Consider the following 71,703-nt stretch of genomic DNA (forward strand, 5'->3'; position numbering starts at 1 on the left):
GGTCCTGCCTCTCTCCCCTAACGTCTTGCGCAAGTTCCTCCGTCAGCTGACTGGTGGCGATCCTGACGAACTTCCACAAAATGGCCTCCCATTGTATAACTTCAAGGCCCCGGAAGCTCTCGCCACAAGGATGCCGCTCTTCGATGAGTGGGGGTTCCTCCCTAGGGGGCGCGCCCCCGGGGGGCCTCCACCCTCGGGGTTCAGGCCCACGAAAACTCTGGTCCTGCCACCCCTCCTACAGCCAGGGTGGGTGGTGTATCGCCGCCTACTCCCCTAACTCTTGCTCCAGGTCAAGCCGGGGTTGGTGGTGACGACCGGTCGGCGGTGAAAGTCGTCGCCCCCGCCCTCAAGCTCCAGTCAAGGGCTGTCGGGTGTCCATGCCAAGCCACCCGCGTCTTCCAGAAGAGGAGGTCGCCTGAGGGCGGCCGACCCTCAACGCGGTGGGCCCCGGTGAGGAAGAAGAAGTGGGTCGCCGTGGGCGAGTGAGCGCTCGTACCCTCCTTCATCCTTTCTTTCTGCGCCTCCCTTCTGAGCCTTTGTTCTATAAGCTCTCCACCAGCGAGAGGGGAGGCGGATCGGTGTTGCCCGCCCTTGTGGGTTCTTCCCTCGCACCTCGTGATGTTTAACCTCCCGAGTCGCCCGTGCGTGAGCCTCCCGCGATTCTTCCTAAGGCCATGCTACGCCTCCCTTTCGGACCCCTTCTGCTTGGTGACGTGGGGCCTCATGGGATGCTTCCTTTCGACTAAGCACCTACGCGTGTGCCCCCAGCCCCCGGGTATGGATTCGGGCTAAGAGGCTCCTCGCACGCCTCTCCCATTCGCCATGTAGGAAGTGAGAGCTCTCGTTGGCCGTTGGGGTCTGTTGAAGATGTGTGTGCCATGTCGTGGGGCTTTCTCTGCACTGCGGCGGAAGCACTTCAACGTCTGGGAGCGGGTCTCGCCGGCAATGAAGTCCGCCTGAAGGATGATCATCAGCACCTTGCGTCGGGGTGGCGCGAGCTTGAAGTCGTCGTGAACCTCAGCCGTCTGCAGCGTGAGCACGCCCGCGCGGAGGCGGAGAGGTCCCTTGCCGCGGTGGTGGAAGCCCGTGAGTGTGCTCTCTCCGAGGCTCAGGAAGGTTGATTGTCGACGCAGGGCCTCCGAGGATCGCCATAGGGAGCTTTGCACCCTCAACGCCGATCTTGAAGAATAGGCTCGGCCGAAGGCCATCCGAGGGGTCCGCCCGCTGAGTTCTTCCCTGCCAGCGTAGGCTTTCGAGCGTTCGCCGACTTGCTGGCACTGGTAGAGGTGGAGCAGAGCCTGGAGCGGGAGCGTCTGGAGGTGAAGGAGCGCCACGTGTTGCTTGCTAAGGAATCCCTTGCCTCTCGCGAGGCGAAGCTTCAGGAGGAGATCGATAGGGGGTGGCGCAGGCTCAGCTTTCCCTTCTTCTTGACTAGCGTGCGAAGCTAAGGCTCCAGGATTCCCGCTTCTGCGAGCGCCGCGACCATCTAAAAAACGAGGTCAATGCCCTCTAAAAAAGGTTGGATCAGGAAGTGAAACGTCGACAGGTCACGTTGGACGCCCAGGCTACTGCCGAAAGTAAATTGTATCTTCTTTACAAACAGGTGAAAGGCGCGGCTTCCCTGGTTGGAGAGACCTCCGGAGAGGCGATCCATGCTCGCGGCCTCCAACTTGAACGCTCCCTGATGTTCCAATCCCTCGAGGGGAGAGCCTCACGGGCTTTGAGCGACATCTGCGGCGAGGGTGTCTCAAGCCCCCTGGTCCTCGATGACGGTGGGTACATGGGCTTCTTCCTCCATGTCATGGAGCGTCTTGAGGCGGGTGCCGAGAAGGCCCACGCGCTTGCAGAGGAGAAGAGCCGTGACCTCTTGGGCCAAGGGACCTCGGACGTCTTATGCCACCTCCTTTGCCTCGACCCAGACTTTGACTTTGCCGCTGTGCTGGATCCAGTGCCACAGACGATCTGCGCCACCCTCGCCGAATGGGTCGAGGTCCATGTGGAAGACCCGGTGACAAGCCTCGCACCCGAAGGCTGCGGTGTGAGCACCGGCGACGATGCGTCCTCCTTATCCGCCACCTTGTCCTCCTGATATGGTTTTGTACTAGGTTTAATAGCAACTTTGATGTAAGTGGAGGGTACCTTTCAACGCGTCCTTTGAGGACGAGGTGTGTGTGATATTTTCCTCCTGGACATGGCCGCTGCCAGCCCCGTGTTGTCGCGACGCTGATAGTTTAACCCGCGACCATGGCTTCGTTCTTGACAATTCCTCCCTGCTTGTCGGGTGGTTTGAGGACCCTTTCGGCAATCTATGTCTCCAGGTTCCGGTCCCACGCATTTCCGTGCCGCCGTGAGGCGCAACCCGTTACAAGGTTGTTCCTCACGGGGCAAAGCCCCGACGCCCTGGGTGCCGGTGTGTGCGGCACCTGGGTGGTCGAGTGGCCTTACGACCGATAACGCTCATGAGGCATGTTGGTCAGTAGTCCCCCTTGACACTCAAACCGCTCTACGTCAACAGTTCCCAGTCCCGCACATTTCCCCTCCACCATTAAGTATGGCCACGAAGGGCGCGTCCAAGGGGTGGGGCCCCGCCTCCCTTGATACCGATCGGAATTCCAGGACGGCATCAAGGAGGGCAAGTGGCCTTATAACCGGTAAGGCTCCTAAGGCGTGCCTCAGGAGTCCCCTTTGGCGCTCGAGCGATTCCCCATTCCGCCCCCCTTGCGGTTGCCTCGGGAGGCCCGGCGGTCTCCCGTGGTTTCCGCGAAAGACCAATCAAAACAAAAGGAGAAAGAGGACTCGAATTTGGTAAAACGAGAGAAACATAGAGAAGAAATCCCCGCCCTTCTTTTCTTTTCAAAACATTTAAACAAAGAGATCTTCGAGTCTTTGATAGCTCAAAATACAAAAGGGGGGCCCTTGAGGGTCGCAACTTGAAACGCGAGAAAAGAATGAGAAAATGGCTGCGTCCAGCACCTAAGCTATTCACCACCTCCGTCTCCCCCCAGCACGGAGCATAGGGCTTCCACTAGGCATGGGACGGACCCCTCCGCGTCCTCGGGGGTCCCTGGGCGTATACAGCCTCGACTCGTTATTACATGAGAGTGTCACGGTGGGGGTGTATCTGGGAGGTCGCGAGGACGCTCTCGCCTCGCGAGTGTCCCTACCCCCAAGGCATAGGCGCCTGATTTCGGAAGTCATTGGTGGATTGTGTTGATTTCCATTGTCTTCTCCCAAAGTGCGGAGTGTAGGGCTGCCACTAGGCGTGGGACAGACCCCTTCTGCGTCCTCAGGGGGTCCTGGGCGTATACAACCTCGGCTCGTTATTACGTGAGAGTGTCACGGGATGAAGTAGGTCCAAGAAGGATTGAAGGACAATGCAGAGGCGTCACGGGTCGATGCAGGTCCCGGGGACGCTTCGGGAGCCCCATGCCTCTTAGGCGCGTGCTCCGCTCGTGGTCCCCGGGCTCGTAGCGGCATGGCGTGACCCTACCCTGAGCGATCCCCCGAGCGTGGGGGGAGCCCCCAGCGCTCGCTGGCCGGAGAGCTCACCCAAACGGTAGGTCCTGAGTCCCTGGGGTGTTTCCCCAACGCGCCTCGCTGGGGCCCCCCGGGGTCCCACGTTGGTTCCCTGGGCCATGCCCCCAAGTCAGGCTAGCCCGTCCTGAGGGCAACGGCGAGTACCCAAACACCCGCCGGTGATCGAACAAAGCATGCACTGGTGACATGGGCGTGTGTTCCACCCTCAGTCCCCAGGCGGGCGTCACGCATCCCGGAGGCAGGGGCGGATATACCATTCCTGGTCTCCAGGTTAGGATTGTCTGGCCCGAGAACATGGGCGTGTGATCCACCCTCCGTTCCCAAGCTGGGCCTCTTCGCTGGGACATAAGGGTGCGCCCACCCTATCCCAGGCGAGACGTCTCCGGTCCCCAAACCCAGACATCTGCCCGAAGCAGCTACCGGCCAGCACGTGTGCCTCGCAAGGACACCCGCGTTGGGCGCCCCCGCGAAGCCACCCCCGCGAGAGACCCCCTCAGTGTTGTTTATACATGTTCACACGGGGGCTGCCTGCGTGGTCGTGTGCATGCCTCCTACCATGATGATGATCCGCGTTGCTTACCCCGTAGCCGGACGTGCGCCTACGTGGTCGTCGTCGAACTGTGCGCGCCTCCAGGGGTTGATGTAGCCGGACCTCGAGTACTCCCTCCTTGTTTCGTGAAGCATGCCGGGGAACGTTGGGTGACGCCTTCCGAGCACGGCAAAATCCCGCACCTCCTGCATCTCCCGCCGAGCCCCCAGTGGGGGCGGGCTTGAGTGGGTGTTTGGGGAGCGCCCGTGTGGTTCCCCCGTTGTAGCCCTTGGCGATGTTGGCTGACGAGTGTGGTTCCCACTAGGGCACGCTTGGGTCTCATCGGTGACGTCGCACCCAAGAGCGTGCCTGTGCCCGCCGATGCGGCGGCGGCGAACAGTGTACTGGCGCCTGAGCTCATGCGCCAATAGGGGCCCGACATGTTTGTGCGTCGGGTGCTGACAGATTCGAAAGGGGGAAGGGAAAGCCTAGAAGCGTGGAGGGGTCGGGGCGACGTGGGAATGTCGCGTGGTTGGTGAGGACGGCAGCCCCCGGCGCTCATTGGAAGCCTGTCCGGTGTGCACGCTGACCGACGGGGTGGCGAAACGTTGCACGGCGTCGCGGCCTGCCTGCGCCAGCCGCGCCATGCGTGCGGATTCGTCGTCTCCGTACCATGAGTGTGACCAGCTTTAGCGGGCCGAGCCCTGGGAGAGACCTTGACACACCCCCTACCTGGCGTGCCAAATGTCGGATTTCGGGCTCCACAAAACCCTAAAGATTCGAACACATGGGCGTGTACGAAGATCTCTCGTGGGCTCGCCTCACCTAACTCGCTACTCGACGGGGATGGCAAAGAACTCACTCCATGGAGAGAAAGACACAGAGCATGGCCGTTTACCCAGGTTCGGGCCGCTCGGAAGCATAATACCCTACTCCTGCTTTGGTGGATTGCCTCTCGTGGAGGCTGGTGGATGAACTAGTATAATAGTCAAGGGCCTCCGGAGGCTGGTTTTGCCTGGTGTGATACTGGTGAGCGAATGAATGAATCGGGATCCCCCTACGAAGTAACCTATCCTCTATATATAGTGGCGGCCCCGGTCCTCTTCCTTTATCATTTTGGCAGGAAGGGATCCCATAATGGACAATTTCGAAGGGGAACGGGGGAACATGCTCCCCTGCCCAAAGGTGGTCTTCACCTGCAAAGTGGCTGCCGGCGCTGCAGGGACGGGTCCAGGGATGACGTCTCTCCTGCTGGCGGGCGGCGATGGATTCGTTGCACCAGAATGGAAACCTTTTGGAGATGCCTTGGGAACCCGCGTACGTCCTTCCCTCCTTTGCCCGAAAGGGGAAACTACACCATCATGCGGTTCGTTGTTCGCATGTCCATCCTACACGTCATCCTTGACCCGTGAGGATGTTGGTTAACGTAGCAAAAATTCAAAATTTTCGTACGCCATACATAGATCTTTCTATGGAGAAACCAGCAACGAGAGAGGGTTGAGATCATCTTCATACCTTTGAATATCGCTAAGCGGAAGCGTTGCTAGAACGCGGTTGATGGAGTCGTACTCGCTGCGATTCAGATCGCGGTATGATTCTGATCTAGTGTCGAACCACGGCACCTCCGCGTTCAACACACGTGCAGCCCGGTGACGTATCCCGCACCTTGAACGAGCAAAGAGGATGGAAAGGTTGGGGAACAGCTCCGGCAGCACGACGGCGTGGTGGCCATGGAGCGATGAGGTCTCCCGGCAGGGCTTCGCCAAGCACCGTGGGAGAGGAGGGAGAAGAGAAGCAGGGTTGCGCCGAGAGAGAGAGAGAGAGGCAAAAAACCCCACTATATATAGGGGGAAGGGGAGGGAGGCGCAGCCCTTAGGGTTCCCACCCCTAAGGGGTGCGGTAGCCTCCAAGATGGGAGGTGTGGGCGGCGGCCAGGAAGGAGAGGGGTGGCGCACCCCTAGGTGGGCCTTAGGCCCACCAGCGCCTAGGGTTTCCCCTCCCTCCCTCCCTGGTGCGCCTTAGGCTGGGTGTGGGGGGCGCACCAGCCCACCCAGGGGCTGGTTCCCTCTCACACTTGGCCTATGTAGCCTCCCGGGGCTGGTGGCCCCTCCCGGTGGGCCTCCGGAACAATTCTGGTGGTCCCGGGACGTTGTCGGTGGTGCCCGAAACATTTCTGGCGTCCAAACCCATCCATCCTATATATCAATCTTTACATCCGGACCATTCCGGAGGTCCTCGTGACGTCCGGGATCTCATCCGAGACTCCGAACAACCTTCGGTAACCTCGTATAAAATTCCCTATAACCCTAGCGTCATCGAAACTTAAGTGTTTAGACCCTACGGGTTCGGGAGGCATGCATACATGACCGAGACACCTATCCGGCCAATAACCATCAGGGGGTCTGGATACCCGTGGTGGCTCCCACATGTTCCACGATGATCTCATCAAATGAACCACGATGTCAAGGATTCAATCAATCCCGTATACAATTCCCTTTGTCTGTCGGTATAGAACTTGCCCGAGATTCGATCGTCAGTATCCCTATACCTTGTTCAATCTCGTTACCGGTAAGTATCTTTACTCGTTCCGTAGCACATCATCCTGTGACTAAGTCCTTTGTCACATTGAGCTCATTATGATGATGTTCTATCGAGTGGGCCCAGAGATACCTCTCCGTCACACGGAGTGACAAATCCCGATCTCGATTCGTACCAACCCAACAGATACCTTCGGAGACACCCGTAGTGCACCTTTATAGTCACCCAGTTAAGTTGTGACGTTTGGTACACCCAAGGCACTCCTACGGTATCCGGGAGTTGCACAATCTCACGGCCTAAGGAAAAGATACTTGACATTAGAAAAGCTTTAGCATACGAACAACACGATCTAGTGTTATGCTTAGGATTGGGTCTTGTCCATCACATCATTCTCCTAATGATGTGATCCCGTTATCAATGACATCCAATGTCCATGATCAGGAAACCATGCTCATCTATTGATCAACGAGCTAGCCAACTAGAGGCTTGCTAGGGACACATTGTGATCCATTTATTCACACATGTATTACTGTTTCCTGTTAATACAATTATAGCATGAACAATAGACGATTATCATGAACAATGAAATATGATAATAACCATTTTATTATTGCCTCTAGGGCATATTTCCAACAGTCTTCCACTTGCACTAGAGTCAATAATCTAGTGACATTGTGATGAATCGAACACCCATAGCATTGTGGTGTTGATCATGTTTTGCTCGTGGAAGAGGTTTAGTCAACGGGTGTGCAATATTCAGATCCGTGCGTACTTTGCAAATATCTATGAATCCTCTCTGGACCTGGTCCTGGATGGAGTTGTAGCGGCGTTGGATGTGCTTGGTCTTCCTGTGAAATCTGGGCTTCTTGGCTATGGCAATGGCTCCAGTGTTATCACAGAAGAGTGTCATCGGACATGGCGCGCTTGGAACCACTCCAAGGTCGGTGATGAACTCCTTCATCCAGATCCCTTCATGAGTTGCTTCCGAAGCAGCTATGTACTCCGCTTCACATGTAGATGTTGCCACGACGTCCTGCTTGCTGCTGCACCAGCTCACTGCCCCACCATTCAGAACATACATGTATACGGTTTGTGAATAAGAGTCATCCGGATCGGTGTCTAAGCTAGCATCGGCGTTACCCTTTACGACGAGCTCTTCGTCACCTCCATAAACGAGAAACACCTCCTTAGTCCTTTTCAGGTACTTAAGGATATTCTTGACCGCTGTCCAGTGTTCCATACCGGGATCACTTTAGTACCTCCCTACCAAACTTATGGCAAGGTTTATATCAGGTCTAGTACACAGCATGGCATACATTAGAGAGCCCACGGCTGAAGCGTAGGGTACAGTACTCATCTTCTCTCTATCTGCTACTGTGGTCGGTGACTGAGTCTTACTCAATCTCATACCTTGCAAAACTGGCAAGAACCCCTTCTTCGAGTTTTCCATATTGAACTTCTTCAATATCTTGTCAAGGTATGTACTTTGTGAAAGACCTATGAGGCGTCTCGATCTATCTCTATAGATCTTGATGCCTAATATGTATGCAGCTTCTCCAAGGTCCTTCATTGAAAAACTCTTATTCAAGTAGGCCTTTATGCTCTCCAATAACCCTATATCATTCCCCATCAATTATATGTCATCCACATATAGCATGAGAAAAGCTATAGAGCTCCCACTCACTTTCTTGTACAGACAGGCTTCTCCATAAACATGTATGAACCCAAACGCTCTAATCACCTCATTAAAGCGAATGTTCTAACTCCGAGATGCTTTCACCAGCCCATAGATGGAGCGATGGAGCTTGCATACCTTGTTAGCACTCTTAAGATCGAAAAAACCTTCTGGTTGCATCATATACAACTCTTCCTTAAGATACCCGTTAAGGAACGTTGTTTTGCGTCCATTTGCCAAATTTCATAATCATGAAAAGCGGCAATTGCTAACATGATTCGGACTGACTTCAGCTTCGCTACGGGAGAGAAAGTCTCATCGTAGTCAACTCCTTGAATTTGTCAAAAAAACCTTTGCGACAAGTCGACCTTTATAAACGGACACATTACCGTTTGCGTGAGTCTTCTTCTTAAAGATCCATTTATTTTATATGGCTTGCCGATCATCGGGCAAGTCCACCAAAGTCCATACTTTGTTCTCATACATGGATCCTATCTCGGATTTCATGGCCTCAATCCATTTATTGGAATCCGGGCCCGCCATCGCTTCTTCATAGTTCGACGGTTCACCTTGTCTAACAACATGATTTCCATCACAGGGTTGTCGTACCACTCTCGTGCGGAACGTACCCTTGTGGACCTTCGTGGTTAAGTAGCAACTTAATCTGAGGCTTCATGATCATTATCATTAACTTCCTCTTCAGTTGGCGTAGACGCCACAGGAACAATTTCCCGCGTCGCGCTACTCTCTGGTTCGAGAGGAGGTACAATTACCTCATCAAGTTCTAGTTTCCTCCCACTTACTTCTTTCGAGAGAAAATATTTCTCTAGAAAGGATCCATTCTTGGAAACAAAGGTTTTACCTTTGGATCTAAGATAGAAGGTGTACCCAATAGTTTCCTTAGGGTATCCTATGAATACGCATTTCTCCGCTTTGGGTTCGAGCTTTTCTGGTTGAAGTTTCTTCACATAAGCATCGCAACCCCAAACTTTTAGAAACGACAGCTTAGGTTTCTTGCCAAACCATAATTCATACGATGTCGTCTCAACGGATTTAAATGGTGCCCTATTTAAAGGGAATGCTGCAGTTTCCAATGTGTATCCCCAAAATGATAGCGGTAAGTCGGTAAGAGACATCATAGATCGCACCATATCTAATAAACTGCGATTACGACGTTCAGACACTCTGTTACGTTGCGGTGTGCCAGGCAGCGTCAGTTGTGAAACAATTCCAAATTTCCTTAGGTGTGTGCCAAACTCGTGACTCAAATATTCTCTTCCACGATCAGATCGTAGACACTTTATTTTCTTGTTACGTTGATTCTCAACCTCACTCGAAAATTCCTTGTCAGACTTGTGCTTCATCAAGTAGATATATCCATACCTACTCAAATCATCAGTGAGAGTGAGAACATAACGATAGCCACCGCGAGCTTCAACGTTCATTGGACCACATACATCAGTATGTATTATTTCCAATAAGTCGGTTGCTCTCTCCATTACTCCTGAGAATGGAGTCTTAGTCATCTTTCCCATGAGGCACGGTTCGCATGTGTCAAATGATTCAAAGTCAAGAGACTCTAACAGTCCATCAGTATGGATTTTCCTCATGCACTTGACACCGATATGACCAAGGCAGCAATGCCACAAGTATGTGGGACTATCATTATCAACCTTACATCTCTTGGTATTCACACTATGAATATGTGTAACATCACGATCGAGATTCATCAAGAATAAAGCATTCACGAGCGGAGCATGACCATAAAACATATCACTCATATAAATAGAACAACCATTATTCTCTGACTTAAATGAGTAGCCATCTCGCTTTAAGCAAGACCCTAATACAATGTTCATGCTCAAAGATGGTACTAAATAACAATTATTAAGATTTAAAACTAATCCCGAAGGTAGATGTAGAGGCAGCGTGCCGACGGCGATCACATCGACCTTGGAGCCATTCCCGACGCGCATCGTCACCTCATCCTTAGCCAGCCTCCGTTTATTCCGTAGTTCCTGCTTTGAGTTGCAAATGTGAGCAACAACACCGGTATCAAATACCCAAGAGCTACTACGAGCGCTGGTAAGGTACACATCAATAACATGTATATCATATATACCTTTGACGTTGTCGGCCTTCTTATCCACTAAGTACTTCGGGCAGTTCCGCTTCCAGTGACTGTTTCCCTTGCAATAGAAGGAATCGGTCTCAGGCTTGGGTCCATTCTTTTTCTTCTTCTCGGCAGCTGGCTTACCGGGCGCGGCAATGGCTTTGCCGTCTTTCTTGAAGTTCTTCTTACCCTTGCCCTTCTTGAAACTGGTGGTCTTATTGACCACCAACACTTGATGCTCTTTCTTGATTTCTACTTCTGCAGATTTCAGCATCGAGTACAACTCGGGAATGGTCTTCTCCATCCCTTTCATGTTGTAGTTCAGCACAAAACCCTTGTAGCTTGGTGGGACAGACTGGAGGATTCTATCCATTACAGCGTCATCCGGAAGTTCGACTCCAAGTTGAGTCAGACGACCGTGCAACCCAGACATTCTGAGTATATGCTAACTAACAGAACTGTTCTCCTCCATCTTACACCTAAAGAACTTGTCAGAGACTTCATATCTCTCGACCCGGGCATGAGCTTGAAAAACTAGCTTCATCTCGTGGAACATCTCATATGCTCTGTGTTGCTCAAAACGCCTTTGGAGCGCCGTTTCTAAAATGTATAGCATGCCACACCTAACCAGAGAGTAGTCATCACTCCGCGTTTGCCAGACGTTCTGAACATCTTGGGATGCCGCGGGAACGAGAGGGTCACCTAGCGGTGCATCAAGGACATAAGCCTTCTTGGATGCAATGAGGATGAGCTTCAAATTGCGGACCCAGTCCGCATAGTTTCTACCATCATCTTTCAGCTTGTTTTTCTCTAGGAACGCGTTGAAATTGAGGTCGATAGGTGCGTTGGCCATTGGATCTACAATATTTGTAAAGACAACTTTTAGACTAAGTTCATGATAATTAAGTTCATCTAATCAAATTATGTATGAACTACCACTTAAATCAACATCCCTCTAGTCATCTAAGTGTTGCATGATCCATGTCGACTAACCCGTGTCCGATCATCACGTGAGACGGACTAGTCGTCGATGGTGAGCATCTTCATGCTGATCGCCTTCAACCATACGACTCATGTTCGACCTTTCAGTCTCTTGTATTCAAGGCCATGTCTGTACATGCTAGGCTCGTCGAGTCAACCCAAGTGTTTCGCGTGTGTAAATCTGGCTTACACCCGTTGTATGCGAACGTTAGAATCTATCACACCTGATCATCACGTGGTGCTTCAAGACAAAGATCATTCGCAACGGTGCACACTTAGGGGAATACATTCTCAAAATTTTATGAGGGATCATCTTATTATGCTACCGTCGTTCTAAGCAATAAGATGAAAAACATGATAAACATCACATGCAATCATATAGTGACATGATATGGCCATTATCATCTTTGCTCCTTCGATCTCCATCTTCTGGCATCGCATGATCATCATCGTCACCGACGTGACACCATGATCTCCATCATTGTGTCTGCATGAAGTTGTCACGCCAACTACTACAACTGCTGCTATAGCTAAGCATTAGCAATGAAGTAAAAGTAGTAAACACATGGCGTTGCATCTCATACAATAAATTAAGACAACTCCTATGGCTCTTGCCGGTTGTCATACTCGTCGACATGCAAGTCGTGAATCCTATTACAAGAACATGATCATCTCATACATGACACATGTAACATCACATCCTTTGGCCATATCACATCACATGTCAAACCCTGCAAAAACAAGTTAGACGTCCTCTAATTGTTGTTGCAAGTTTTACGTGGCTAATTTGGGTTTCTAGCAAGAACGCCTTCTTACCTACGTGACAGCCACAACGTTGATATGCCAAATCTATTTACCCTTCATAAGGACCCGTCTCATCAAATCCAATCCGACTAGAATAGGAGAGACAGACACCCGCTAGCCACCTTATGCACCGTGTGCATGTCAGCTGCTGGAACCTGTCTCACATAAGCGTACGTGTAAGGTCGGTCCGGACCGCTTCATCCCACAATACCGCCGGAAAAGAATAAGACTAGTAGTGGCAAGCAATTGACAAAATCAGCTCCCACAACCTTTGTGTTCTACTCGTGCAAAGAATCTACGCATAGAAAACCTGGCTTGGATGCCACTGTTGGTTAACGTACCAAAAATTCAAAATTTTCCTACGCCATACATAGATATTCATATGGAGAAACCAGCAATGAGAGAGGGGTGAGAGCATCTTCATACGTTTGAATATTGCTAAGCGGAAGCGTTGCTAGAACGCGGTTGATGGAGTCGTACTCGCTGCGATTCAGATCGCGGTATGATTCCGATCTAGTGACAAACCACGGCACCTCCGCGTTCAAGACACGTGCAGCCCGGTGACGTCTCCCGCACCTTGAACCAGCAAGGAGGAGGGAGAGGTTGGGGAAGAGATCCGGAAGCACGACGGCGTGGTGGCGATGGAGCGACGAGGTCTCCCGGCAGGGCTTCGCCAACCATCGTGGGAGAGGAGGGAGAAGAGAAGCAGGGCTGCGCCGAGAGAGAGAGAATTGCGTGTCTCCAAAGGCAAAAACCCCACTATATATAGGGGAAGGGGAGGGAGGCGCAGCCCTTAGGGTTCCCACCCCTAAGGGGTGCGGCAGCCTCCCAGATGGGAGGTGTGGGCGGCGGCCAGGGAGGAAAGGGGGTGGCGCGCCCCTAGGTGGGCCTTAGGCCCACCAGCGCCTAGGGTTTCCCCTCCCTCCCTCTCTGGTGCGCCTTGGGCTGGGTGTGGGGGCGCACCAGCCCACCCAGGGGCTGGTTCCCTCTCACACTTGGCCCATGTAGCCTCCTGGGGCTGGTGACCCCTCCCGGTGGGCCTCCGGAACCCTTCCCATGGTCCCGACGCGTTGCATACAAACAACACGATCTAGTGCTATGCTTAGCATTGGGTCTTATCCATCACATCATTCTCCTAATTATGTGATCCCGTTATCAATGACATCCAATGTCCATGATCAGGAAACCAAGATCATCTATTGATCAACGAGCTAGCCAACTAGAGGCTTGCTAGGGACACATTGTGATCTATTTATTCACACATGTATTACTGTTTCCTGTTAATACAATTATAGCATGAAAAATAGACGATTATCATGAACAAGGAAATATGATAATAACCATCTTATTATTGCCTCTAGGGCATATTTCCAACAAAGGCTGGTTCTTGCCTCGGAATCTCTGCCGCCCTGAGAGGGGCCCTGAGGAGGCCCCGTGCGGGTCTTGAAGCTGCCCCTCCTCGTGAGGCTTGGCCCCTCGCGAGGGCATTGCCTTGAGTGGTGCCGGGGCCGTTGGTTTTGGACGATGAAGTGGGCCAGCTCTGGGCCGCAGGCAGGCTGGTCTGGGTACCCCCAATCCTAGAATGCCGACAACAGCGCCAGCTGATCTCATCGGTGGTGCGTATCGAGTAATCCATTGGGGGATGGTGACATCATCTACTGGGAATGACGGGCAACGAGGTGTCGCTCTCTCCCCTCACTTGGCGTGAGCGCAGATGGAGGAGGCGCTAGGGAAGGTGCACATCTCTCAGGAGGAAGCGGCACCTTTGCTCATCGACGACTCGGACGATGGTTCTGCGCAGAAGTGGCTTCTAGCGGGCAAGGTATTATTCTAAAATATGCTACACATCCAGACGATTCAGAGTGCCCTTCGCTCGGCATGGGGAAACCTTAGAGGTCTGATCTTCCGCTCTCTGGGAGAAAACATGTTTTCCTCTGAATTTGAGTCTAAGGGGGATCGCGATCGTGTGTGGGAGGGATCTCCATGGCACATCAACAAGCTTGCAGTGATCCTAGAATATTTTGAAGAGTAGATGCAACCGTCAGAACTCAAGTTTGATAGTGTGCCGGTTTGGGTTTGGGTAGACAATCTACCATATAATCTTAGAAACAACAAGTGGAGTTTGGTGATCACGCAGCAAATTGATAAGACTGTCACCACTGTTGAGATTGATCTAGTCGGAGGGTTCCTGAGGGCTAGAGTTTCAATTAATGTTCAGAAACCTTTACGCAGATGGATCTTGATTGATTCGGCAAAAAGAAAAAGTACGGACAAGTATGATATAGAATATGAACAGATTTCGCACTTGTGCTTTTTGTGCGGCCGATTAAGTCATGCTGATCCTTTCTGCCCTACTCCTGGGACTAGATATGAGAACGGAGACCTTCCGTTCAAGCTGAGTCCGCGGGCTTTGGCAGATCACAGAAGAACGAACTCAGGTGAGAACTAGTCAAAGTCCAATAATCAGAATAGCACTAGAGAGTCGCGTTCTTCAAGCTCTAAAGATAAGTATGGAGTTGAGGTTACAACGCTAGCAAAAACTCTAGTCCAGAACAAGAGAAAAGGAGGACCGCACAACAATCAGGTCTACAGGCCGGTTGCAAAACTTTCGCTCGCAATCACTGAACATGGCGAGCCAATGGCGTGCGGGTAGGTAGCAATGGATTTGGCTGCTCAAGGAGGGCGGGTGTGGAGGATCTTGCTGATGTGATTACTGAGAGAGATCCAAAGAAAAATAGGCCTACACCACCATATTCTCAATCTTCGACAACGGCTACGAGTCAGCCCTGCCCAAGACAATGAGTTGTTTAAGTTGGAACTGTCGGGGGCTTGGGAACCCTGGGAGAGTTTGTGAGCTTCGCAGCATCGTGAAGCAAGAAGGGCTCGGTCTCATCTTTGTTATGGAAATGAAGATAGTGGCGGTGAGAGCGGAAAGACTGCAGAACCAGTTGAGTTTTGCGGGGTGTTCTGTGGTTAACAGTGCAGGGCCAAGTGGTGGGATCAGCATGTTTTGGATAGCTGATTTCGACATTGATTTGAAGAGTTACAATGCCGGCCATATTGATGATATGGTGCGACGGAAAAATAACGCCAACAAGTCTTGGCGAGTTACTGGTTTCTATGGGGCTCCGCGAGGTGAAGATAGACATCATAGCTGGAGGTTTATGAGGACCTTATTTGCAATCCAGTATGAGGCATGGATGTGCATCGGTGACTTCAATGAAACTTTACTAGGTTGTGAACACTTCTCGAGATCAAAACGACCCGAATGGCAGATGTGTGCCTTTCGGGAAGTGATGGATGAATGTATGCTAGAAGACTTGGGGTGGTCCAGGGCTGCATATGGTTGGGATAATGGTCAGGTGAGTAGATTCAATCTCAAGGCCCGACTTTATCGTGCTTTCGGCAATGCGGTTGTGATGAATTTGTTTGAACATATCAAGGTGCGACATATTGTGGCTACGGAGTCAGACCACTGCTTTGTATTATGGTGGGTCTTCGTGAGACATCGACATTCAACCAGCCAAGAGGGCCTCGCCCGTTTTTGGTATGAAGATGCTTGGCAAATGCACGTCGACGATGACCAATTAATCCTAGATAAATGGTGTCGTGGGGCAGGAGGCCAGGGGCTGCATGGAGATTCTCAAGTGCTTCAGTCACTCCAGCATGACTTGGTGTCGTGGGGCGCAAGAGAATTTGACTGTCTTGCTCACAGGATTCACAATTTACGAGAGAAACTTACTAGTCTTCGGGAACGTTCAGTCAGAAGTGGCCCTTCAATGGAGGAGAAGGAAATCACAAAACAGCTCAAGCTTGAACTCAAGCAAGAAGAGATCTCGATGAGACAACGTTCCCGAGTCACTTGGCTGCGAGAAGGTGATAGAAATACGAGATATTTTCAGGCACAAGCTTCTCAACACAAACGAATGAATGAAATTGAAGGATTGGAACGGGACGATGGTACAAAACGTACCACTGCAGCAAAAGATCATTCGGAGGTTATATCCTTTTACCAGGCGTTGTACTCTTCATGCGTATTTTTCCCGATGGACGAACTCGGGCAGGTCGTTCCAAACCGCGTGTTTGAGGCTATGAATGAGGCATTGTTGAAGTCATATACTGAGGAGCAAGTCAAGCACGCCATGTTTCAAATGGCTCCTTCGAAGGCTCCAGGTGTGGATGGTTTCACGGTTGGTTTTTCCCAGCGCCATTGGCAGCTGTTGAGGACGGATATCGTCTCGGCGTTGCTGGATTTCTTAAATGGTGGAGAACTACCTGAAGGTATGAATGACACATCCATTACTTTGATTCCAAAGGTACAATTCTCACAAAAGATATCTCAATATCGTCCAATCTCATTATGCCCGATTTTGTATAAGATCACGGCTAAGGCCATTTCTAATCGTTTACGAGTTTGCTTGGATGAAATTATTAGAGAAGAGCAGAGTGCTTTTGTTCCGGGTCGCTTAATAACTGATAATTTGTTGATTGCATACGAGAGTGTGCATACAATGAGACGACGTACAAGAGGCAAGAATGCGGTGTGCGCTGTTAAACTGGACATGATGAAGGCGTATGATCGAGTAGAATGGCATTATCTCGAGGCCATGATGTTGCAGTTGGGTTTTGATTTAGAGTTTGTAAGATTAATTCTGAAGTGTGTGACCTCTGTTCCATTCTCGGTGAGGGTAAATGGAGAATTGTTTCCCTTCTTTACCCCCGCTTGCGGCAGGGTGATCCCGTATCACCATATATCTTCTTACTATGTGCGGAAGGTTTTACGTCTCTCTTGAATAACTTTGGAGGAGCACATGTGGATAGAGGCATTCGAGTAAGCTATCGGTCTCCATGGATAAATCACTTACTTTTCATGGATGACAGTCTAATCTTCATGCAAGCGAAAGATTCAAGTGGCCACCGACTGAATGATATTTTGCGTATATACGGCGAGTGTTCGGGACGGGTTGTTAACAAGGAGAAGAGCTCCATATATTTCAGCCTGAATACTCCAGTGATGGTCCGTCAAGGCTTAAAAAAAATCCTGAACATTTCGGTTGAAGCGTTCAGTGAACGATATCTTGGCCTTCCAACTGTTGTGGGGCGAACCACGAGTGGAACTTTCAATCACATCCGTGAAAGGGTTCGCGCAAAGCTCCAGGGAGGTGCAGAGCGGATGATCTCCTGTGTGGGGAGAGAGGTCAGATTGAAAACGATGGTTCACGCAATTCCAACTTTCAGCATGTCCTGTATCAAATTGACAAAGAAGGTTTGCAAAAGTTTGGTTTCGCTAATGGCAAAATATTGGTGGAGCTCTTCCTTAGATCGTCGGTCTATGCACTGGATCTCGTGGGAGGCCATGTCTGAGCCGGAGCTGCGAGGAGGAATGGGTTTCAGGGACTTAGAAATGTTTAACCTTGCGTTGCTAGGCAAACATGGATGGCGAATGATGATCGATCCTAGCTCGCTATGCGCTCGAGTGTTGAAAGGAAGATACTTCTCGGATAGTGATTTCATGCAAGCTACAACGCCTAAAAGCTCGTCAGCAATTTGGCGAGCGATTATTGCGGGAAGAAAGGCTCTACAAAGTGGCCTTATCAAGCTAGTGGGCAGTGGCTCAACATTCTCCATTTGGGAGGACAAATGGATTCCCAATACGATGACGATGATTCTGACACGAACTAAAGCTACTAATGTTACCTCGGTGTGAGACCAAATTGATGAGGACATTGGTGTCTGGAAGACGGACGTGATCCGCGAAAACTTCACCCTGCCAGATGCTGACGCTATCCTACACATCCACCTGAGAGCTGGCGGGGGGAGATTTCTTGGCTTGGGCTCGTGAGAAGTCCGGATTTACATTATGAAATCTGCGCATCGATCTCTAATTACTCAAAACGAGCTGCAGGCTCTAAAAGAAGGGACGATGACGGAAACCTCAGTGACACAAAAACGGATGTGGTCCCTGTTATGGAAGCCCAAAGTCATCCCTAAGGTACGTGTGTTTCGGTGGCGTGTGCTGCGAGGTATTCTCCCAGTTGAATCTCTGCTCAAGTATCGCCACATCTCAATGGATAGCACATGTAAGCTTTGCATGGATCCGGATGAGACACTTTGCATGCGTTGTTGCTTTGCTCCCATGCGATGAAATTCTGAAACGCAGCCCCGGAATGATTGGATATCAGGCGGTCGGATCTACATCCCCTCACTTGGAAGGACATTCTATGTGATCCTCGATTCAATGACCCTCATAGGGCAAAGTTGAACTCTATTATGTGGGCTATTTGGACTTCCCACAACAATCTCGCACATGATGGGGGATCAACAAAACCAGTTCAGTTTTTGATCATGACACGAGATGCACTAGCTTTGCTGGATCATGACGCGACATGCTAGAGTTCTTCCTGGGCATGGTCGGCGCCCACCTGAAAAGGAAGATGTCGACGCCAGCATCGCCATGGAGGCTGGCTGGGGTGGTGGATGAGTTGCCAAAACTCACCAAGGGTTTGTGGCTGCCTGGTGCCAACCTTACAGCGGGGTCATAGATCCTCTCATAGTGAAAGCACGAGGGGTCCTCTTTGCAAGTTTGAGAGGCCACTCCAAGGTTGGCATGGAAACAAATTGTCTGAAGTTGGTCCATTTCTGGAATTTAAGTCACAATTCAAGATCGATGGTGGCGCCTATCTTAGATGAGATGCACGTAGTTTCTTTTACTTTTTTCTTATTCAACATTGTAACAGATCAGCAAACACTAAAACGCATCTTTGTGCGAAGCAAGCAAGCAATCTAGACGAAGAGATCCAAGTGATCCTACATTCTCCTTGCATTACCAGAATCCAACTGCTCTTTAGCTGTTAACTACACAAATCTCCAACTGCTCTTTAGCTGTTGACTACACAAATCTATTGACTACCCCCTCGTCCCATAATGTAAGACTTTTTTTGACACTACAAAAAACGTCTTACATTATGGGACGAGAGGGGGTACAAGAACTGAGAATTTGCAATACAAGGTTCTTACGTTTACTGTTTGTGTCCTCTATACATTTCTATAGGCCCAAAAAAATATGTAACAATTTCTTATCCTAACGTTGCTTCCAAAATCCTGCCATCAACTCCATGATAGCTCATGATACTGCATGGAGTACAAAGATCAACAATCACCTGTGCTATTTACAGTGATAGCTCATGTTACTTCCATTCGGTTGTTCTGTACCATCATAGTTGAGCAGGGCAAACTTCACATGCAATCCAATTTTGCCAGCTTCCTTCACAAGCTTCGCAGCAGTCACCAGCCAGTGCCCAGGGACATCGTGCGGCCCCTTCACCACCTCCGACATGTCAACAAACTTCAGGAGCTTCCTCGACTGAAGAGGAACCGGTGGACCATCAGGGTAAATGCCTGAATTCAGCTGTGCCGGCTCATGCTTCTGGGCAGGCTGCGCGTTGCGATGCATGAAAGGAGAGCTTAGAGTTGTGCTTATTGTTGTAAAAAAGCTTCCCTTTTGAGATGCTGCTGGTGCTCGGGTCCACTCAGATTTATGTATGGTGCAGTTTGGGATGTGTGTGTAGAGGAGCCGCAGATGGAGCACCTTCCTTGCCCAGGTTCCCTTTGTGAAGAGCTGGGCACCAGTGACGATGAAAACTCCACCAGAAACTCTCTTACTCCACTCGCAGTTGTACTTGACAACAGATGTAGAAATGCATGAGTAACTATTCCACTGGATGGCCTCAATGTACCCTGGATCAGTATCTTCCGACTCGCGCCACTCAGACATTGAAGATGCCATCGAGTCTCCAAGCATGCTTGGGACACTAGAGAGGTGCTGGACATGGATGGCCAACTGATTGCACTTCCTACCCTCAAGATATAACCGAAGGCCGACTACAGGTTTCTGGGCGCTAGATACCTGGAACAATAAATACAAATGTTAATTAATAGATGGAAGCTCGACTTTGTTGGAAAGTAGTATTGGTACTTCAATCCAATCTTTCTCAGCAGATAACTGGGAATTAAGACTCTACCTAAATGGACCAACTATGGAAATACACAATCTGGTACCTGGGAAGTGTTAACTCGAAGTTTGGGGCCAAGGAATCTGAACTGCAATGAAGGGTAAGAGCCTTTTCTCTTCTGGGGCCCAAGGACAAGCACATTGAACACAGGTGCCCATTGCAGAGGCACTTGAAACTCCAAGAAATGTTGTAAATCGTCAAGATCGGGTTTATCTGAGAGGTAAGTCAACTTTATAAGAATTAACTTAAGCAACTATCATGCTTGAGTTAGACCATCACAATGCAGTTAATTTGAACAAATAATCATGGGGACAGTGTTCAGAGTTTGCTTGGCAAAATGCAACAAGAATTTAAGAAGAAAAATGCCTCCAAGACTTACAGCGAAGATATAAATTGATGGCATGGCTGAGGTAACCACTACCAGGAATGCCAGTAAGAAGAGAGGTAATAGGAACAAATTTGAACATTATAGCGTCAGGGTTCTTCGGAACTGTTTGTAACCACTTGGAGTGACTGGGTATACGTACATCTCCACCCCTTTTTGAACATGTAATTGTCAGACCCTATTTGGACAAAAAGTTATGTTAAAGCATACAGAGAACTTTAGAGCCGATTGGCACAGTAAGGTAGGAAAAACTTACGTCTTTGGTTGATGATTCTGAGTAGCTGGAAAGATGTAGGTTATTAGGCTGCTGTACTATCCTGACAAAAACATCAGGCACCTACAATGATATGACTCAAGTTAGCTAAATTTCATACAACATACAGAAACATGGGCTGACCGGCTCAGGGTAGGAGTATGTATACCTTGCTCTTGCCATCCTTGGTCTTACGATGTATGGGGGAGAGGTTTTTTCCATCAGAGAATAGAAAATCTCCAAGATCTTCCAGATGTAACTTAAGTTCAGCAGATGAAATAGTTGAAGAATGACTTTGTTTAACACATATGACATCCTGACCTCCAACTGCCATTTCAACAATTATGTGTGTCCCATAAGTTTTGATAAACCTGAGAAAAATCAAAAGATGAGAGATCATGTATCTTTTCTATTTTAATATTTATTTGGGTACATGTAAGGTGTCGTATGGGTGAGGTAAGTGATGTGGTACATCGAATTTCCGGTCAGACGAATATATCTAGTTAACTGATGGAAAGTAAGTTATTTTAATATTTATTTGGGTACATATAAGCTATTTCGTATGGCGGTATAGGTATCATATGGGTGAAGTAGGTGACGTGGTTCATAGAATTTCTAGTCAGATGAATATATATAGTTAATCGATGGAAAATAAGTCAATTAGAGAATATAAAACAGAGTTACCAAAGTGTTTTATTACCAAGATAATGCTACAGGATCCCACTTGGATGGAACAGCTTTTTTGACTTCATCGCAAAGAACCAACGGAGAAGCTTTTAGATTCAAGTTGAACAACGAAATAAAATAGCCGTCAAAAGCAAGATGCTTAATCTCTTTGGCATCTGTCAACCAAACCCCCATTAAATCAAAAAGTGCATTGAAATAGCCTGAAGGAACTTTCCCTTGGACTGAGGATTTCTGATTAAGTAACTCCGACATCTGTCAAGAAAACCAAAATATGATTAACTACAAAATGATCCAGTTTTCAGAAGAGAGCAATAGCTGCATTCATCATGGTCATACAAAGTCACTGCAGTTTTTGAACCAGTCATATCAATAACTGATATGGCTCTAGATTAAATCAAAAAGGGGGTAAAAAGGAAAATTAGATTTTCACCAACATATGAATCATTATTTTTCTCGATAAACACGATTTTATTAACTCTGGTTATGTTTTGTTGGTGCTAGAAGAGAGAAGTCTGCTCCAGTAATGAAAATGGATTTTATAGATGGCTGCTTAGTTTGTTGGCACTCCTTTTTTTTTCTTCCCATGAGTACAATTTCGCAGGTGGGCAGACTCGCATTCTATTAACTCTGGCACACTCGCATTCTACATCTTCCTCACAGTTCCATTCCAAATGAAAATTTTGGCGCAAACTGCTCTTATCTGATGCACGATTATGCATGTGTGCTCCTAATAGGCTGAGAGGATCGTGTGGGCCTAAGCAGCACGAGCATGCGGCCATATGCAGAGTGCAGAGGCTCGCGTGGTGGGAAGCAAATGTGGAGAGCGAGGAATCGTGCGAATTTATTGGCGCATCCAGCGGAAATGCAGGGGCAAAATCATCTAGCTCCTTGGTATCCATGTTTCATCTTACGCGCAAAACAAAAAAGCAACTGAGGGAGTATTTATCAGTAACTAAGTAGTTCCATATGTGGGCAGGGATCTGAGCTCCCATTGCCCTTTAAACGAGACTAATTCTTACATAAACTCTTTCTATTCACGGAAAGGCAACCCTCCTGCCCTCTTGGTAAAAAAAATCAAACTGATCCAACTAGACGAACAGCTTTCGAGTTGGTGTCTTGGCATGCGCTGGTTGAGGTTCTAAAGGCCAAAGGTTTCCCCGAGCATTGGTGTCGGTTAACCAAAGTTTGGGCCTTTGATGCCCCATACTGGTGCACAGGCAGTTAGAGCCACATCCGTGGCAAGGCTTGCCGGAGCCCGCGGGAGACTAGCACAAAGACACCCAAACCCACAAGCCCAGAAGACTGAAGACATAGCCCCCGGCAAGACTCTTGCCAAGGGAGGCCAACGAAGCCCCGGCAAGGCCCTTGCCGGGAGAGTTAGCAACGCTCCAATGCGGCTCGTCCCCCGCAGGATCCCGACTCGCCCCTGTGCCAGCGCAGTGGCCAGCTGCCCCTCGCCAATTGATATGTGTCGGTTCGCGCAACGCGTGTCGAGCGGTATCCGGGGAGAATAGTGCCGAAGAGACGAGCCCCTGTCCCATCTTTGGGACACCTGACGAAGCATTAAATGTGTCTGCTTAGACGCTAGAGGCACTGTATTTAGCTGTACATCTCGTGGGTGCACTGTTTTACTATGCACCCCGTGAGGACCCTGTGCTGCCACTGTTGGTGACCCCTTAGACCTATAAAAGGAGGCCCTGGGCATGCACGAGAGGGGAGGATAGCTAGTCAGTCAGCCAAGACATACCTAGCAGTTCATCATTTGTCATCGAATAAATACACACAAAGCAGGAGTAGGGTATTACGCTTCAGTAGCGGCCCGAACCTAGGTAAATCGTCCCCATTGTGCCGGCCGTTTGGTTTGCTCTTGGTGCATCTGTCTCCCCCGCCGAACCACAAGGGACGCCTCTAGGTCCCATAGGTGCTCTGATCCCCCACGACAATTGGTGCGGCTGGATCTCAAACCTAAATTCCTCGAGTCAATCTGTGATTTTACTTAATGGTAAACCAGGCCCCTGGATCAAGTATTGTGGTGGCCTTCACCAGGGTGACCCTCTATCTCTCTTCATTTCTATTATTGTCGCCGACGTACTCCGAGGGGTGTTTCTTGAAGCTAGCTCTTATAATCTTCTCTCACATCCGTTGGATGATTCTCTCACATGCCCGGTCACTCAATTCGCAGATGACACACTTATTGTCCTCAAGGCGTGCCAGGAGTCCGACACCTCAAATCTATCCTACTTGGGTTCTCCAAAGCAACCGGTCTCTATATTAACTTTGACAAGAGTAGCTTTGTTCCTATATAGGTTTACCATGACTTGGCCATATCTTTGGCGTCTAGTTAAAGCGGCTCGATTTCATCTTTTCCTCAAAAATACTTGGGGTTGGCTGTGTCAACCTCCAAATTTAAGATCACGGCCTTCCACCCTTTGATCTACAAGGAAGATAAACAGCTGGCGGGTTGGCGTAGAAGTCTTCTCTCGATTGACCGTAGGCGATTCTGTTACGCCACCTACCTCTGGCCCCTCAACTGCAGGCATCCCTGGCGGCCCAGCGACACCAACCGACGCAGCCCGGGAACGGCCGCGGCGCCAAGTGAAGCCCAACAGCCGCTACCTGGCCCAAGTGTGGGATACCACCGCGACGCCAAGAGGGTTAAGTAGCAACTGTTAGAGTTATAATATAAGTCATGTACCATTTTGTATTTATCCCAATATATAAGGGGTTTCCTGCATATAGTCCACCACCTGTACATGTATATATACTGGCCTATGGCCTCATGGGAATACAAGTTGCTTTCCTAACATGGTATTAGAGCCTAGGTTCTTTTTTCGCACGCGCAACTCGTGCTCTTCCCGATCTAATCTTCCCCCTCTGGTGCCGGCCCTCGTCCCGCTCGCCTCGTCGTGAGATTCTCGCTGCATCGCGTCGACCCCGTCCGCTCATCTCGTCTGCTCCGCTCGTCTCGTCCCGCTCTCACGTGAAGGTTTTCGGTCGAGGCGGCTCCAATCTCCAGTCGGGGCGGAGGGCGTTGCTCCAGATCGACTCGCGCCAGGATCCAGCCGCTCGTCTCGTTGCTCTCCGGATCCGCATCGCTCCAGATCGAGGCGGTTCCCAGATCGAGGCGGTTCCCCATCAGTACGCAACGCGCCAGGATCCACTCGCTGGTCTCGTTGCTCTCTGTTCCCCCATCAGTACGCGATCCAGCCGCTGGTCTCGTTGCTCTCTGGAGCGATACGGATCCAGAGACCCAGCCAGATCGAGGCAGCTCCCCATCGCCAGATACCAGCGGTTCCCAGATCGAGGCGTCTCTCCCATCACCAGATCTGACACCCCATCTGGCCAGATCGAGTTGTGCTGTCTGACGCGGTTCGTTGACTGAGTTCCAAAAATATCAAAAAAAAATATCAAAAAAAAAAATGTCTGCTTCATCCGGCTCCGTTACTGTTCCTCGTTGTCCGGTGATCTGTGATGGCACTAATTACACCGAGTTTATTGGCTTCATGCGCATTCACATGCGTGGCATCCGCCTATGGGGTTTTCTTTCTGGCGAGGTCTGTTGTCCGCCATGTCCGGTTCCTCCCGTGGCTCCCACTCCGCCGACCCCACCGGCTCTTCCTACGGATGCTCCTCAGGCCGCAAAGGATACGGCTAAGCTTGCTGATGAGGCCGCCATTCGTGCTTATGATGAGAAGGTTTTGGCTTATGAGGAGGCTCTTCAGACGTATCATGGTGCTCTGTCTGCTTACACCCAGTGGCTTGATGATGATGCTCGTGCGGCGGCTGTTCTCACTGCTTGCGTTCTGCCTCAGTTTGCCTCTGAGTTTCTGGGCCTTCCTACTGTGTTTGAGATGTGGACTCGCCTTCGTCAGCGCTATGAGCCCTCGGGTGATGCCTTATACCTCTCTATGGTCCGTCAGGAGCATGCTCTTCAGCAGGGTGACTCTACTGTTGACGACTTTTATGCATAGAGTTCTGCTATCTGGCGCCAGCTTGATTCTCTCCACAGTGCTGGTTGTCGTACTTGCCCCTGTTGCCAAGCTGTCCAGGCCGATTTGGAGTTTCATCGCGTCTACGAGTTCCTGTCTCGGCTCCGTAAGGAGTTTGAGCCCGGGCGTGCTCAGTTGTTTGCTCGTGGCCGTATCTCTCTCATGGAGGCGCTTTCTGAGATTCGTGCTGAGGAGACTCGCTTACGTGGTGCTGGTTTGCAGGAGGTTCCCTCGGTACTCGCTGCTCGGGCTACTTCTAAGCCATCTACTGCACCGACCCCTTCTCGCTCGAGTACTCCGCCGCTCTTGCCCACACCTTCTGGAGGCTCAGGTCGCCCCCGTCCACACTGTGGCTACTGCAACAATGATGGTCATATTGAGTCCAACTGCTACACGAAGAAGAAACATTTGCGCAAGGCGCGCTCATCATCTACAGAGACCTCGTCATCTACCTCGACAGCTTCAGCCATCGCTTTGACTGAGCAGGATATTCTGAGACTTAAGCGTCTGCTCGCTGCTTCGGGTTCTTCCTCGACGCGTGCTGCTGGTTCTGTGACTAAGGCTTCCCACACTGAGCAACCACCTTCTACACAGTCAGGTACATCCCCATGGGTTCTGGACTCTGGAGCTTCCTTTCATATGACTTCTACTTCTTCCACTCTGTCCTCTCTTCGATCGCTTGATTCTCCTGTTCATGTCCTCATCGTTGATGGTACTCCCCTTTCTGTCGTTAGTAGAGGCAATCTTACCACTCCTTATTCTGTTCCTGATGTTGCTCATGTTCCTCGACTTACCATGAATCTGTTTTCCGCTGGTCAACTTGCTGATTCTGGTTGTCGTGTCATCCTTGACCTTGACTCTTGTTCTGCCCAGGACCGTCACACGCACACTCTGGTTGGGGCTGGTCCTCGCCACCGTGATTCTGAGGGTCTTTGGGAGTTGGACTGGCTTCATGTTCCCTCCGCTGCCCACTCTACCGCCAGTTCTTCCGCTTTGGTCGCCTCAGCTACTGGTTCCTTCCAGCAGTGGCATCATCGACTTGGTCATCTGTGTGGTTCTCGTTTGTCGTCGTTAGTTCGTCGAGGTCTTCTGGGGTCTGTCTCGGGAGATGCCTCTTTAGAGTGTCAGCGTTGTCGTCTTGGCAAGCAAATTCAGTTACCATATCCACACAGTGAGTCAGTGTCTAAGCGTCCTTTTGATTTAGTTCATTCCGATGTATGGGGTCCGGCTCCCTTCGCTTCGAAACGGGGTCATAAATACTATATTATTTTCATAGATGACTTCTCTCATTACACATGGCTTTATTTCATGACTTCTCGTAGTAAGGTGTTGTCTATTTATAAGCGTTTTGTTGTCATGGTTCATACTCCGTTCTCTTCTCCCATTCGTGTGTTCCGTGCTGACTCCGCTGGCGAGTATATGTCTAAGATGTTGGGTGGTGTTCTTGCTTAGCAAGGGACTCTCTCTCAATTCTCTTGTCCTGGTGCTCACGCTCAGAATGGCGTGGCTGAGCGCAAGCATCGTCATCTTCTTGAGACGGCTCGTGCATTGATGATTGTTGCCTCTCTCCCGCCTCATTTTTGGGCTGAGGCCGTCTCCACCTCCACCTATCTCATCAATTTCCAGCCTTCCGCTGCTCTACAGGGTGGTGTTCCTTTCGATCGTCTTTTTGATCGTTCTCCCGATTATTCGATGCTTCGCTTGTTTGGTTGTGTTTGCTATGTTCATCTTGCCCCCCGCGAACGCACCAAACTGACCGCTCAGTCTGTTGAGTGTGTCTTCTTAGGCTATAGTGATGAGCATAAGGGCTATCGTTGTTGGGATCCTATCGGTCGTCGGATGCGTATCTCTCGGGATGTGACTTTTGATGAGTCTCGTCCCTTCTACCCATGCCCATCTTCCTCGACTTTTTCAATGGAGGCTATCTCTTTTCTCACTTTTCCTGACACACCTATCACACCCGTAGAGCCTTTGCCTACTCGTTCCACTCCCTCTGCTTCTCCACCTCCAGTCGATTTGTCGCCACCATCTTCCACGGTCTCCTCGTCTAGCATGTCACCGGATTCTACACCTTCATCTCCGGTGACTTCTTCGTCGCCACTCCCCGATTCTATTTTGGCGATTCCTCCTTCCATTGTTCCATCTTTTCCTCAGTGTTACACTCGTCGTTCAAGTTCTGTGGATGCCTCTGTGGATGTGTCGTCATCCTCGTCTCAGCCTACTTATGGCTTGCGTTCTCGTCCTCGTCCGCCTGTTGATCGCTTTGGATTTTCCACCGCTGGAGCTGCTGTTCTTGAGCCCACTACTTATCATCAGGCTGTTGTTCATCCTGAATGGCAGTTTGCATGGCTGAGGAGATTGCTGCTCTTGAACGCACTGGTACGTGGGATCTTGTTTCCCTTCCTCCCGGAGTCCGTCCCATCACTTGTAAGTGGGTCTACAAGGTTAAGACTCGCTCCGATGGTTCTCTTGAGCGCCACAAAGCTCGTCTTGTGGCTCGTGGTTTTCAGCAGGAGCATGGTCGTGATTATGACGAGACTTTTGCTCCTGTGGCTCATATGACCACTGTTCGTACACTTCTTGCCGTGGCCTCTACACGCCACTGGTCTATCTCTCAGCTTGATGTTAAGAATGCTTTTCTTAATGGTGAGCTGCGTGAGGAGGTGTACATGCAGCCTCCACCTGGGTATTCTGTTCCTGATGGCATGGTATGTCGTCTTCGTCGCTCTCTCTATGGCCTTAAGCAAGCCCCCCGCGCCTGGTTTGAGCGTTTTGCCTCTGTGGTGACTGCCGCTGGTCTTTCACCCAGTGTTCATGATCCAACATTGTTTATTCACCTTTCTCCTCGTGGTCGGACTCTTCTTCTTCTCTATGTTGATGACATGGTCATCACTAGGGATGACCCCGAGTATATTGCCTTTGTCAAGGCCCGTCTTAGTGAGCAGTTCCTTATGTCTGATCTTGGACCTCTTCGCTACTTTCTTGGGATTGAAGTCTCTTCTACCTCTGATGGCTTCTTTATATCCCAGGAAAAGTATATCCAGGATCTTCTTGCTCGTGCTGCTCTTACTGATGAGCGCATTGTTGAGACTTCTATGGAGCTCAACGTTCACCTCTCTACTACTGATGGTGATCCCCTGCCTGACCCGACGCGCTATCGTCATCTTGTTGGCAGTTTTGTTTATCTAGCTGTCACTCGTCCGGATATCTCTTATCCGGTTCATATTCCGAGTCAGTTTGTCTCTACTCCCACATCGGTTCACTATAGTCATCTCCTCCATGTTCTCCGATATCTTCGGGGCACGATCTCTCGCCGTCTATTCTTTCCTCGCTCCAGTTCTTTACAGCTTCAGGCCTATTCGGATGCTACGTGGGCTAGTGATCCTTCAGATCGCCGTTCACTTTCTGCTTACTGTGTTTTTCTTGGTGGTTCTCTCATTGCCTGGAAGACGAAGAAACAGATAGCAGTTTCCCGTTCGAGTGCAGAGGCTGAGTTGCGAGCAATGGCTCTTTTGACGGCAGAGGTGACTTGGTTACGGTGGTTACTTAAGGATTTTGGTGTTTCTGTCACTACACTGACTCTGCTCTTATCTGACAGTACAGGTGCTATTAGCATTGCGCGCGATCCTGTGAAGCATGAGCTCACCAAGCATATTGGTGTTGATGCTTTCTATGTGCGCGCTGTTGTGCAAGATCAGGTTGTTGCTCTTCAGTATGTGCCTTCCGAGTTACAGTTGGCGGATTTCCTGACGAAGGCCCGGACTAGAGCACAACGCTTTTATCTCTCCAAACTCAGTGTTGTTCATCCACCATGAGTTTGAGGGGGGTGTTAGAGTTATAATATAAGTCATGAACCCTTGTGTATTTATCCCAATATATAAGGGGTTTCCTGCATAGAGTCCACCACCGGTACATGTATATATACTGGCCTATGGCCTCATGGGAATACAAGTTGCTTTCCTAACAGCAACCATCCCCCTCCTGCGGGAGGCAGGCACTGACGAGAACCCGACGGTGGCGGCGATCCTCTTCCCCTCAAGCCCCTGTTCTTCCCTCTGAACCCTCGTTCCCAGTTGTAATCCTTGTAATCCGAGTGAATTCAAGTGTTGAGGAAGTGGGATCATAACAATTGGTATTCAAAGCCCTTAGATCCACCAAATCCGCCGCCAGATCCACCATATCCACCCCCAAAATTTTCTTCCCCTACACTGGCCAGGCGATTTCCGTCGATTATCCAAACGCGTCGAGGCAAGGCAACCGAGATGGAAGCTCAAGCAAGGCATTGGCCGATCTCACCATGGCGATCGTGGCTCTCACCGCCAAGATCGACAACATCCACCCTGTCGTCCTTGAGCTGCAGGGGTGGCGACCATCGATCGAGCAGTCCGTGGAGGATTTCCGATCGCAGGTGGGCACCTTGCGGGCGCAGATCGGCAAGGTTACGGAGACGGCGCCGACGGATCGAGCCAAGGAGATGCCGCCGCCCCCGCTCCTGCATTTGGCTGATCTGCCTTCACTGCTGCCCCAAGCAGTGGACACGCTCCGCCCTCACGTCAACGATGCGCCGAACCAGGGTGACTCGAGTCACGGGCCCGCTGGCCACGGCGTTCATCACGACCCACGGGGGAAATCGTTTGGGGAGATCTGCACCCTGCGGTTGCCTCCGGCTCATGGTACGTCTGAATTCCCTCACCCCGGCGAGCAGTCTTATTTTGCGGATCGTGGGTACCATCGGCTGCCGCCCCCGCCTCGTTTTGATTTCCCTCTGTTCGACGGGGCAAACCCTCGTGCTTGGCGGCTCAAATGCGAGGCGTACATCCGCGTGTGCACTCTCAGCCCAGATACCTGGGTTAGTTGTGTTGTTATGTACTTCACCAACGGTGCACTGTCCTGGTTGCAGTCGTCACATGCTCACTTGCACTATCAGAAATGGGGTGATTTCGCAACAGCGATTTTTTCCCAGTTTGGTAGGGAGAAATTTCAAAATTTGTTGTGACAGTTTAACCGGCTCAAGCAATCGGGCACGGTTACTGAATACGCAGAACAGTTCACGCAGATGATGCACAATCTCCTAGCCCACCATAGCTCTTGGGACCCTGCATTTTTTGTTACACAATTTATGGAGGGGTTGCATCGTGATATTCGTGCTGCTGTTGTACTGCATCGTCCCCAAACTCTGGATACTGCTGTGGATTTGGCTTGTTTGCAGGAAGAGGTGGCTGAGGCCCTTCGACGCGACGACAAACCCACTTGGGGCGCATCATTTTCATCCAGGTCGAGGGCGTTTCCTCGCGTGGCTTTCCCTCTGCCACCGCCACCACCTGCCAAGCCCAGCGGCATCACGCCCACGCCTCAGCAAGACGATCGCCGGCCACCTTCTAAAGGTTCGCGCTCGGCGGCACCCGACAACAAGCTGGGGGCATTGCGCGCATACCGGCGTGCCAATGGCTTGTGCTTCACCTGTGGCGAACGGTGGAGCCACGACCACCGATGTGCCCCCACCGTTCAGCTTCACGTGGTGGAGGAGCTCATCGAGATGCTGCAGTCGCCTCCGCAACAAGCTGATGCCGACGAGGTTCCCGCAGGCGAGGCTGACTATTGTGTTCTGTCCAAAGCAACCCTAGAAGGAGCCGAATCACCAACTACCATGCGTTTGCACGGTTGGGTGCAAGGAAGGGAGGTTCTCATGTTGATTGACTCCGGCTCTTCGCACAGTTTTGTCAGTCAACCCCTGGCAGTTCATCTCAGCGGTGTGCAGCCAGCTCGTACCGCTCTCACAATCCGCGTGGCTGATGGGGGTGTTCTCCACAATACCCAAGAAATTCCGGCCTGTCAGTGGCAGTCTCATGGCACCCAGTTCACGACTAACATCAAAATCCTACCATTGGGCAGCTATGATGTTATTCTGGGTATTGACTGGTTGGCTCGCCATAGCCCAATGAATGCGCATTGGATGGAAAAACCATGGATTTCGAGCACGAAGGGAAGCAAGTTCACCTCCGGGGGCTCAAGCAGATGTCACTCAGTGTCACATGATCTCCGAGAATGAATTACAAGACTTATTGCAACAGACTGCAGTGGTGTGTGTGGTGCAACTGTGTTCGGTCAGCTCCGACAAGAATCCACCTCCTATTCCACTCGCTATCGCAGAATTGGTCGAGCAATGCTCAATGTTGTTTGAAGAACCCTCAGGGCTGCCTCCGCAACACTCCTTCGACCATGCCATTCCCCTGGTGCCTGGGGCCCGACCAGTCAACATTCGCCCTTACAGACAAAACCCGGCTCAAAAAGATGAAGTTGAGCGCCAAGTGGCAGCTATGCTAGCTCAGGGCATCATTCAATCCGTTTGCCTCTCCAGTTCTCCTTGTGCAGAAGAAAGACTTGACATGGAGGTTTTGCATTGACTACCGGCACCTCAACACCATCACAATCAAAAATCGGTACCCTCTCCCAATCATTGAGGAACTGTTGGATGAATTAGCGGGTTCACGCCTCTTTACCAGTTTGGACATGCGTGTCGGTTACCACCAAATTCGCATGCGACCCGAGGGTGAGCACAAGACAGCGTTCAAAACCCACCACGGTCACTACGAGTTCAAAGTGATGCCATACCGCCGTGGTGGATCTCCGTTGTCTACGGCCCCCAAAACGAGGACGGCAAGGTCGCGTTCCTCCAGGAGATCCGGGACGTGCGCCACGACTGCACGGGCCCGTGGATGCTTTGCGGCGACTTCAACCCTATCCTGCGCGACGAGGATAAGAACAACAGGAACCTTAACCGGAGAATGATGGGCCGCTTCCGGCGTTGCATTAGCGATCTGGCGGGTATACCTCAATGGCCGCCGTTACACCTGGTCGAACGCGCAATCTCCGCCAACGCTGGTGCGCCTGGACAGGGTCCTGTGCACGTCAGTCTGGGATGACGCCGTCGGCGACTGCCACTTACGCTGCCTCGCCTCCGTGGTGTCTGACCACAGTCCCCTCCTGCTGGATTGCTCCCCCACACCCCCAGCTCACCGCAGGTTCCGCTTTGAGGAGTTCTGGCTGCGCCTTGACGGATTCCAGGGAACGGTGGCGCTAGCCTGGACCTTGGTGCACGACGATGACCCATTCCGTCGCCTCCAGCTGCGTCTGCAAGCGACAGCCAAAAGGCTCACTAGCTAGTGTGCCAAATCAGTGGGCAACGTAAAGCACAAGCTCGCGCTATGCAGGGTGCTCATCCTCAGTTTCGACAAAGCCCAGGAGGACCGGACACTCTCGCCACACGAGGTCTGGCTGCACAAAAGTCTGAAACTCAGCTTCCTGGGCTTCGCCTCTCTCGAGCGCACGATGGCCCGGCAGCGTGCGCGCATTGCATCGCTCAGGGAAGGGGACGCCAACACTGCCTTCTTCCATCGGCAGTGCTCTTACAGGCGCCAGAAGAACTCCATCTTCAGCCTGTCCTCTGGCCAGTAGACCCACACGGGGCAGAACGAGATGGCGCAGGCCGTCTTCGGCCACTTCGACGACCTCATTGGCACGGCCCCAGACCGCGAGTGCGCGCTTAACCTCGAGCACTTATCGAGACGGATCATGGCCTGCATGACCTCGACGCCCCATTCCCGGAGGAGGAAATCTGGCACACGATCACGTGCATGCCGGCGCGCAAGGCGCCCGGACCGGACGGCTTCACCGCGGAGTTTCTCCGCGCTTGCTGGGACACTGTAAAGCCGGACTTCATCGCCGTGTTCCAACAGTTGCATCAGCTTCGGGGCCGAGGATTCCAACGCCTCAACCAGGCCATGATCTCCCTCCTCCCTAAGCGCGCGTATGCCCAGGCGATCGGCGACTTCCGCCCCATCAGCCTCATCCACCTGGCTGCCAGGGTCTTCGCCAAGACGCTCTCGCTCCGCCTAGCCCCAAAGCTCGACAGGCTGGTTAGCAAGAACCAGAACGCTTTCATCGCAGGCCGTTCCCTGCACGACAACTTCGTGCTCGTCCGACAGTCGCTGCGCCTCCTGCACCAGCTGCGTTTGCCCAGGATCCTGCTCAAACTCGACCTCGCGCGCGCCTTCGACACCATCTCATGGCCCTTCCTGTTCGAAGTTCTCCGTCAGTACGGCTTCGGGTGCAGGTTCTTGGATTGGTTGGCCATCTTACTGTCATCCGCAAGCTCTCGGGTGCTGCTCAACGGCGAGCCAGGCCCCCCCCATCTGGCACCGCAGGGGGCTTAGGCAAGGCGACCCCCTGTCACCCCAGCTGTTCGTCCTCGCGGTGGACACGTTGGGCCGCCTCTTCCAGCGGGGCTGCGACCTTGGACATCCTGGAGCACCTCCACCCACGCCGCCCCATCCCGATCATCTCGCTCTTCGCGGACGATGTGGTACTGTTTTGCCACCCCTCCCCCAGTGATCTGGCCGCGATCATGGCGATCCTGCAGCTCTTCGGGCAAGCTACGGGCCTCCACGTCAACTACAGCAAGAGCTCTGCAACTTTGCTCAACTGCGCCCCGGGCGACTCTACAACGGTAGCGGCCACACTTGGATGCAGGATTGCAGACCTGCCAATCACATACCTTGGGATCCCGCTCACCATTAGACGGCGCACGAACGCGCAGCTGCAACCCTTGGTCGACAGGGTCGGAGAAATGCTGCCCAACTGGAAGTCCCGCCTCATGAACAAAGCGGGCCGGCTCGCGCTTGTCAAGTCCGAACTCTGCGCAATCCCCATTCACCAACTGCTCGTCCTCTCCCCCCCCCCCCCCCGAAGAAGACTTTGAAGCTCATTGAGAAGATCGAGAGGGGATTCCTTTGGGCAGGTCGCGCCGCCGCCAACGGTGGCAGCTGCCACGTCAACTGGCGCCGCGTCTGCCGGCCGCTTTCCCTCGGCGGCCTCGGAATCTAGGACATGGAACGCGCTGGACTAGCCCTTCGGCTGTGCTGGCTTTGGTTTAGCCGCACCGATGAGAGGAGGGCCTGGCATGGCCTTGATCTCCACTTCACCAACGAGGAGCGCGCCCTGTTCTACGCCTCCACCTTGCTTGCCGTGGGCGACGGGAGATCGGGCAAATTCTGGGAGGATCGCTGGATTGACGGCCGCTCCATCAGCGAGCTCGCGCCGCAGCTCTACGCTTGCGTCCCCAAGCATTGGCGCAAGCAGCGCACCATCGCAGATGGCGTCCAGAACCATGCCTGGGCGCGCGACATTCGCGGCGACTTGGGCATTCATGAGATCGGCCAGTACCTGCTGCTCTGGCGCACCACCCAAAGCTTCACGCTCCACGACCAGCCGGATCAACTCATCTGGAGATGGACCCCGAGCGGAACATACTCCGCGCGCAGCGCCTACCTAGCGACCTTCCACGGCTCCGTTGCCTGCGACTCCTCGCAACTGACCTGGAGGAGCTGGGCTCCCCCGCGCGTGAAGTTCTTCCTATGGCTCGTCAGCCTGGACCGGTGCTGGACTGCGGATAGGCTGCGCCGCCACGGCCTACAGCATCATCCGCGCTGTGTCTTCTGCGACCAGGAGCCCGAGACTATGCGCCACCTGCTCGTCACATGCCCCTTCTCACGACAGGTGTGGCACGAGACACTCTCCTGGCTGCGGATGACATGTCGGCCACCGGACCACGAGGCAACGCTAAATGACTGGTGGTTGCACGCCATGCGAGAGACACCCAAGGCCATGCGCAAGGGATTGGCCACGATCACCCACCTGACGGCGTGGCTACTTTGGAAACACCGCAACTCCTGCGTGTTCGACGGCGAACAGCCCTCCATGGCAATGCTAACCGCTAGGATCAGAGAGGAGGCAGCCCTTTGGGCTCGGGCTGGGGCTGTTGGCCTGGGGGTAGTTCTGCCGATCACCTGGGATGTTCACTAGCCTAGTGTTTTTTCTTTCTGATTGAGCCTCGGGCTCGGACCCTTGTACAGTTTTTACTATCCTCCTTTTCAATGAAATGAAACGCAAAGCTTTTGCGCTTTCCCGAAAAAAATATGGTGTGACTGGGGTCTGTCCACTTTCCAGGGCGGTATGAACACTGTGCTGGCACCATTGCTTCGTCACGGGGTGTTGTGTTTATTGACGACATCCTGGTCCACAGCGCCGATGAAGAGACGCACCATACTCTGTTGAACCAAGTGTTTCAGCTTCTCCATGACCACAACCTCAAGCTGAATCGCAGCAAATGCACCTTTGCCAGTCCCAAACTGTTGTACCTGGGCCATGAAATCAGCGGTGGTGGTGTTCGTACGGACAACAGGAATATCGCAGCAGTCCAAAACTGGTCAGTGCCCACTACAGTCAAAGCAGTTCGTGGTTTTTTGGGTTTGGCCGGCTACTATCGCAAATTTGCCAAGGATTTTGCAGTCATCTGCCATCCCCTCACCAATCTCCTCAAAAAGAATGTCGTGTTTCGTTGGACAGACTTGGAGGAAGCCTCCTTCCGTGCCTTACAACATGCCCTCATCACAGTGTTGAAAATATGCCCTAGAGGCAATAATAAATTGGTTATTATTATATTTCCTTGTTCATGATAATCGTTTATTATCTGTGCTAGAATTGTATTGATTGAGAACTCAAATACATGTGTGGATACATAGACAACACACTGTCCCTAGTGAGCATCTAGTTGACTAGCTCGTTGATCAAAGATGGTCAAGCTTTCCTGGCCATAGACAAGTGTTGCCACTTGATAACGGGATCACATCATTAAGAGAATGATGTGATGGACAAGACCCAAACTATGAACGTAGCATACGATCGTGTCAGTTTATTGCTACTGTTTTCTGCATGTCAATGTATCTGTTCGTATGACCATGAGATCATGCAACTCCCGGACACCGGAGGAATACCTTGTGTGTATCAAACGTCGCAACGTAACTGAGTGACTATAAAGATGCTCTACAGGTATCTCCGAAGGTGTCTGTTGGGTTAGCGTGAATCGAGACTGAGATTTGTCACTCCGTATGACGGAGAGGTATCTCGGGGCCCACTCGGTAATACAACATCACAATAAGCCTTGCAAGCAATGTGACTAAGGAGTTAGTCACGGGATCTTGTTTTACGGAACGAGTAAAGAGACTTACCGGTAACGAGATTGAACTAGGTATAGAGATACCGACGATCGAATCTCGGGCAAGTAACATACCGAAGGACAAAGGGAACAGCATACGGGATTAACTGAATCCTTGACATAGAGGTTCAACCGATAAAGATCTTCGTAGAATATGTAGGAGCCGATATGGACATTCAGGTCCCACTATTGGTTATTGACCGGAGAGTGTCTCAGGTCATGTCTACATAGTTCTCGAACCCGCAGGATCTGCACACTTAAGGTTCGATGACGTTTTGGTATTATTGAGTTATGTGTGTTTGGTAACCGAAACTTGTTCGGAGTCCCGGATGAGATTCCGGACGTCACAAGGAGCTCCGGAATGGTCCGGAGATAAAGATTGATATATAGGAAAGTTGCATTTGGCTTCCGAAAAGTTTTCGGGCATTACCAGTAAAGTACCGGGAGTGACGAATGGGTTCCGGGGTTTTATCGGGAGGGGCCACCCACCCGATAGAGAACCTAATAGGCCTAAAGGAGCAAAGAGGGGAAAATCCCAAAGGGAGAGGAGGAATATTCCAAGTGGGAGGAGTCCTACTTGGAGTAGGATTGGAGGTGGACTCCTCCACCTCCTATTCGGCCGAACCAAAGAAGGAGCCTTTGGCTACCTCCTCCCCTCCCTCCCTCCTATATATACTAAAAGTATTAGAGGCAGCCCTAACCCTAATAAGCCACGGCTGCCCTCTCTCTCTAGATCGTTTTCTCCTCTAGATTAGTTCCACAGTGCTTGCCGAAGCCCTGCTGGATTAGTTCACCACCACCACGCCGTCGTGTTGGAGAACTCATCTACCTCTCCGCCCCTCTTGCTGGATCAAGAAGGCGGTGATCATCATCGAGCTGTACGTGTGCTGAACGCGGAGGTGCCGTCCGTTCGGTACTAGATCGGGATGGATCGTGATGGAATCGCGTGACGGATCGTGATGAGATCGCGGGACGGGTTGCGATTTGGATCGCGAAGATGTTCCACTACATCAACCGCACTATATATGCTTCCGCTTAGCGATCTACAAGGGTACGTAGAATCACTCTCCCCTCTTGTAGATGATCAACACCATGGATAGGTATTGTGTGTGCGTAGGAAATTTTTTGTTTCACATGCGACGTTCCTCAACACACAGAGCCGGTGCTTGCTCTTCCAGACTTCACCAAGATGTTTGAGCTGGAAAACGATGCGTGTGATTACAGCATCGGGGTTGTTCTCTCGCAGGACAAACACCCCGTTGGTTTCCTGAGCCATGCTCTTGGGTCGCGCAACCGGCTATTGTCCAGTTATGAGAAAGAGGGGCTGGCTATCCTATTGGCAGTCGATCACGGGCGCGCTTATCTTTAGAACGATGAGTTTGTGGTGCATACAGATCAGCACACCTTGATCCATCTTGAAGACCAGCGATTCGCTCCCCCGTGTGATGAGGACATGACTACCTTTCATATTATCACAATCATTGCATATGCGTATTTATTTGAGGTGATTTCTGATAAAACTCATGCAATAATTTATTTATGTTATCTGGAATAAAAATACTTCACCTGTTTTATTTTACGCCTAAATGCGGAATGGTCGAACACTTGTATGAATCACATGTGATGACAAGGGAAGAGGAAATGGTTGGATGCTATTCAAGAGGTCCTCTCATGTCAAAGGAAATAACTAGTTGTTGTTCAAGAAGTTCTCTCACGTCACTTTTAGTCCGAGAGAAGATAGAGTCCAAGTCCTTCACGTTCTGGACTAAGATTCGGACTGCACAGACATACCTGTACCAAAACGCCTTCAACTTTTTCGTCCGCACTCCGAATTACGTGATTCTTTTTGGGCTGCAAAGTAGACTTTTTGTGCTTTCGGGCCCAATTGGAATCACCTTCAAATTCGTCCGGACCGTGGAGATATCGTCCAAACAATATGACGTTGCACCAGAATCCGAGTCAAACAACAAGTCCAAAGGTGTTGCACCACCTTCAATTGGGCCCATAGGCCTTGTACGACCTAGGGTTAGTTTTAGGCTGCCTTGGGATGTCCTCCCACCTCCTTGGCCGCCACCCCTTGCTCCTATATAAGTAGATCAACCTAGTAGCTTTTTGCTTGGGATTTGTTTAGTTAAAAGTTAGTCATTGCAACTTCGTGTACTTCGTTTGTGTCCAACGATCAGACTAAGACCGCTTTCGGATCCCCACCCTTATCAATACTTCATCTATATTCGCAATATTCAGATTGCTTTTATCATATTCTTGCTTGTATTTCGATTGCTTGCAGGAAGAGACCTTCGTGGTCAGGTTGATCGTGCTCCGGCGTGGTCAATAACCTCTTGGAGTTGGTTTAGCGATTGCTAAGACGCAACATCGTGCACGTTTGTAGTCGGATCGTCAAAGTCATCTCCACCAAATCGATAGCCACCATCTCATCGAAAGATCGGGACATCCTCGCCTCTATCAAGTGCTATAACAAGTGGTATCAGTTTTCAGGTTGCTCGGTGAGAATTTCCAGTTATCCCTAGATTAGGTTTATTTTTCTTACCTATTACCCCAGAAAAAACCAGATAAAAGAGTTAGATCTAGTCATCCTTTGTCCAAGCCAGGTTGAGCCTTTGCAATTTTCTTTTTAGTGCTTGCATAGTTGAATTATCGGTTGCATCGTCGTGTCAAGTTGCTGGTCTTAGCGTCTAGTCTTTTAGAGTTTCGAGTTCTGTTCACAAGTTGTCACGCCGCCGCCGCACCATCCTCATCGTTGCTGCCATATACCACCACCACGCTGCCGTCATCCCTTCCGTTGTCGCCCACCACCATCCATCAATATTCACCACGTGCTTCAATTGTTCATTGTCATTATCATACTTGAGGTCATCCGCATATGTGCTTGATCCAATCTGCATCTTAATTGGTTGTTCGAGAGAAGAGAAAAAAAAAGTGAGAGCAAAAAAAAAAAAAAAGAAAGTGAGAGAAAAAAAGTAAAAAAGTGAGAGAAAAAAATACAAATTTCGGATCTATCTAGAGTCAATCCCGTATGTGAATTCGCATTGAAAACTCTTTTACGCGGTGTTTAGTAAAATAGGTGTATCTTCCTCATACGAAGTCCGTTTTGGCTCCACGAGTACTCAAATTCGAGCTATCGATTAGCTGCATCTGAATAGTTCATCAAGCTAGTTCATTATTGTCACCTCCAAATCGGCTTCTAAATAGGACTTTTTGCCCTCCGAACATCAAGAACACAGTTTGTCAATATTTTCAAGTACGTTTCCGAATTTTTTGAGTCCTCGTATGATATCGGAATTGAGTCATTCTTTTTGCATTCGAAAGCTTGAGTCAGTAGCATTCTTGAGAAAAAATATCAGAAATTTGACATCATATTTTCAAGAGGGAAGTTCTAGAGATAGTTTTGGTTTATCCTGCTTGGGGGTCATTTATCATCACTATCTTTACTACCATTGTGATCTTCACTTATATCTTCCTATCCAGAGCTACTTCATATCATCCATCGCTGCTATTTGTGCTTTGACGTGACTCCGTTAGTGTTCTAGGCTCGCGTTTCTAGTACGATCTAGCCTAGGACCAGCACAGTACCGTCGTTGAGCGTTTATTGAACATTGCATCTCTGAATTGATTATTGCTAATCTTTTGCTACCATATATTATAAGCCGTCCCAGCTCCACATACATCTACATCGTGTGTTTGACGACACCTGGCAATCGCTATATCCAAGCTTTGAGAGTTTTGACTACACCGGTTGCCGATCACCACCTGCTGCTGGGTAAGAACTGGTAAGAATTTGAGATTGGCTTGACGGATTTGTGAAACACCACCACCACCACTTCCTAGTAGTTCATAGGAACAATATTTTTGGATTTTGTTTTTTTTACTAGTCATGACAGGATCCAGAGTTGTCAACCCATGGGCTTCTCCGATTGTGAGAGACGTTCCACCAAAACAACCGTTACGAGAGGTGCATAGAGATCCACATGCGCATGATCAGGTTAGTGTTTCTATACCATCATTTAATGGTCGTTTTAGACCTGCTTTATATATTGAATGGGAATTTGAAATAAATGATATATTTGCTTCCCATAATTTTGCTGAACAAAAGAAAATTACGGTCGCGGTTGGTTCTTTCACCGGCTATGCTTCAGTTTGGTGGAGTGGATGTTATCGGTTACACCCTGATTATATACCTACTACTTGGGATGATTTGAAACTTGCCATGAGACATACATTCGTTCCTGCTTATTATACTCGTGATATGATTAAAAAGTTACAACATTTAAAACAAGGTAGCGACACCGTGACAAAATATTATGATGATTTACAAAGAACCTTGTTGCATTCCTCATTAGTAGAAAGTGAAGAAGATTTTATGGATAGATTTTGGGGAGGATTAAACCATGATATTCGGGAGATACTAATTCATGAAAAGTGTTATCATATGGATCGTTTGTTTCGTCTTGCTTGCAAAGCTGCACAGGAAATAAAACAACGTGTAGCCCACAAGGAGAAAGAGTGCAAGGTGCTTATTCCAAGAGTTGATATGGTTGTTCCTTCAACTACTGGGCGTACGATGACGACCACATCAACTGTTGCGAGGGTTATATCACCTTCACCATGTGACACGTTACCATCGAGAGTGGCTACATCATCTAAGTTGATCATAAGAGGTAATGACAAAGGTACTTGTCTTCTACTTCCACATGAGTATGATGAATGCCTTATCAATTGCAATGTACCATGTGATGAGCTACCTATTACTTTGATCACATCACCTATTTTAGAGAACTACGTTCATGATTTGACTTTGTCGTGTGATCAAACAACTACAATATCAACAATTTTAAGTGCACCCATTGAATTAACTATTGTTGAGAAAGAACCATGTGAACAAGGGAATAAATCAAATTTGAATCAAATATGTTTGAAAATAATTGAGCCAATGTTTAATCATTTTGATATGACCTCCAATCTTGGTGATGATTCTATGTCAAATGACATGTTGCATGTTTGCTTATTTCAGCCTGTTGTAGCATTTAATTTGAAACAATTCAAGTTTCTTCACCGATGTTGGAATGGTTTAGTGATGAGCATTGTCAACCTTTTGATGTAAATAAAAGCTTCACTTATATGTGCAAACTGAGTTGCAATATTTTCATGCGTTCTACCTTCTGTGATAATATTTTGGCTTTATATTTCATAACATCTGAAAGTTACTCATGTATACATGTGTCATATGTGCAAAAACCAAGGAAGTAAAAATAGATCACATATACAACATGTACACCTTGTCTCTTTTGTTAGCCAAATTTCAGATTAAGCAGCGCCGAGGACGGCTTTATTTTCAAAAAGGGAAGGATGATGAGGACATGACTACCTTTGATATTATCACAATCATTGCATATGCGTATTTATTTGAGGTGATTTCTGATAAAACTCATGCAATAATTTATTTATGTTATCCGAAACAAAAATACTTCACCTGTTTTTATTTTATGCCTAAATGCAGAATGGTCGAACACTTGAAACACATGTGATGACAAGGGAAGAGGAAATGGTTGGATGCTATTCAAGAGGTCCTCTCATGTCAAAGGAGATAATTAGTTGTTGTTCAAGAAGTTCTCTCACGTCACTTTTAGCCCAAGAGAAGATAGAGTCCAAGTCTTTCACGTTCTGGACTCAGATTCGGACTGCACAGACATACCTGTACCAAAACGCCTTTAACTTTTTCATCTGGACTCCGAATTGCGTGATTCTTTTTGGGCTGCAAAGTATATTTTATGTGCTTTCAGGCCCAATTGGAATCACCTTCAAATTCGTCCTGAGCGTAGAGATATCGACCAAACAATATGACGTTGCACCAGAATCCAAGTCAAACAACAAGTCCAAAGGTGTTGCACCACCTCCAATTGGGCCCATAGGCCTTGTACGACCTAGGGTTAGTTTTAGGCTGCCTTGGAATGTCCTCCCACCTCCTTGGCCGCCATCCCTTGCTCCTATATAAGTAGATCAACCTAGTAGCTTTTTGCTTGGGATTTGTTTAGTTAAAAGTTAGCCATTGCAACTTCGTGTACTTCATTTGTGTCCAACGACCAGACTAAGACCGCTTTCGGATCCCCACCCTTATCAATACTTCATCTATATTCGCAATATTCAGATTGCTTTTATCATATACTTGCTTGTTCTTCGATTGCTTGCATGAAGAGACCTTCGTGGTCAGGTTGATCATGCTCCGGCGTGGTCAATAACCTCTTGGAGTTGGTTTAGCGATTGCTAAGGCGCAACGTCGTGCATGTTTGTAGTCAGATCGTCAAAGTCATCTCCACCAAATCGATAGCCACCATCTCATCGAAAGATCGGGACACCCTCGCCTCTATCAAGTGCTATATCACCATGGCAGCAGAAGATCATGGTGAAGCTTCTCGGGCTTCGTTACCAGATTGTCTATAAGAAAGGGGCAGATAACAAAGCGGTTGATGCTCTGCCTCGGCAACCTGGACCAACACAAGGTGACCTGGCCACAATCACCACAGCCGTGCCTGCATGGTTCGCAGATGTCCAAAAGGGCTACCTGGATGACCCTCGAGCTCAGCGCCTGCTTACCCAACTCTCTGCTTCGCCCATTTCAGCTTCAGGATGGTGTTATCAAGCAACACGCCCACTAGGAGACAATGTGGACCTCCAAAACAGATTCTCAATGCCCTTCACACTGGCGCCATTGGCAGGCACTCTGGTTCCAACGCCACGTATCGCCGAGTCTGCCGTTTGTTCACCTGGCCCGGGCTCAAACACCACGTTAAGCTGTTCGTGGACTCTTGCCAGACATGCAAACAAGCGAAGCCGAAGAGAGTTCATTACCCCGGTTTACTGGAGCCTCTACCTGTTCCTACTCAGGCTTCGCAAATGATCTCCATGGACTTTGTTGAGGGCCTCCCACGTTCCTCGAGCGCCAACTCTATCTTGCTGGTGGTCGACAAGTTCTTTCGGTGCGCGCACTTTATCTCTTTGTCACACCCCTTCACAGCCTTCCAAGTGACACAGGCCTTCGTCGCCAACATCTACAAGCTGCACGGCCTGCCGAAATCGATCATCTCCGACCGTGATCCAGTCTTCACTAGCACACTGTGGCAGGAGCTGTTTCGACTCACTCACACCAAGTTGCGCATGAGTACTGCCCGACTCCCGCAGATGGATGACCAGACGGAGCGAGTGAATCAGTACATGGAGACCTTTCTATGATGCTTCGTCAACTCCTGCCCGAGCAAATGGAGCACTTGGCTGCCTCTTGCGGAGTTTTGGTACAACACGTCGCCTCACTACTCTCGGGACAACTCCGTTCGAGGTGTTGTACGGCCATGCGTCGCGGTTCTTCGGGATTGTGGATCCCGTCACATGCACCTCTCGGATCTGTCTAAATGGCTGGCGGACCGCGTGCAGATGGAGGCACTGGTGCGTCAACACCTGCTGCGTGCACATCAACGGATGAAGGACTCAGTGGACAAGCGTCGTTCCGATCGCTCTTTCTCCATGGATGATCGCTTTTTCTCCATGGATGACTGGGTCTTCTTGAAGCTTCAGCCGTATGTGCAACGTTCAGTGGCGACTCGCACCAACCAGAAGCTGGCTTTCCGTTGCTTCGGCCCATTCAAGATTCTGGAACGCATTGGCGCTGTCGCCTACAAGCACCAACTCCCGCAGGCCAGTACAATTCACCCTGTCTTCCATGTGTCCCAGCTTCGTCGGGCACTCCCTCCCATGGAACAAGCCCAGCAACAACTGTCGTCCACAGGTCTTGGTGAGCTGGACGGACCAACCTGCCGAGTTTGCGGCCTGGGAGGACAGCATCGAGCTCCGGCAACACTTCCCGGCGACACCAGCTTGGGGGTTGTTAAGCTTCATGTACTAGCCAACGCAACCAAAAGTCAGAACTAATGAAAAAGGCTAGGCAATCCACATATGCACTTCAACATCCCCTCTCACGTGTGACACGGAAATTAAACACGTGGACAGACTCAGAGGTATGGCTCAAGAGGCCTATACGTGGACAAAGGGGGCAGCAGCAATTTTTTAGATAAACTACGAAAGACAGGACTTGAACTCAAGACCTTAGGCTCTGATACCATGTTAAGCTTCATGCACTAGACAACGCAACCAAAAGTCAGGACTGATGGAAAGGGTTAGGCAATCCAACAGGGGCAAGCTGTGTCTCAAGGACGAGGGAGTGTTACGCCACCTACCTCTGGGCCCCCAACTGCAGGCATCCCTGGCGACCCAGCGGCGCCAACCGACGCAGCCCTGGAAAGGCCGTGATGCCAAGTGAAGCCCAATAGCCGCTACCTGGCCCAAGTGTGGGATACCACCGCGACGCCAAGAGGCAGGCAGTAACGAGAACCCGACGGCGGCGGCGATCCTCTTCCCCTCAACCCTCTGTTGTTCCCTCTGAACCCTAGTTCCCGGTTGTAATCCTTGTAATCCGAGTGAATTCAAGTGCCGAGGAAGTGGGATCATAACAGATTCTTATGTGTGCGGCTCTTAGGACTGTACCTACAGGTGCAATTCCAACGCTTCTCCTTCCTATCAACACTATTCCAACGCTTCTCCTTCCTATCAACACTATTCAAGCTTTTTCTGGACAGGTCAAGGCCACGTTAATGGTGGGCAATGCAAGGTTACTTGGGATGCGATGTGTCCATTCACAAAAGATGGTCTAGGGTTCAAATACCTTCGTACTCATAATATATGCCTCCTCCTTAAACAACTTGCTGAAACTGGGCCCGGTTCTTCTACTTGGGAATTTCGATTCAGTTCTATGTACAGTTGAACCAACTCCAGAGATCTCGGGGACCCAAATCACCTAGACGTTGTTGTGTGGAAAGATGTCTCGTGATCTGAGCTTCTTTCGCCAGGTAACTAAAGTCATGATTGGCAATGCCACTTCACGCTTCCTGATGTCGTTTTCTCACTATAAGAGGTTGAATACTTCCGTCACTAGGGTGCTCGGCTCCTCTTTGTTGGTCCTCGACTTACAACCTAGGATCTCCTCCACTGCCGAGAACAGACTTACCTCGTTATTCTTGATGTTGGCCACCATAATCTTGAATTCATGGGTGGAAGACACCCGCATGGGAAAATTAGATGGGAAGACTCCCTCCTCGAGATTGGCATATACCGCAGCCTTGCAAACAGGCCGATTGACTCATGGGTCATGGCGGTTTGGAAGAACTATGCACTAATAAATGCATCACATTCCTTTGGTTGGTATTCAAAAATAGGTTATTCACAAACAGTGTTCAAGAAAGCATTTTTAAGCTACGCTTAAGCGTTGAGCGATGGCAAAGCGCTTCGCTTTTGCCCTAAGCGGTAGATTAAGCGTTTTTTTATTTGGCCAGAATTTGACTCTTTTGAACTACTTTTGCTTGTCTGCTTGCGCAATAATGGCAATATCCCATTTATCTTATTATTAGGCTCTGTTGGGGAACTATTTCCTTCATATGCTGGCAAAATTACGGCCACGTGATCTTTATTAGGCTATGACTATTTGAACTGAACTGCATTTTAGTTGTTATTTTTCTTGTCGTATGAACTTAATGTGTATTCGCTATGGTGTGAACTGTATTTTAGATGACTATTCAATTATACATGTGCCATGTTTCCTATTTTCCTGTGTGTATTATTCAAAATCTGTCAAATTCTAGCCAATTTCAAAAAACGCTTAAATGCGGTTAAACTGCGCTTAAGCGTCCATTGCTCTATGTTGTGGCCTTCCGCTTCACTTACGCTTTCCACTTTTTTGAACGTTGTTCACAAATGAGCGCAGGTTTCTGTTAGAGTAATATATATGTAGCCATGTAACCTTTCATATTTACCCTATTGTATAAGGAGTTTTCTGCATATTACACACCTGTACATGTATATATACTGGCCTATGGCCTCCTGGAAATATAAGTTGCATATTTCCTAACGTGGTATTAGAGCTAGGTCAAATCTTTTGCACCTTGCAACTCGTGCTGTAGATCCTACGTGGCCACCGCCGCTGCTGCTGCTTTTCTCTCCATCGTAGCTGCCAGTCTCCACGTCCCGCTCCTCTCTGATGCCGGTCAACTCAAGGCCGCTCCTCTCCTACCCGCGTACGGATCGAGTCCTGCCTGCTTTTCTGGATCGAGCCAGCACCCGCTCGATCGAAGTCGGGTTTTCTTTTTCTCTGGATCGAAGTTGTCCCCGTCGCCAGTCGGGTTTTCTCTGGATCGAAGTCGTCCCCGTCGCCAGCACCCGCTTGATCCTGCTCCCGCCGCCAGCCGTCGTCCCCGTTGCTTCTCGCTGATCTTCGTTGTCGGATCCTGCTCCTGACGCCAGCTGACGGCCTCCATTCCCTCGCCGGACGCCGGTCTCTGCAGTCTCCGTTGCCTCGCCGGTCGCAGTCTCCGTTGCCTCGTCGGCCGTCGGTCTCTGTTGCCTCGCCGGATCTAGGGTCCCTCGCCGAGCTGCTGGTCCTCGCCGGCTTCCGCACCACTCGCCCCTCGCCGAATCATGCTAACGTCATCTGCTGCCGCCGGGAGTTCTAACTGCTATGGTTGGGGCCTCTGTCTCTGAGAGTCTGGTAGTTGCAAAAAAACAAAAAAAAAGGGGGGAAATGTCTAAACCAGCGCGCAACGTTGCAGTCCCTTGCTTCCCGGTGACTCCTGACGACTGTGCTGGTAGCTCTTCTGCTGCTCCTCCTGCGAGCTCCACATATGGTGATTGTCGCTCTACACCGACTCCTCTTGCGACTTTCATCGGTGCATGTCGCTCTTCCCCGACACCTCTCGCAACTTTCACCGGTCGTCCTGGTGCCTATGACTCCATGGAATGCGCTTCGTCCACGCGTCTTCCCTTGGCGCTTGGTGCTTCTCTGCACACGGCCTCGTCTTCTCCACCGGCCTTTGCCGACGATAATGGTCATGCTACACCACCATCTTTAGCGGCTTCCACATGTGGTGGTGGTCGCTTCTCTCCCGTGCCACTACGCCGCCTACTACGGCTGTATACTTCACCCAGGACGAGATTGCGCGACTTTGCGTCCTGCTGATTTCCTCTGACTCTCTATTGTCGGGTGCGTCTACATCGCCATCTTCAGTTGCGCCCCTGACTGAGCAGGAGATTGGGCGATTTCAATGCCTGATAGCTCCATCTTCCAGTTCTTCATCGACAGGGTCCGTTGGTTCTGCTACGGACTCTTCTGGCATTGTGAGACCAGCTTCTACACAAGTAGGTACATCCCCATGGATTCTTGATACTGGAGCATCTTTTCATATGACTCATGATTCATCAACTCTGTCATCTACTCGACCTCTCGATTCTCCTGTTCATGTTCTTACTGCCGATGGTACTTCTCTCCCGGTTACTGGCCGAGACACTCTTAGCACTGCATCTTTTCATGTTCCCGATGTTGCTCATGTTCCTCGGCTTACCATGCAGCTCATTTCTGGTGGTCAGATTGTTCACTCTGGTTGCAGGGTCATTCTTGACTTTGACTCATGTTCAGTTCTGGACCGTCACGCTGATGCTCTTCTTCGTGCTGCCCCCCCCCCCCGGCGCCGTGACTCTCAGGGTCTTTGGGAGGTTGACTGGCTTCACCTTCCATCCGCTGCCAGCCTCTCCACCTCTGTTGCCTTGTCTACCAGCTCTTTTCAGTAGTGGCATCATCGCCTTGGTCACTTATGTGGCTCTCCTCTCTCATCCTTAGATCGGCGTGGTCTTCTTGGATCCATCTCTGGCGGTGTGTCTTTAGATTGTCAGGGTTGTCAGCTTGGTAAACAGGTTCAGTTACCTTATCCTCATAGCAAGACCGTGTCTCAGCGTCCTTTTGACCTTGTTCACTCTTCTTTTTTTTGAGAAAACGCAGTGAGATTCATGCGTTTCTTTGTATTGAAAAGGTAGAGTTTATGTTACAATCCTCCTAGGAGGGACAATACTGGTGTTGATGAAAATACATATAGCTAGTGCACATCCCAGGTCTGGGGGATGATGACGCGGAGACCAGCCGCTCCCGCCTTGGTCCAGAGGGACGCCTCGTCTTTGATCCTCGCAACCAGGTCGTTCACCAAGGATTGGGTGCCCTCGAACACGCAGCTGTTGCGGTGCTTCCAAATCATCCACGAGGTCAGCAGGGCCATGGAGGCGAAGCCTTTGCGCATGGGCTGCGGAATACTCTGCTTGGCGCTATGCCACCAGGCAAGAAGGGAAGACTCATGGCTCGGGGGGTGCACGGCAAGCGGAGCCAGGTGATGACATCTTGACATACCTGCATGGAGAAGGGGCGGCGGAGGAGCAAGTGGTCCATCGTCTCGGGGTCCTGGCAGCACAAAAGGCAAGGGTCGTGGTGCTGCAGCCCTCGACGAGCCAAGTGATCGGAGGTCCAGCATCGGTCCTGGTCAGCAAGCCAATGGAAGAAGCACACCCGGGGTGGTGCCCAGCTCTTCCATATGAGCTTCCAGGAGGCGTTGGCGATGGATCCCTGGAAGGTAGCCTTGTAGCAAGACTTGGCAGTGTATGATCCATTCATGGTCCACTTCCAGGTGAGCTGGTCGGGCGTGTTGAACAGGATGGTGTGCTCGATGGTGTTCCAGAGACGGATGTACTGGCCAATCTCGTGGACGCCGAGAGTGCCCTCGATGTCGCAAGCCCAAGCATTGGCATTGAGCCCTTCCGCGACGGTCTGCGCCTTCCTCTTGCGCGTGGGGATGCAGGCGAGGAGCTGTGGCACTATCTCGCCGACGGATCGGCCGTCAATCCAGCGGTCATCCCAGAAAAGGGTCGAGAGGCCGTTTCCCAGGGTCATTGTGGTGTAGGTGAAGAACAGGGCGCGCTCATCCGCCGAGAACTGTAGGTCGAGCCCACTCCACGCTCTGTCCTGGTCGGTGCGGCTGAGCCACAGCCATCGCAGACAAAGTGCCAGCCCGGTGCGCTCGAGGTCCGGGATGCCAAGGCCTCCAAGCTCGATAGGGCGGCAAGTCCGACGCCAGTTTACATGGCAGTTGCCCCCATTGGCAGCCTCGCGGCCAGCCCACAAGAAGTCGCGCTCAATCTTCTCAAGTTGCTTGATGGTTTTCTTGGGCAGTGCAAAGACGAGCAGTTGGTGAATGGGGACTGCGCAGAGGACAGATTTCACCATCGCGAGGCGTCCAACCTTGTTCATGAGCCAAGCCTTCCAAGACGGTAGTTGGCCCCGCACCTTGTCCACCAGGGGCTGCAGCTGCGCCACCGTCGGTCGTCGGATCGTGAGTGGGATTCCCAGGTAGGTAACCGGGAGCTCGGCGATGGGACAGCCGAGCAGCTGTACTGCAGCGGTTGCCGCGTCCTCGTCGCAGCGAATGAGGGTCGCCGTGCTCTTGGCGAAATTGACGTGGAGTCCGGAGGCGCGGCCGAAGAGGTGGACCTTGTTCACTCTGATGTCTGGGGTCCAGCTCCCTTTGCTTCGAAGGGATGCCGTCGCTACTATATTATCTTTATAGATGATTTCTCTCGAGATACGTGGATATATTTCATGTCTTCTCGTAGTGAGGTCTTATCTATCTATAAGCGTTTTGCTGCCATGGTTCACACTCAGTTCTCTTCGCCTATTCAAGTGTTTCGTGATGACTCTGCTGGAGAGTATATCTCCAAGATGTTGCGTGGATTTCTTGCTGAGCAGGGTACCCTTGCTCAGTTTTCTTGTCCTGTTGCTCATGCTCAGAATGGCGTGGCTGAGCGCAAGCATCGTCATCTTCTTGAGACGGCTCATTCAATGATGATCGTTGCCTCTCTTCCGCCTCACTTTTGGGCTGAGGTTGTCTCCACTTCCACCTATCTCATCAATCTTCAGTCGTCCACTGCTTTGCAAGGTGGCATTCCTTTCGAGCGTCTTTTTGATCGTTCTCCCGATTATTCGACGCTTCGTTTGTTTGCTTGTGTTTGCTATGTTCTTCTTGCCCCTCGCGAACGCACCAAACTGACCGCTCAGTATGTTGAGTGTGTCCTCTTAGGCTACAATGATGAGCATAAGGGCTATCGTTGTTGGGATCCTATCGGTCGTCGGATGCGTATTTCTCGGGATGTGACTTTTGATGAGTCTCGTCCCTTCTACCCGCGCCCATCTTCCTCGACCTTTTCAGTGGAGGATATCTCTTTCCTCACTTTTCCTGACACACCTATCACCCCCATCGAGCCTTTGCCTATTCGTTCTGCTACCTCTGCCTCTCCATCTTTTGTTGATTTGCCGCCACCATCTCCCACGATTTCCTCACCTAGCATGTCACCGGATTCTGCACCTTCCATCTCCGGTGACTTCTTCATCTCCACCCCCGATTCTACCTTGGCGATTCCTCCTTGTATTCTTCCATCTTTTCCTCAATATTTCACCCGTCGTTCACGTAATGTGGATGCCTCTACGGATGTGTCGTCCTCCTCGTCTCAACCTACCTATGGCTTGCGTCCTCGTCCTCGTCCGCCTGTTGATCGCCTTGGATTTTCCACCACTGGTGCTGCTGTTCTTGAGCCGACTTCTTATCGTGAGGTTGTTGTTTATCCTGAATGGCAGTTTGCGATGGCAGAGGAGATTGCTGCTCTTGAACGCACTGGTACATGGGATCTTGTTTCTCTTCCTCCCGGCGTCCGTCCCATCACTTGTAAGTGGGTCTACAAGGTTAAGACTCGCTTCGATGGTTCTCTTGAGCGTTAGAAAGCTCGCCTTGTGGCTCGTGGCTTTCAGCAGGAGCATGGTCATGATTACGACGAGACTTCTGCTCCTGTGGCCCATATGACCACTATTCGTACACTTCTTGTCGTGGCCTCTGCACGCCAATGGTCTGTATCTCAGCTTGATGTTAAGAATGCATTTCTTAATCGTGAGCTGCATGAGGAGGTGTACATGCAGCCACCACCTGGGTATTCTGTTCCCGATGGCATGGTATGTCGTCTTCGTCGCTCTCTCTATGGCCTTAAGCAAGCCCCCCGCGCCTGGTTTGAGCGTTTTGCCTCTGTGGTGACTGCCGCTAGTTTTCAGCAAGTGCTCGTGATCCGGCATTGTTTGTCCACCTTTCTCCTCGTGATCAGACTCTTCTTCTCTATGTTGATGACATGATCATCACTGGTGACGACCCCGATCTTTGACCTCTTCGCTACTTTCTTGGGATTGAAGTCTCTTCTACCTCTGATGGCTTTCTTATATCCCAGGAAAAGTATATCCAGGATCTTCTTGCTCGTGTTGCTCTTATTGACGAGCGCATTGTTGAGACTGCCATGGAGCTCAATGTTCACGTTCGTGATACTGATGGTGACCCCCTGCCTGACCCGACGCGTTATCGTCATCTTGTTGGTAGTCTTGTCTATCTAGCTGTCACTCGTCCGGATATCTCTTATCCGGTTCATATTGTGAGTCAGTTTGTCTCCGCTCCCACCTCGGTTCACTATAGTCACCTCCTTCGTGTTCTCCGATATCTTCGGGGCACGATCTCTCGCCGTCTATTCTTTCCTCGCTCCAGTTCTTTACAGCTACAGGCCTATTCGGATGCTACGTGGGCTAGTGATCCTTCAGATCGCCGTTCACTTTCTGCTTACTGTGTTTTTCATGGTGGTTCTCTCATTGCCTGGAAGACGAAGAAACAGACCGCAGTTTCCCGTTCGAGTGCAGAGGCTGAGTTGCGAGCTATGGCTCTTTTGACGGCAGAGGTGACTTGGTTACGGTGGTTACTTTAGGATTTTGGTGTTTCTGTCACTACACCTACTCTGCTCTTATCTGACAGTACAGGTGCTATTAGCATTGTGCACGATCCTGTGAAGCATGAGCTCACCAAGCATATTGGTGTTGATGCTTTCTATGTGCGCGCTGGTGTGCAGGATCAGGTTATTGCTCTTCGGTATGTGCCTTCCGAGTTACAGTTGGCAGATTTTCTGACGAAGGCCCAGACTAGAGCACAGCATGGCTTCTATCTCTTCAAACTCAGTGTTGTTAATCCACCATGAGTTTGAGGGGGGGTGTTAGAGTAATATATATGTAGCCATGTAACCTTTCGTATTTACCCTATTGTATAAGGGGTTTTCAGCATATTACACACCTGTACATATGTATATATATTGGTCTATGGCCTCCTGGAAATACAAGCTGCATATTTCCTAACAGTTTCGACGTGGAATTGCCCATTCGGACTGCTGCCCTTTTTGTCTATCTACGTAAACAACTGCACATATGTTATAGTACAATGTGAACTTCTTCAATCTCTATGGGGCAACCTTAATTTTTATGTCCAGATGATCCTGACAATATACAAGAGATTTAGGGCGACAACCGTGAAAACAAGTTCGACTGTCACCATAGTTGTCCTTTGGAATATTTGGAAATGGTGAAATGCAATGATCTTTCGCCAAGAACTGGAAGGGCTTCACGTCATGACTAGGAGATCCGCAGATGATCTCATGCTATGGTCTAATCACTGCGAGAAGGAGGAGAGGATTTTAATAATTAGGGACTGGAGCATTACATTGTACCATCTTGCGGAAAGATTTTCCGTTCACCTTCCTCTTTACCTGATGTATCTCTATCCCGGTACGTACAGTGCTTTTTAGTAAGGGAAATGCTCACAATCCACCGACTGCTTACACTCACGCGTCGACCGGCCCTCACGTGCAACACGTGTCATGTGGGCCCTGCACGTGTCCCCTCTCCTTCCTTATCTCCTTCCCTCATCTGAATCCCCTCTCCTTCCTTATCTCCTTCCCTCATCCAAATCAAACGATTTCCCCATCCCACTTACAGTCTCCCTCCCCATCCTGCACTGCTACTCGCAATTGAGACATGTTGCCGCGGCCCTAACGAACTGGACAAGCCGACCCCTCGCTGCTGCAACGCCATGGGCTCGCCACGAACTGCGCAGAGGCGACGCTGCTGCGTGAAGGGGCGGCAGCCACCACGGTTGCGAAGGCTGATGGTGAGGTGCGCAAGGCACGGGGCCGCTGCTGCTGTGGGCTCCCCATGCTTCCAAGGGTCCAAATCTCAACGTGATTCAGCAACAACAGCGTTCGCTTCTCCAACACCGTGAAGTTGTATGGCGACAACCACAACATCTGTGATGTTGCAAGGTGTCATGCAACATAGAAGATGCTGCGCAGCGGCGACATTGCGACAGATCACGGCAACTGCAACTGGGACAATGCTGTGCAGCGCCGAATGCAACGGCGGCGACGCTGCGACGGGTCCACGGTGCAGCAACAGCAAGGACCGCAACAGAGGGGATGCTGCGATGGTGACGATCACAACAGCAGGAATGTTGCGATGGTGACGACCGCAACAGCACAGATGTTGTGATGGCATGGGGCTGCGTTGATGCTCTCTACCTGATCCAACAGCCACATGGGGCAGATCCGACGGTGCTAGCCGACTGATTTTTTCACCTAACGCATAGTGCTTTTTTTTTCATAAGAGGTGCTTCATTACTTAAAAAGTTTAAGTATTAATAAGATGCACACGGCCAAACCAAGTCCAAACTCAGAAATAAAAAAAGGCAAAATACAAGGAGAGAATAGCCAGAATATCACTAGTGGAAACCATAAGTGCCAAAATACCACTATGAAAAACCGAAGTGCCAAAATAGCACTCAAGTTCAGTTTTTCATACCTAAATAGCATTGCCTTCTATTGTGAAACATATTCTGTTAGTCAATGATGGATGGAGCTATCAATTTTTTCTACCTTGCCAAAAATACCCTTCATCTTTTCTCTGAGCATGTGTGTTGCTGCCCGTTGACATGAGGCTAGCTTGTACCGGTCAAAGTGGTTGGTGATTGTTTCGCCAACCCAAGCTTTAGTCACGGCTGTTGTACGCTGCAAGCCAGCCGCCCCACCATTGTATTCGTGTCGTTTCCAGCGACATGGAGACACCGCTCTGCAGCAGCTGTGTGTCGCCATGCCCACCCAGCTCCTCCCTGCATCCAACCCATCGCCGCCCCAACCTTTATGTGGAGCACGGCCCCGTTCATGTCGCCTCCCATCCTCCAGAACCACATGGGGAGCATGGCCCATTTGTGTGTTGCTTGTTGTTGCTTACCATAATACTGTAGCTAGCACCTGCTACTGCACCATGTGGCTGCACGACGCCGTCGCCGCTTGCTAGTTGCTGATGGTGTGAGGCACAACGGCCAACATGGCTGAGGCAGCGCAATAGCGGTCGTGGCGGCCGACTGAGCTAGAGGTGGATGGTTGCGCTGACCCCTTTCCCTTGTCCAGCGGCGAGCATACAGTAAAGGGCAAAGTAGTATTTTTACTCATCGGCTAGTCTCATTTAGCTCATAATGGTATCTTGGCATGAATTTTTTTAAGTGAGTGCTATTTTGGCATATTGGTTTTTCATAGTGGTATTTTGGCACTTCTGGTTTTCACTAGTGCTAGTTTGGCTATTGGCTCAAATACAAGTAATCGCCTAACGCGTCGTGCTGGCCATTTATTCAAATGAAAAGAGCATGCTATGCTAGCTGCCTAGCTTCCATTCCAAATTCAACTCTCAGGAGGAATTAATAACTTCTTCTTTTTTAAAATCGGAGGAACTAGTAACTTTAATTTGGCATGATTAGTACAGGTTTCAACCTCCGATCGTTGAAAGCATATTTGGAGAGGAAGAACCCACACAATCCAACAATACGAGAAGAGAAGAAGCATGTGGCCACAACGCCTAATCCGCAGAATTCCCTAACTGATGCACCGCACGGCACGGGACGGCGCGGCAACATACAGAAAGCTGGAACTGAGGAAAGCCAACAAAGACGGATGGCGACATACGCTGGGCGCACCTGGTTGAACTCGAGGATATCGGAGCGGAAGCGGATGCGGTCGCCCTTGTCGATGCCGACGTCGCGCGGTACCCCGCGCAGCACTGCGCCGCCCCCGCCAGGGATGGGGACGTCCCTCGCCCCGGCCTCGTTGAGGTCCACGAGCCGCCGCCGGAGCTTCGCGAAGCGCAGGCGGAAGTCGGACGTGAGGTCGAAGCCCGCGCCCAGCGCGCGCGCCACCTCCTCCCCCAACTCCATCCTATACTTCCCTTTCCTACCCTCCGAGGCACGCGCACGACAGTCCCTCACCGCAGCAGCAGACCCCGGCGGCGATCGAGCCTCCTATCCTTGTGGTGATGATTCTACTGAAGAAGGCGAAGAACTGGTAGGAAGGTTTGACGGAAAGGTCGTAGGGAGGGGAAGTTGAGGTGGGATTGCGCCGGTCCAATGCTAGAGGAGGATTCACGACGGGGGTTGAGGGTGGCGACATCACAGAGTCTGGTCAGAGACGGCCGCCCGGGTCGTCGGGTGGTTGGGGAAAGAGGTCCCTTCGGTTGGTATTGGGGGAGAGGTTAGGGATCAGGTCATATGCAAGTTTGCCTCGTGCGCCTTGCGGTCAAAATTTATAGTTAAACATTGTGAAAAAATTAAAAAAAATCATGCATGTTCACAACACATATTAAAATAACCTTTAAAAAATTCAGATCAAAATTCGAAACATACATCGAGAAACAAAAAAGAGAAACTTAAATATGAATAGTATACACAGAACCATTGCGAACTATTCATGACAGATTTCTCTTTTTTGTTTCTCGATGTATATTTCGAATTTTGATCTGAATTTTTTAGGAGTATCTTAATATGTGTTGTAAACATGCATGATTTTTTTAAAAAAAATTCATAATGTTTAAATTTGAATTTAGGCCGCCCGGTGACATGCAAACGTGCATGTCACCTGATCCCTGTCCTGGGGGAGAGCCCTCCGGACGCGTGAGGAGAACTCACAACCAACATCCCGTTTAAAAAAAACTCACAACAACATATTCTGTGTGTAATGTGTAATGTTTATGGAATTTTATCTCTACTAATAAAAGCACGAGAGAGGAGATCCAACTCGCAATCTAATCACTTAATCGACGGACTAAATACTTTGTTAACCAAACTGACGTTTTCGTTAGCGCTAATCAATCCCTCGCTAACGAAACCCCATCGCGAAACCTGACCTCCTCACACCACCCCTCCCCTTCCACGTTATCGATTGGGAACCGCTCCCACACACCCGTCGCTCGCTCCCACGCCCCCGTCGCTCGCCCCGTCCCCGTCGGGCCGCCCTCGCATCGCGCGGCCGTCGCTCGCCCCGCGGCCGTCGGTGCAGCCCCTCGCCCTCACCCGCACCGCTCGCTCGCCCCGCTCGGGCCGCCCTCGCGTCGTGCAGCCGCGCTCGCCCCGTCCTCGTCGGTGCCGCTGCTCGCCCCGTCCCCGATGGTGCCGCCCCTCGCCCTCACCCGCACCGCCCGCTCGCCCCGCTCGGGTCGCCCTCGCGTCGCGCAGCCGCCGCTCGCCCCGTCCCTGACGGTGCCGCCCATCGCCCTCACCCGCACCGCCCGCTCGCCCCGCTCGAGCCGCCCTCGCGTCGCGCAGCCGCTGCTCGCCCCGTCCCCGTCGTTTTTAGCCTTCACGGAGCCGTCAGGGAGCAACAGGGAGCATACAGGGTGGTAGCAGCGCCGCCAGGTTGGAGGTGCCGACAGGGAGGTGGCTCAAGGGGTCGCTCCTGGCCGTGGCGAGCTGCGTGTGTTGGTCCGTGTGGTACATCATGCAGGCAATGTCGGTGAAGCGATACCCGGCGAAGCTGTCGCTCACGGCGTGGATGGCGACGGTGGGCGGGGTCCAGTCGGTGGCCTTCACGGTGCTGTTGCAGCACGAGAAGGAGGACTGGCTCATCGCCTTCGGCCTCAAGTTCTGGTGCATCTTATACTCCGTACGTGCCTCCTCCTGCTCTTGTCTTCTCACCTTCCATGGTCACCATATCGCCATGTAGTCAGTGCTCATGAATTGTGTGCACGAACGAACGAGGGGATCGCGCGCAGCGGGTTCACGGTGTTCGAGCAGCTGTGGTGCACGGAGAAGAAGGGGCCATGTTCGTCACCATGTTCAACCCGGTGTCCACCATCATGGTGGCCATCCTCGCCTACTTCATCTTCGGCGAGAACCTATACGTCGGGAGGTGCGTACATGCGTGTGGTGTGGCGCATGCTCGCTGCTCCTCAACTGAATCGGTGCTCCTTTGAATTCCGGCATGGCAACCACCTGGACACAACATGAGCATGAGTGTCCGTGCTCTGCTGCATGCGTGCGTGCGCGCATCGACTACGGGTGTCTCACCAGCTTAATTACTGATAGTAGTTGTTAATTAATTAACCAGCATAATCGGAGGAGTGGTGGTCATCCTGGGCATCTACATGCTGCTCTGGGGCAAGGACAAGGATCAAGAGTACAAGGCAGGAGCGGCGAGCGGCGAGAAGCAGGCCGGCCTGCCCGATCTGGACTACGAGAAGCAGCAGCGGCAGCAGGAGAAGATGGTCGGCGTCTCCTCGGCGCGGGGTGGCTCGGAACAGGAGACCAGGACGACGAGATAAGAGGAGCGTCCACAAGAAGAATGCGTGAACCCTACCACTACTAGTACCAGTACCATAGTTGACAGTTCTGCTGTTGCTGTTCTTTTCTGTTCAAACAAAAAAACACAGTTCTGCAATTGATTGTGGTGAAATTCTTTGGCCTGGATGATGGATCCACCAACGGTGTGCCGGATTTCGGTAGTCCGTGCGGCCGGGGCCTCCGAGTTTGAACTTTGGTTGCAACATCACTATGTGCGTTGTCCACACATCTACTGAATGCAAAATTATTCTGTACTGACCTAGCTTCTCATATGAATTCATCTCTTTTCTTTTTGTTCCCAGGTTGTGTTTATACGTGAAAAGTAGAGGGTTAATTTGTGACCTTCATAGTGGTGCCTGTTTCAGATCCATAACGTCCTAAAAGCAGCATCAGCCTGGACTGGATGTCCATCTCTCTAATTCACGAGGTATGATTGTCAGTTTCATAGATTTATTCACTCCACCCTTACAGATCAAAACCTACTCTGGACAACTGCGGTCGAGAAGCAGCTGCAAACTGCCACACCGTCCTAGCTTTACATGCATGTTGGTTATGCAAATCCCCATCTGCTTCCTTTGTTAAGAGTCACTATTTTGGCGCCGTGAAGTATATAATACCTGACATTCCACCCCTCTTGAAATCACACTTGTCCCCAAGTGTGTTCATCCTAAGCAGAGCTTTATATGCAAAGGTTGACTTTAAGGAGGCATAAATGAGATGATCCAAATCATAGAGGACCGGCACCTATCAAGTTGTTTGAGCTTCTGAATCTTCCTTTGTTTAATTAGAGCATAGCATTCCCTGGATTGCATTGCTATGGAGAATAAGGACGTCAATGGTGGATCTTTTCTAGGTAAAATTGCTTGAACACCCATAGATGTGATACAGGTTGTTGCAACGTTGAAAATGCATGCTTTGTTTCCCAGAATAGTCCACAGCGTGTAAGGTTGAAACATGTATTGTACGGACCTTTGACAACAACATCAATGATCTCGAGCTCTTGTCTACAAACTGCAATGAGCTTAGATTCTTGTTGTGATGGTTCAATAGAAGTGGAAGTTTTATTGGCCCGACAATTTGATCTCCGTGCATAAACAAGTGTGTCAGTTTGATCTCTCGCAAGCGCTGTTTTTATCTTGTTCACAAGAATGCATGTGCAAACAGTCTTTAGGCTTGTGTCAAAACCAACCTTGTTCTTGGTTTTACCATTGTGTGAAAACCACACTTATGCACTTAACAAGCGATGCCATGTTAGTTTTAATTACACATGTTCTTGGTGTTCCTTTTAAAATGATATATATCATATATCTTTGTAAGTCAATTGAATGTCAATCAAGTTAAAAAAATAGTACAAGGGAACAGAGGAAGCTAGCCAGAATCGAAGAAGACGCCGCCGAAGAGGTGTCAATGATGGAATACATAGTGCCCCGGATGCTTACAAAAAATGATGGAAAGACCAACGATTTGAGGTGAGGTGAGCGCTTGGGTTGATGAAGAACGACGACAGCCATGCAGGCGGCGCTAGGTAGGGCCGGGGAGGATAACATAAAGGAGAGGGATACAGACTGGAAAATAAACATGAATTCACCGTCATCACGCGGGCATGGCATGCGACGATAGGGGAGCATATTTGCACAAGATCTCCATCATTAACATCGAGGTAAACATTGTGAAGTAGAAGATGTTTGATCAGTTAATGTTTCTATGCTTGAGTTTGTTATCCCGTGGCAACGCACGGGCAATCAACTAGGTTTTTAGCCTTCAAATGAACATAGTGATGAGGAACTTGAGTATGCTGACACGAATTCTGCAGTTGAAGATAGTTCACGTAAGTCTGCGTACCCTAAAATTTCTATTATTGTTCATACATGCGGTTTCATTTCTTTTCTTATGATGATTTGATTAAATTTCTATTATTTTGTTCTTATGATGTGTTACTTACCAAACTCGCTTTCTGAAATCAGCGCTCAGATATAAACTCTTTTCTGCCCCACGAAAGTATTTGTGAATTTCTACAAATTGTAGACAACCATGACACTTATTTTTTCGAAGATCAACTATGAGTATGACACAAGTCGGTTATCCTTAAATTATGGTTTGTCCCGGACAACATATTATTTACGTGTAACACGCTATAGTTCTAATTATCTTCTTGAGGCAGTAATGGAATGCAAGCAGATGAAATTGCAGTTTTGCGTCAAAAATTATTTTATTTTGTGAAAAATAAAAATAAAATATACATATCAAGAATTCAAGAAGAGATACAATCACTTCTTTTTCATATGGAACATTGAACCAACTTTGCTTGTATAGAGTATGATATAGAGCATTTGCACACAACTTCGTACTGCTGAAACTATTGCTTTGCATGATCTAGAGAGATTATTAAATCAAGCTCTACATCATCCAGCAATCCGTCTACATGATGCTCTTCTAGCACGACTGATTCATCTATGATTTTCTATGCTATGACCCTGTCATGGGTTTCATGTTTTTCATCTTTCTCAATCTCATTTCTAGCTAGGCTTAGTATATTCTTTGGTGTGGACATACTACGTTGGGTAGTTCATGAGGTTTCATATATACATGCTGCTGACAGTGTAGATGTAAGTTTTATATGTTTTGTTGCTTCTAAGTGTCTAATGGCAATAATGTGCAAGTATCAATGTGTTATATGTTAGAATATTACCTTTGTATTTGTTTAAAGATACATGATTACCTCAACCAAGAATGAGCTCATGCATGTGTCATCCAATGTGGTTCCAAATATCAATTGTTTTCATCTTATATTAACCCGTTGACAACCTGATGAATGAAAAAAAATCATTTAATTACACATGCGTTGCACGTGCACTGTTACTAGTTTAGAAAACGTTCGGAGGAGAATTCATAACCAACATATTCTGTGTGTATTTTTTATGGAATTTATTTAGAAAACGAATTTGGTTGTTCTTGAAATAGTACATATGCAAGCGTTTATATACACGCGCATACACTTGTCTCTATGAACGCACGCACGCATACCCGACGCCTATGAGCACCTTCCAAAGACTGTGGCAGCATATCATCTTGAAATTTACGAAGTCCACATACCCCCTGACATTTCATTAACCGACTACATAACCCCCTCATGTTTAAAACCAAATATTTAGCCCCCTCAATTTTACAAAACCAGATAAATCACCCCCTAAAAGCTTGGAAGGTGGTTTTGGAGAGTGGTTTGTCCACGTGGCATCTTTGTGTGTTTTCACCCGCTATTGCCATGTTCCATGTACCCCTTCACGACAGTAGCTAGAACCTTCTTTACGCCGTCCATATTCCAGCCCACCATCGTTGCTCCGGATCTCCCTTCGGCTCCATCCTCGCGCTCGTTTGCATCCATCCTTCAAGGTCGTCGGCATGTTCACGGACAGCAAGATGATCCGACCAGGCAGGGCTTCTGCTTTAGCTGCGACAAAGAAGCACAACACCCCATCCCTTGCAACACAACATCTCCTGCTAGAAACACATCTCATACCAGAGAATAACAATGTAGGTGTTCGCTCCGTTCATAAGGCTCATAGACCGAGGTGTAGGGACTAGGGAGTTAGAGGACCACCATGGCGATGAAGAGGGGAGGCCGACGAGGGCTTCTGCATTGTTGGCCGTATAATGCGCGTACATGAATCTAGTCATAGCAGGCAGCTGAACAACTGAAAGAAATTAAGTATGCATGCATGGGAGAGCTAACTCCAAGCTAGCCTAACTGATTGACCTCCGGCTGGATGCGCACACATGAAACACAAACTATGTATGAGCCAGAGACGGTAACCAACGAGGATAATTCCGCCGACGATGAGCTAAGAGGTGGCGCAGCGCGCCGCTAGCCAGGTTGGGGCTCTAGTCCATCGTCTGGGACGCAGTGATTGATTCCGTCGTCCAGGCTAGAACCAGGCTAGGAGTTGACTTCACGTCGTAACACGCGCATGTACCAATGGAACAGAAGCACTTGCTGATCAATTCCGGCAAGACATACTGGTACTTGGGGCACCTGATTTCTTTCGTGTCATGGTCAAAAGTACATACATACAGATACATGTAGCAACCTGCCTTGACCGAGTTCTTACTGCGGCTGGATGTTGTGGGATGGCCATGTCAAACGCCAAATAGGCAAAACAACTTCTCAATACCACTCAGGATGTTATTTGACCGGTTTTGTGAAGTTGAGGGGGCTAGATACCCGGTTTTGTAGTTCAGGGGGTTAAGTAGCCGATTCGTGAAACGTCACGGGGGTATTTGGACTTCTTTCAATTTATTTAGAAAATCATTCAGAGGAGAATTCATAACCAACATATTATGTGTGTATTTTTTGTGGAATTTATTTAGAATAGAAATTTGGTTGTACTTGACTATTTTTTAAGACAATACATACGCAAGCGCTCATATACACGCGCATACACTTATCTTTATGAACGCACGCACGCATATCCGACGCCTATGAGCACCTTCGAAAGACTGAGCCAGCTTATCATCTTGAAATTTACGAAGTCACCATAGGCACCTCCTCGTCGATGGAAACGTCTCCTCCTACTGGATTTGCATCGCTGAAAATCCTGATATAAAACCAGTAATAAATACGAGCACCCGGATTTGAACCCTCGTGGGCTAGTGTAGGATCCGAAGTATGTCTAGAGGGGGTGATTAGACTACTTGACCAAAGAAAAACTTAGTATTTTCTCAATTTTAGTTGTGGGCCAGTTTTAGCAACTATGATGAGCCAAGTTCATCCTACACATGCATATCTAAGAGTATAGCAGCGGAATGTAAAGACATGCAAATGTAATGTAAAGGGTAGGAAAGGAAGATCAAACGCAAAGGTTGACACGATGATTTTTGGCGTGGTTCCGATAGATGGCGCTATTGTACGTCCATGTTAGTGGAGACTTCAACCCACGGAGGGTAACGACTATGAGAGTCCATGAAGGGCTCCACCCATAAGGGGTTCACGAACAAGCGGCCTTGTCTATTCCACCACGGCTTACGTCCACACAGGACTAGCCTCACTCACGGTAGATCTTCACGAAGTGGGGGATCTCCTTGCCCGTACAAATTTCTTGGTTCAACTCCACAACACGAAGTAGGAGGCTCCCAATCGACACCTAACAAATCTAGGAGGCACCACACTCCAAAAGGCAATAGATGTGGTAGAACAATGAACTCCTTGCTCTTGTGCTTCAAAATATAGTCTCCTCAACACTCAATCACTCTAACAGATTTGGCATGGGTAGGAGAGATTGATTTTATGGAAAGCAACTTGGGAGGCTAGAGATCAAGTTTCTAATGAATGGATTGGAATCTCATGATCTCAACACATGAGTAGGTGGCTCTCTCTGAGAAAATAGATATGGCAAGAGTGTGTGTGTTCTGAGTGCTTCCTCTGCGAGTGAGAGGAGGTGGAGGGTATATATAGGCATCTTCCAAAATCCAATAGTTACAACATTATTGCCCATCTCGTGGTACCGAGTTGCACTAAATGTGGCAACTTTTGGACTCTCGATGAGACCGATATATGAATCTTAGTGGTACCGATACGATGACCTAGGGCAGTTTCCAAATTTCGATGGTACAAATTTTAATCTCAAAAATTCCGATTCTTGAAACGGAGATACGAGAAAGTTGGTTACTGTCTTTCGGTGGCACCGATATGAAATTGGTGGTACACAGAAATTAGGGTTTGTCAAAGGATTTGTCTCTAGGAAAATCAGTAGGGCAGAATGGGAAAACTTGGTGCCATCGATTTTGTTGTTTTGTCTTGGAATAGAGATTTTATGAGAGAAATTTTGAGTATTTTTGGTGGCTATATGTAATGCCCCAAGTGTGTAGCTTACCATATTTGGAACCTTCTCTATGTGGGTCCAACTTGTCATTGACATGAGGTTATGCATGTGATATTTCATGTGATGCTTCCCTTGTTTTATTCTCTTTTGCATGCATGCATCCATGCCATCCCATTCATTCCTTGTCTTGTGTTTGTGCTTTGTGATTCCATGTGTGGTGTGATCCATGTGATGTGGTGGTGTGATGTTGGAAGTGTGACATGAGATGGGTGTTGCTTGGGTGTTGCTTGTAGTAGTAAGTATCTAAGTTGGTTTGCACTAGGGGTTCAAAACCATCTCCCTCTCTTTTATCTCAAGCCCAAATATTCTTTGCTTCTTCCCTGTTTTAAAATGTCCATGGTTTAGGATATTTTGTGGTGGTTATGAAGTTGTGTATTTGCTGTTTTAAATCTATTTTTGAAAGGTGCAAATATTCCCAAAACAGATAAAATAAATGCTGTTTTGTAAATATTTTATTGCTCCAAATAATTCTTTTCTATTTTATTCTAATGGGTCATAATTCCCTTATGACGAGGGGGTATTTTGTTTTATTTTAAACCCCATCAGTTTTGCCTTGGTTTTATATTTTTTTCTCTGGTTTATTTAATTAGAAAACCCCCTCAGGGTTTCTTTCTCTCTTCCTAGCGCCAGCTTGGGCCACTACCCCTCCTCCCGTGGCCCAACTTCCTCTCTTTCCCGCGGCAGCCCACCTGCGCATCCCTCCTTCCTCCTCCTGATGGCGTCTACCCCTGTCGTGGGTATAAGCTTGATAGTAGATGAGTAGGGTACGAAAGGAATGGGCAGAGCCTTAGCTACGGCGAGGTTGTATGAGTTCAGGCCCCTCTACGGTGGAGGTAATAGCCCTACGTCTCAGTGCTCAGGGAGCTTGTTGTCGAGTGGAATATCGAATACAGTGAATTGCTAATCCCTGCACCAGAGGGGGAGGGTGGCTTATATAGAGTGCGCTGCCCTCCACAACGGTTCGGTGCACAGGGGTGGAGTAGTGGCGAATAAATGTCTACGTTACAGGTAACGTACGTCTTAAATGCTAATTAAGGCATAGAGAAACGTATGACCGTTTCCCTCTAGGGGGGTATGATGCACAGAGTGGAATCCAATCGGTTAGTTTGATAAACTCCGAATGCTAATCTCCGACTGGACGATCGAGGATCTGTTACCGACTGGATGAATGGAACTCCTTAGTTCAGTCGGAACTGACTAAGGGCCTTGTCCCTTGTGAGGGGTAGTCCTTGGGTTGGACCTTTAGGGCAGGCCTATGACCCTACCCTAGGACTATAACCCCATCATTAGTCCCCGAATGGATTGGGGTTGGAACGACGAAGCGATGCTCGAAGTTTGGATCTGACTGGAACGGATGTGACTTTGGCGTTGTTTGCCTCGATCCATTTGATCTTCTCTGATCAATGATCCGAGTGGAAGTAGTTGCGAAACAAACTGTCGGAAACCGAGTGCTTCCGCGACATCTTCTGACGTGACCAGTCAACTGACAGCGGCGGATTTTCCGGGATCCTCAAATTTCGGTTACCGCGCGCTCAGCGGGGATGACGCCATCGCGCTTGAGTAGCGCCTGACGCCTCGATTCTTGCGCCTTCATCTTCTCCACTGATATCGCCGCGGTTGGTCGGGGGATAAGGTTTCGGGGCCACCTGCCAGTGACACAGTCGGAACCTTACTTAAACCCCAGCCGCGAGGGTTTTCTCGTTACGCTCGCCGGATCTCTTGCCTTTGCTTGCTCCGCTCCTCTCGCCTTCCCCTGCGCACCCAAGCTTCCTCATTTTCCTTCCCCTTCGCGGACCCGCAGCTTCCGCCATGACCAAGGGACAAACCAGCAAGCTGGAGGCGAAGAAGAAGAAGGGGAAGGCGGCGGCTCCTGCTCGGCGACGGCAGCGAGCGTTGCCAGCGGGGTGGATGCAGGGAGACTTCCTCCCCTCCACGGTGACGGAGGGGGATCTGCTGCAGCTGGTGGAGCATGGGATGATCGTGCACAAGTCGTGGAGGCTGCCGGCGGAGGATGAGATCGAGCCGGCTTCTCGGGAGGGGGAGCGCGTCCTGCTGCTCAGCCACGTATATCGAGGTTTCTCTCTGCCCCCGCATCCTTTCTTCAAAGGCATCATGAACCACTTCGGGGCGCAGCTTCACCACTTCCCCTGAATGCTATAGCTCATCTCTCTGCTTTCATAGTCCTGTGCGAGTGCTTCATCGGCTGTCCTCCCCATTGGGGGCTGTTCAAACATATTTTCTCTGCTAGATCCCAAACTATCAAACGACTTCACCAGTCGGATGATAAGACACACCTTCTCCAGCTCTGCGGAGGCTTAGGTTTCTAGAAGAAGAGTAGGAGTAGTTATCCTGCCCTTCAGCTGATGGAGTCGGTTAGGAACTGGCAGTCGACGTGGTTCTACTGCCAGGACGTTGCCTGCCCAAATGCCACAACAGGGCTGCCTCCCTTTATCCTAGATCGACTCGCTCCGCCTAAGCAGCTTGCGCTCACGAAGGCGGAGAAGGTCGACATCCAGCCTCTGGTCGACGCACTTGCAGACGTCGTCAGAAGGGGGGTCACCGGCATAGATTTGCTGGAGATTTTCCTCGGTCGGCGCATACAACCACTGCAGGCTTGCGACCACGCCATGTGGCACTACACGGGGCCCGAAGACTCCACTCGGACCAACGTCTTGGGCGTGACCGAGGAGAAGGTGGCGTCATGGGTGCTCCAGATCACAGGCACCTGCGAGAACCCCAGAGGGTCTCGGCGAGTGAGGGCTTTCTGCGCGGACAATCCTCCTCCGAACCAGGTGAGTACCATTTGTCGAGTGCACGTATTTGTCTTAGTTTTATTGTTTTCTTGAATCTCTGCCTGGCGTCTGATGTCACCGACCGTATTCTATGCAGAAGTGGACCAATTGGTTTTCCCCTGTCTCGAACGGGAACCCGGCCGAGGAGGAGGAGGAGGGCAGCCAAGAGGGCAGCGTGGAGAGCGCCGAGTATGTCTCCGACAGCGGTTAAACGGTGGAAGAGTCTAGTGAGGAGGAGGAGGAAGACGAAGAGCAGGACTCGCCGCCCCCGCTGCCGGAGCACCGAACCAAGCGCCGACATGAACCTGCAGTTCCTTCGGCCCCTCCGGCATCCTCGAGTGCTCCGCCCATTGTTCACATGGTCCCGAGTGCTCGGAGCACCAAGAGGACCAGGGACATTGCTGCTGAGCCTGCGAGTCAGCCTTCCAAGGTGGCTGAACCGAGCGGATCTAAACCTCGGAAGGCTTTGCTGCGGATGAGGGTCGCTGTTCCCGTCACCTCAACGTAAGTGCATTGTTCCTCTTCTGATATTCGATTGAACTCTTGTTTGATGGTCGAATGAATTTCACTCGACAGGGTTGCCACCTCTGCCACCTCTCTGGCGCGCCAGGAGGATGATCCCATGGACGCGGACAACGTCGTCTCGTCCCAGCCAGGTGCGTTGTAGCGATTCCGAAAGTTTTATATTATCGCATCGCAAATTCTGTCTTCGGTCTTGCCCCTTTCTTTTCCTGAGATCTCGCACCGTTCGGTCTGGCAGGGGCGATTTATGTGGATGAGGGTGACCAGGGGAGACCTGAGCAAGCTGCGGAGCCTGTTCTTGAGGTTGTCCCACCAGTTACTGCTCTCGCCGCGGACGTGCCGTCGACTGAGGCAATGCCGCCGACTGAGGAGGCGCTGGTGGCTGTTGAACCGACTGGAGCGGGCCTTGGGATGCCCAAGGAGCTTCCAACGATGCCAGGCCCGTCAAATGTCAGGTTCAACGTCCAACGCCTCCCGGAGGATCAGGTGGGAGCGGCCAAGGGGGCCATGGTGCAGGCGGAGCTGATGGCGGGAGAAGCCAAGAAGGCGTACGACTCCATCGCATCCTTGTACCAGCGGAGCTTGGAGCTGCGATACGATATCCGAGTAAGTGGGCTAGTAAGTATTTACTTTTCTCTTGTAACCCACTGGGTGTGCTCGGATACCGTATGATGTTTGCAATGGGTTCACTCTGAGTGAACCCAGTGGGTGTAGTCCCCGAGACTTCTGTCGAGTACTTGCACCGGCAGTTGTATTTACGCATATTGTCTTTGCCTTGGTCAGATCCGTAAATAATATGGTCAACTGCTAGCAGTTGGGGCGCTCGGAGTGCACCTACTGTAAGAGTCCCCGAGAGTAATTTTACTCAGGTCGGGTAGTATTAGCCTTGTGGGCGTAGGTGTTGTCATGTATCTCAATAGGGCGGGCCTGTTTGAGTTTCATGCCAGTGGGGTCACTCTCAGTGAACCCACTCGGTGTAGCCCCCGAGATCGCTGTCGACTGCTTGCGTCGGCAGGGGTCTGAAGAACTTAGACTTTGTAGTGTTGGATTTGTCTGATCGTCTCTTGTTGCTGGCTGGCAGAAAACTTGTGAGATGGGGGCAGCATACGAGACTCTTAGGGCGGAGAAGGTTCAGTTTGCCGGTGAGCTGGATCCGGCACTGATTGCAATGGTTGGTATGAAGGAGGTTCTGGTGGAGCGAGAGAAGTCGTTGGAGTAGGCTCGTGAAGCGAACAAGGCACTGACTGCTGAAGTTGAGAATATGGGGAAACAAAGGTCCGCAATGATGGGACAAATGGCTGTGCTGAACAAACGGTGTATAGCGCAGGAGAAATACGTCAGTGACTGGGCTCGGCACATGATGACGCGTCTCGGTGGTAAGTCCTGTTTTTCCGAGTGCTTGTGGTACGTGCGTTACACTCGGCGCTAATTGTTTGGTTGTCCTGTGTTTGCAGATTTTTGCATGGATGCTGAAGCTGAAGCAGCTGACGTGGAGCGGTCGATTCGCGAGAACACTCCACTCGGCGAGGACGCCAATCGAGATCTGCTCGCAGCGCACATTCGCGTGGGCAAAGTTGGTCCTTTCATCGGTCGACTGAGAGAAGTCGTCAGCCGGATCGACAAGGAGCTTTGGGCAGAAGATGAGTCGCGGCATGAGATGGAAAACTTGATGACTCGACTAGAGGAGGTCCCAAACCGGGTGCAGTCATGGAAGAAATCTGCGGCTCGCTGTGGTGCAGACGTTGCTCTGTCCCTGGTCCGAGTGCATTGCAAGGAGGTGCGCGAGGAGAAGCTGAAAGCGTTGAAGGTCGCCAACACGAAGAAACTTCGATTCGAAGACTTCATGGAAACCTTCCTTGAGAGTGCCACCCGCATCGCCGACGGGATCGACCTGGGCACATTCGTGGAGCCCTCCAGTCCTGGCGCCAATCCGGACGACGCGTAAGAAAACTTTTACCTCGGTATGCCCAGTGTTGGTTGTAAGAAACCTTGGCCACTTCTGTTGGTCGTCACATTCTTGGTTCGGTGCGGGTAAGCTTGATCCGCACCGAGTGAACCATCTTTAGGTGAACTTCGAATTTGAATCAAATCGTTTGCTCTTCTGTTGCGATTTTGGCTAGAGTTTTGTTTGGCGTTTCTTGGTTAAGCCAATGGCAAACATGCGGAGCATGTAACTGGCAGTTTGCTTGACATCTGTGTGAACCTCTCGGAGGGTCTTCCAAGTCACCGAGTGGATCTGTAGGATACACTCGAGGTAATAGAGTACTTAGGCGATTCATGATTGTGGCTAAGTCTTCGAGTGCGACAGATATGCCGCACTCGGAGCGAGTTGTTACTCATGTAATTGTCAGTTGTCTTGACATCCACATGAGCCTCAATGAGGGTCTGCTATTCATGTAATTGTCAGTTGTCTTGACATCCACATGAGCCTCAATGAGGGTCTGCTGAGTCCCCGAGTGGATCTATAGGATACACTCGAAGGTAATAGAGTACTTAGGTGATTCTTGATCGCAGCTAAGTCCCCAAGTGCGACGGACATGCTGCACTCGGGGCGAGTTGTTACTCATGTAATTGTCAGTTGTCTTGACATCCACATGAGCCTCAATGAGGGTCTGCTACTCATGTAATTGTCAGTTGTCTTGACATCCACATGAGTCTCAATGAGGGTCTGCTATTCATGTAATTGTCAGTTGTCTTGACATCCACATGAGCCTCAATGAGGGTCTGCTGAGTCCCCGAGTGTATCTGTAGGATACAGTCGCGGGAAGCTTTCCCATTTCGGCGATTGTTGATACTTAGGCGATTCTGGATCGCAGCTAAGTCCCCGAGTGTGACGTTTAGTGCACACTCGGAGAAAGTTAGTACTTAGGCGATGCTGGATCGCAGCTAAGTCCCCGAGTGTGACGAGTAGTGTACGCTCGGAGAAAGTTATTACTTAGGCGATTCTTGATCGCAGCTAAGTCCTCGAGTGCGACGTTCAGTGCATGCTCGGAGAAAGGTATTACTTAGGCGATTCTGGATCGCAGCTAAGTCCCCGAGTGTGACGAGTAGTGTACGCTCGGAGAAAGTTATTACTTAGGCGATTCTTGATCGCAGCTAAGTCCCCGAGTGCGAGGTTCAGTGCATGCTCGGAGAAAGGTATTACTTAGGCGATTCTGGATCGCAGCTAAGTCTCCGAGTGCGACGTTTAGTGGACACTCGGAGAAAGTTAATACTTAGGCGATTCTGGGTCACAGCTAAGTCCCCGAGTGCGACGTTTAGTGCGCACTCGGAGAAAGTTTGTACTTAGGCGATTCTGGATCGCAGCTAAGCCCCCGAGTGCGACGTTTAGTGCGCACTCGGAGAAAGTTAGTACTTGGGCGATTCTGGATCACAGCTAAGCCCCCGAGTGCGACGTTTAGTGCCCACTCGAAGAAAGTTAGTACTTAGGCGATTCTGGATCGCAGCTAAGCCCCCGAGTGCGACGTTTAGTGCGCACTCGGAGAAAGTTCGTACTTAGGCGATTCTGGATCGCAGCTAAGCCCCCGAGTGCGATGTTTAGTGCGCACTCGGAGAAAGTTAGTACTTAGGCGATTCTGGATCGCAGCTAAGCCCCCGAGTGCGACGTTTAGTGCGCACTCGGAGAAAGTTAGTACTTAGGCGATTCTGGATCGCAGCTAAGTCTCCGAGTGCGACGTTTAGTGGACACTCGGAGAAAGTTAATACTTAGGCGATTCTGGATCGCAGCTAAGCCCCCGAGTGCGACGTTTAGTGCGCACTCGGAGAAAGTTAGTACTTAGGCGATTCTGGATCGCCGCTAAGCCCCCGAGTGCGACGTTTAGTGCGCACTCGGAGAAAGTTAGTACTTAGGCGATTCTGGATCGCAACTAAGTCTCCGAGTGCGACGTTTAGTGGACACTCGGAGAAAGTTAATACTTAGGCGATTCTGGATCGCAGCTAAGGCCCCGAGTGCGACGTTTAGTGCGCACCCGAAGAAAGTTCGTACTTAGGCGATTCTGGATCGCAGCTAAGCCCCCGAGTGCGACGTTTAGTGCGCACTCGGAGAAAGTTAGTACTTAGGCGATTCTGGATCACAGCTAAGCCCCCGAGTGCGACGTTTAGTGCGCATTGGGAGAAAGTTAGTACTTAGGCGATTCTGGATCGCAGCTAAGCCCCCGAGTGCGACGTTTAGTGCGCACTCGGAGAAAGTTAGTACTTAGGCGATTCTGGATCGCAGCTAAGCCCCCGAGTGCGGCGTTTAGTGCACACTCGGAGAAAATTAGAACTTAGGCGATTCTGGATCGCAGCTAAGTTTTTTTTTTGATACCGGAGTCTGTGACCACGGAAGAATTCTGAATCTGCAAAAGCTCAACCTGCTTTATATTATTTCATCAATACTTGCTTTTTACATTGCTTCAGTCGACGGTCATGTGTAGAAGCGCTTCAGGAGATCTCCGTTCCATGCTAGCGGCTCGTCTGTCTCCCTGTCGATGTTGTAGAGTCTGTATGCTCTGTTGTTCAGCACCTTGGAGATGATGAAGGGT

General features: G+C 50.1%; 2 protein-coding genes and 1 pseudogene across 2 annotated transcripts; 2 read left to right on the forward strand and 1 right to left on the reverse strand.

The window, feature by feature from the left end:
• Positions 1–18,961: 18,961 nt before the first annotated feature.
• Positions 18,962–55,901, reverse strand: LOC123401893 (MACPF domain-containing protein At1g14780-like). Its single transcript, XM_045095752.1, has 7 exons — positions 55,357–55,901; positions 21,528–21,766; positions 20,997–21,198; positions 20,831–20,911; positions 20,569–20,752; positions 20,236–20,402; positions 18,962–20,083 (listed from the first exon to the last, which is right to left on the reverse strand). Exons 1-7 carry the CDS (start codon positions 55,591–55,593, stop codon positions 19,343–19,345), a joined length of 1,851 nt encoding a protein of 616 aa, XP_044951687.1. The 5' UTR covers positions 55,594–55,901; the 3' UTR covers positions 18,962–19,342.
• On the forward strand, positions 29,801–30,499 carry LOC123401894. Its single transcript, XM_045095753.1, has one exon. It carries the CDS (start codon positions 29,801–29,803, stop codon positions 30,497–30,499), a length of 699 nt encoding a protein of 232 aa, XP_044951688.1.
• On the forward strand, positions 55,692–57,971 carry LOC123405362 (annotated as a pseudogene).
• Positions 57,972–71,703: the final 13,732 nt, after the last annotated feature.

The sequence above is a fragment of the Hordeum vulgare genome, chromosome 6H (genome assembly GCF_904849725.1).
Source record: "Hordeum vulgare subsp. vulgare chromosome 6H, MorexV3_pseudomolecules_assembly, whole genome shotgun sequence".
Taxonomy (NCBI): Eukaryota; Viridiplantae; Streptophyta; class Magnoliopsida; order Poales; family Poaceae; genus Hordeum; species Hordeum vulgare.

What these genes read in the sequence shown, in the direction of transcription:
- LOC123401894 (XM_045095753.1), top strand. Translation starts at nt 29,801, where the DNA reads ATGGCGATCGTGGCTCTCACCGCCAAGATCGACAACATCCACCCTGTC.
- LOC123401893 (XM_045095752.1), bottom strand. Translation starts at nt 55,593, where the DNA reads ATGGAGTTGGGGGAGGAGGTGGCGCGCGCGCTGGGCGCGGGCTTCGAC. An exon ending in CATCAATTTATATCTTCGCT is followed by an intron (nt 20,403 to 20,568) that starts GTAAGTCTTGGA and finishes CTTACCTCTCAG; the next exon opens with ATAAACCCGATCTTGACGAT. An exon ending in TTCGAGTTAACACTTCCCAG is followed by an intron (nt 20,084 to 20,235) that starts GTACCAGATTGT and finishes TTATTGTTCCAG; the next exon opens with GTATCTAGCGCCCAGAAACC.